The sequence below is a fragment of the Heloderma suspectum genome, chromosome 1 (assembly GCF_057233095.1).
Source record: "Heloderma suspectum isolate Gila_16-S chromosome 1, 16-S_ref, whole genome shotgun sequence".
Classification (NCBI taxonomy): domain Eukaryota; kingdom Metazoa; phylum Chordata; class Lepidosauria; order Squamata; family Helodermatidae; genus Heloderma; species Heloderma suspectum.
In genome coordinates, this window is record NC_139458.1 from 304758926 (window position 1) to 304831014 (window position 72089).

The following is a 72089-nucleotide window of genomic DNA, read 5'->3' on the forward strand; positions in this document are numbered from 1 at the left end:
AATAAATGTTTAATATAGTACATATAAATATGTAGTAAATATAGTAAGTTATGCAAGAGATCTGAATGGGGACCAATGCTATACTGCAAGGAGGTTGGTGCTACATAAGAGAGCTCATGTGATGAACGGCTGCTTTATAAAATGATTCTCTATTCATGTTGATCACACCGTAAAGATTTGAATGTGGCATGAGTGGTATATATTACTGGTCTGTGTACTCATGAATGAAAGTGCACAATAGGTAAACTGACAGCCCCTTGACTTTACAGGACAGTAGAGAAGTTGGGTCTCTCTCTGATGCATGCTTTAACAGATATTCCAAGGTGTCCAAAAATGTACAGTATATAGACGGCATCCATTCTGAGGCAGAGCATTTTCTGAATTAAAAAAAAGTACAATCCAACATATTGGATGTGGTTTAGGGTGCTAGCAAATTCAGTGTTAGGAATGATTAAAGAACAGAGCTGAAAATAAAACAGCAAACATCTTAATACTGTTATATAAATCTATAGCGCGCCCTTGTGTTATCTTCATAAAAAAGGTGGCCAGTTAGGGACACTTTACTGAACAATTGACTGTAAAAGGAGGAAAAAAAATAGCCTTGGATCTGGTCAGGCCATGTCTGCGATAGCTGTGCCATGTGTATTTATTTGGGGAGCTGCTATGTGTGGTTTGTCATTGTATGAGTGGTTGCTGTGTGTGTGTGTGTGTGTGTGTAGATACTGTGGATGGATGTGTCAGCAGATGCTGTATGTGGTTGTGCAACTGCTGGCAGCTTCTGTGTGCTCTTGTGCATTTGTGTGAACTGCTGCTGTGTGTGGTTGAATGGGCAATTGCTGTGCAGGGTTGTGCAGGCAGCACTTCTACATGCCTGTACAACCTGCTGCTGCATGTGTTTCTACATGCAGTTGTTGTATGCATTTCATACAATCATTAGAATAGTAGGGTTGGAAGGGGCCTATAAGTCCATTGAGGCCATCCCCTTACTCAATGCAGGAATCCAAGTCAGAGCATCCCTGACAGCAAACTGCTGCTGTGTTTGCAGAAGAAGCCATTGCGCTTTGTGAACAACTGCTACGTGTACCTGACTAACTGGCTAATGTTCACATTTGTACATTTCCGCAGGCCTCTGCTATGCAAGCAGCTGCAGTGCACAGTTGTGCAAGTCACTGCTGAAACTACATGAGCAGCGTTTCTGCATTTGTATGGGCAGCTACTTACACAATTGTGCTTTCTGTGGGCAGGTGGCACATGTGGAAGAAAAGCACATGGTTTATGGAGAAGTATGTACTAGGGCTGGATTCATTAAAGTAATTTTAGCTTGGATTAAAATGTTGGACCCCTGAACTGAAATTAGGCTGCCGTGTAAATCAACAAAGTACATTTCTAACCAACTCTGGCCTTGGGAAATTTTCCTTCATAGTGCTTTTGGTCGATATTATTGTTCTGAGTGACTTTATCTGCTATCTTGCTGAGAATGACGGTCCACTTTAATAAAGTGCCTAAAATATCGTAATAAACACAGAGCTTATATCAATAGCATCAGATTTCTCCATGCTGAATTGTGTGTGGTTTAATTAGATGGAAGGATCACAGGAGACATTTGTGTCATAATGGTTCTTTAAAGTGAAACCACAGATCAAAGTTCATAGCTGCCAAATATACAACATTCGAAACAGGCTCAAGTGCTGCTATTAATCACTGCTGCCGGAGGATTTGATGACAAAGATTAAACTGCTGTAAAGGATACTGCTGTGCATTGGATTCTTGCAACTGTCATCAGATACTCTGCCAACCATTAACAGGCTCATAGAATCATAGAATAGTAGGGTTGGAAGGGGCCTACAAGGCCATCGAGTCCAACCCCCGTTGAGAAAGTTGTCCAACATTCACTACTTGTGCCCTCCTGCTGCACTCACCTAAGTCTACGGTGTAATAGTCAACTGCGGAGGAAAAAATTCTGGAAATGTTCATAGATAAATCACCAGCAACCTGATTCGGCCCAATGGCTGACACTGTGTTCCCCACCAGCAGCTTTGCTCTCTCTGAACATGGGGTAACCAGCAAGGTGGATTCTATTGCCTCTAAGCTAGCTTGTGAGGAACACAGTCAGTTGGAGCACGGCTGTGAAACAGTTACATAGGAGAAAGGAAACTGCCTTATATTAGGTCAGACCATTGGTCCATCTAGCCCAGAACTGTCTACACTAAGTGGCAGCGGGTCCCTGGACTTTCATGCAGGATTCTTTCCTAGCCATACCTGGTGATGCCAGGAATTGAACCTGGAACCTCCCACAGGCAAAGCAGGTGCTCTACCATTGAGCTATGGCCTCTCCTCTGAATGTTCTCTATCAGCCCCCTGCCCAGTTCTGCCATCCTTGGATGACAAACACAGGAAACAGAATGAGAGGGATGAGCATGGAGGCATCACACAACCCCACACGGATCACTGTGTAATGCGAGTGAAAGACACCAGGGTTCTAGCTGCCACGCTATTGTCTTCTGGTATTGCCTGCAGGTCACCTTTCTGTGCTTCGCCACCTCTGCTGTGACTGAATAGACTCTCCGATTCATAATCGTGTAAATAATAATATGCTTGAATTGACCATTGCTCGCCAGTGGCATTGTGCCTATTTGCCTAAGTTATTTTCTTATTTAAACATTTAGACGCTGTTTTTTCAGAGAAGTGCAAAGCTGTTTACGGTCACAAACATATCATTTAAAATCCACAATCGAATAATAACTTAACTCAACAACATAGAAACAGTCATGGAAAAGAACACCGAAAGAAATATGGTCATCCAGCAGTCTGATAGGAGAGGTGTGGCTTATCAGAAAAGTCTGATAAAAGTGGTGTGCCTTGCAGCCCTTCTGAAGAACCATCCAAGGCCTGGATTTCTGGCTGTCTGAACGTGCTACAAACATGGCATGGATGACCAAACCTAAATTGAACTGGCAATTAGGTTCATATGGGGAGAGATGTCTTTAATGGCCATGCTGGCTGGGAATTATGGGAGCTTCACTCCAGCACATTTGGAGGGCTCCAGTTAGGGAAGGCTGCTGAACAGAATGGCCCTAGGCAGAGGGCAATGATTGCCATGTGAACCAGACATAGGAAACAATGCCAGGAATGACTGCAGACATTCAGTGCCATAATTTAGGCTTCTTAGTGCCATAAATTAGGCTTCTTAAAGGAAATAGCAGAGCAGACTTTTTTCTCCTTCCAGACTGAACATACATGTACATGAACCAGCTAACTTGACTGACTAACAGCAACACAAACAGCTAGCATGTACAGAATGAATTATGCAAGAGAAAAACACATGCAGCTAAGAAGTACAGATTGTCATTTGTGCTTGGGCTGGCTGCTTCACACAACCAGTTCACCCCCCACACACACATTTAAATCCAGGGCTATTAAAATAATGGGAGTTTCCCCCAACCAGAATATGGATGATAGCCTTATCAAATTTATTTATTTATTTATTTATTTATTTATTTAATTTCTATACCGCCCAATAGCCGAAGCTCTCAAATTTGATTAAGGGAAGTCAGGGGTGACCCTCCTGCAGGTTCCACCAGGTACCATGCCATTTTTAGACCCTCCTGCCCCTAAAATACCTTGGGGGGAGTAAAGGGGTGACAAAGATCATTATTAGGACAGCCAGGATTACATCCATGCTATATAAGACCTTAATATTTCATTTCATTTCTGTACCACCCAATAGCCAAAAGCTCCCTGGGTAGTTCACAGAAATTACAACCCCAAATTAGAACATAATAAAAGCATAACGTTAAATCTTTAACACAATTTTTTTTTAAAATTGAAACAGCGAAAATAACAGTTACAAGGTAACAGAACTGGATAAAACTGACATTATAAGCCCCATCGGATACCGTCAAATGTCTGGGAGTAAAGTCTTAACTTGGCGTTGAAAAGATGACAGTGTTGGCGCTGGGTGGACCTATACTGTGATTTTTGGGAAAGAAGCAGAAGGAGGAGGGGGCGTAGCTCAGTGAGAGAGCACAATGCTTTTCATGCAGAAGGAAGGTCCCAGGTTGAATCCATGGTATCTCCAGGTAGGACAGGAAAAACTACTGCCTGAAACCCTGGAGAGCTGCTGCCATTCAGTGCTGACGATACTGGCCTACATAGACCAAGGGTCTGACTAACTATAAGGCAGTTTCGTATATCCTGAAAATATTCGGGGGGGGGGATATGGGGGGCTGCTACCCCTTGCAACTCCTTACATTTATCCATAAAGTGAGGGCACTTAGGGCTTCAAGGTATAGCAACAATCTAAGAATGCTTTCAAGGTAAGGTCATGTAATGCTGGTGTCAGTAGTTGTAGTGATAATATTTATTAGTAAGGCTGTGCGCTGCTTGGCCTGAGGCCCAAACCCTGAGTTGAAGCAGGCTGCTTCAGGCCCCTTCTGAGGTGAAGCGGGGGGGGGGGGGTAGTGACCTCGGGTGGGTTGGGGGCTCTTTGAAGCACTCGGTGCACTTCAGAGCTTCAGCACCCCGGCCCAGCAGCGCCAGCGCCTCCAGCCCCTTACCTGAGGTGACTCACAGGAGTTGCCACTTCCATCGTCTCCGTCGCCACCCGCCACTGCCGCCTCCTCCACCGCTGCTGCCGCTGCCACCACCTCCACCACTGCCACTATCACTGATGCCATATTGCCGCTGCCCGCCGCTGCCAGCTCCTGAACCCGGGACAAGTGCTGGCTCTTTTTGGTGGGAGTTGCCATTTTTAAAATAGCGACTCCCTGCAACTAGAGCCAGTGCATGTCCAGGGCTCAGAAGCTGGCAGTGGCGGGCGGCGACAATGACGGCAGTGGCGGCATCGATAGTGACGGTGGTGGAGGTGGTGGCGGAGACAACAGTGGCAGAGGAAGTGGTGGCAGAGGCACCAGCCTAGGTAAGGAGCTGGGGGGTTGTGCGGGGGCATTGGGGGGGGCTGAAGCGGGATTAGGATGGCCAAATCCTGCTTCGGGCTCGGGTCTGATTCAGGTCAGGGGCCCCCTGAATCAGCCTGAGCTGAATCAGGCTGGCTTCCGAGTCAGATGGGGGGTCCCTGCACAGCCCTATTTATTAGGTACATAAACAACTAGATGACATACAATACTGAAGAATAAAGAAATGCTCCTCCCTGCAGATTCATAATTGAGTAACAGATAATATGAAGAATGTAGAAAAGACGAAAATAGTGGGGAAAAGATGATGGGAAGAAAATTGTGTTCAGAACATAAAAAGAGCCCTGCTGGATCAGATCAAAGGCCTTCCAAGTTCAGCATTCTGTTCTCACACAGGCCCACCAGATGCTTGTGGGAAACCCACTAGCATTAACACCCTCCTGCTCGTGTTCCCCTGCAGCTGGTATTCAGAGGTACAATGCCTCTAATTCTGGAGGCAATATACAGCCATCATGACTACTAGCTTTTGACAGACATATCTTTGATGAATTTGTCTCCCCGTTTGAGGGTGGGTTGTTGCTGTGGTTAACAAACCACCCACAATCCATGGGCTGCCAGCAACCCACCATTTCCGGGTTCGCATGACGCGACAAGCCATGGTGTGCCCTGCCACTGCTTGCATATGCAAAAGGGCGGCCAGCATGCATCACAGAACCCCGTGGGTGAATGAACCCACAGTGGCTTGTTGTGACATGCAAACAGGTCCGCTGAGTCAGACTGTCGGTCCATCTAGCTCAGTATTGTCTACACTGAATGTCAATGGCTCTTCAGGGTTTCAGGCAGAGGTCTTTCCTAGCCTTACATGGAGATGGCAGGAACTGAACCTGGGACCTTTTGCAAGCAAAACATGGTCTCTACCACAGAGCCCTTCCCCAAAGATAAATGAAAGAATTTGAATCTGGTGGCAAGAAAAAAAAAGGCCTCCCTCCATAATAGCCAGGAAGGTGAGGAGAATGTAAAAAAGGAGAACCATGGGAAAGAGCAGCAAGAATAAGTGATTCCATGAGTGAAAGCCAATTAATGCAAAATAAGAAAAATGGCTCAAGTTGTATCAGTAACTCAACCATATTTGACAGACAGGGAAATTTAAAAGAGCACAGGAAGAGAAAGAAGTGGTGCAAGAGGTTGTTATTAAATTTGAAGGAAGAGGAGTACAAACAGCACTGATTAGAAGCAACAGTGCCAGCTAATAAGAATAAAACCACAAATTAGGTACTAGGTGCTTCCAGATGGAAGGCTCCTAGCGCTACCACTAAAAGGGCACCATACAGCTATTCTTTCTTTTTTTAAAAAAAACACACATATTTTCTGTGGTAAGAAAAAAGACAGAAGTGGCTGGAAAACACGGTAGGAATAGGGATGTCAGAGAATTCCGCCACGGATCTCGGTGAGGCCGAATGCACTGGCATCCCGAAATCCATGGCGGAACGAAGCCCCCCGCCCCCCCACCCCACGAAAGGCGCACGAAACGGAGCACTTACCTGCTGCCATCCGCCCTGACTTGCGAATGGCGGCCGCATCTGCAGCCGCCATTCACTTCTTCATTATAGCCGTGATAGGCTACGTAAATACTTATGTAGCCTATCACGGCTTAACTAAGGGAACGCAAATGGCGGTGGCTATGGCGGCCACCATTTGCGTTTCCTTTTTTTTTGCTTGTTTTAGCCTACGTAAATATTTACGTAGGCTATTACGGCGGGGGGGAAAAGGAACACAAATGGCGGCCACTACGCCATTTGCGTTCCTTTTTCCCCGCCGTAATAGCTTACGTAAATATTTACGTAGGCTAAAATGGCAAAAAAGGGAACGCAAATGGCATCCACTACGCCATTTGCGTTCCCTTTTTTTCGCCGTAATAGGTGCTCCGTCCCTCCCCCCGAAATACTCTCCGGCCGGCTCCGCTCAGGTTCCCTTTTATTTTGCTCTTTTAGCCTACGTAACTATTTACGTAGGCTAAAACGGCAAAAAAAAGGGAACGCAAATGGCGGCCGCCGTAGCCACCGCCATTTGCGTCCGCTGTGTTGTGTTTTTTTTTTGCCGTGATAGGTTACGTAAATATTTACGTAGCCTATCACGGCAAAATACAGGGAAGCAAATGGCGGCGGCTACGGCAGCCACCATTTGTGTCCCTGCAGGCTGCCCAGTGGCCGGATGTCCGGCTGCGGGCGGCCCTGGCTGGCGGTTCTGTGGAATCTCTGCAGAGCGGAGCCGGCCAGAGAGAATTTCGGGGGGACGGACGGAGCGCCTCCCCCCCACCTCGAATGTCATCCTTCGAAAAGGTAAGTGACTTTCGTACATCCCTAGGCAGGAATACAAATCAGTGATGATGATGTTTGAACCCTTTGTAAAAACCTGTGAATGAGGCTGGGTGATGGCGCTATAAAAGCCTCATCTGGAAGCATACACTATAACCATGTGGCTAAGCTGTTTGAAGTCTTATGACAAAAATGGAGGAGGGTGGGAAGCACAATGGATGAAATCTGTGTGAACATGTAGTAGAGAATAAATGGAATTAAACGCAAAGGAAAAAGGAAAAGAGACACCATCCTATTGCTCAAATGAAATTAAGTGGAGAAAACAGAAAGCCCTGGCTCAACTGTTCTACTGAATGGAAATAGCCCAACAAAGTCATGGAACAGTCAGAGAACTCCACTGATCCCATGTCAAATCAAATCTGAGGGAAACGATTGGCCCAAAGTATAGAGGAGGCACAAAGTCAAGCACTTGGAGTATCTTCAGATAGGAAAATGGCACACAGGAACAGACACACAATTCCTGCCCCGCCAAGCCAGCGTTCCAGCATCACACTTATACTATACCTACACAGATACTATACCTACAATAGTTCTACACCTGCCGTTACCTCTGCATAACTGTGTGTGCAATATCTAAAATATTCAGAAGCCTGCATACCACTTAATGGTATTATTTACCTAGGATTACACTGATGAGTAAATAATAAATGCTTCTTTGAAGAGCAACTGCAAATAGGAGTTACCAAAAGCTTTCAAATTGTGCAGACCTGATCTCAAAGTGCACCAGAGAAAAATAAATGCACTTCTTTATTCTACTGTGGAAAATGGAGTATCTCCCTTAGGAAGAAAATTTAAGGGCATTGAGTGTACGGAAAATTGAGAGCAAGCAGGGAGGTGAACACATGTTCTGATCTCTGCTCACTAGAAGGGCTCATGGACTCAGTCTGGTTTTCCAAGCCTCTTCTGAAGACACTTACAGAAGCTCTATTGTACATCCATGAAAACTAGAAACACGGGCCAGTGGGGTTGTCAAGAACTCTCTGCAGCTTCCACCACCTACTATGCCATTTTTAGACACTCCCTTCCTTGAGTGTGGTATTTTTTTTAATGAATCAATATATACTGTAGCATTTAAGTTATTTGTGTGTGGGGGGGTTGGGGACTCACACACTTCGGGGGGAAATGAGGAAACGGTTCAAGGCCAAGGGAAATGTGCACACATAAGTGTTAATTTTCTAGATTTGGCTGATAAACAGCTCTCATCCCATCAACACATCTCTTGGAATGAGTTCAGACATGTGGCAAATAGCGGGGGTCTGTTAGGGTAGTTCAGCTCTGCAAGCCATTCATTCCTGTGTTCCAAAATAAAAACCTCGTTGGTTGGCTGTCAGTATTAGGCTCCTCATGTGCTCAACATTCATCATGACCTTCACCTTCAAATGACAGAAGGGACAGATAGCAACAGGTTTAAATTTAAACATGTAAATAAATCCACATATTTCTCATACACTTCTTACACTCTTCCAAGACCAGATACTATACCTACAAATGACATTCAAGCAGTACTTCATTATTTCCTCATCATTTACACTTGTGACAACAGGCATTTGAAAAAAGATGGACTAAGATTACAAAACTGTTAATTTAAAATCCTCACATCCACAGCAACCCCAGCCTGAAGGGGTTTTCCTTGGTTGTGCACCATCCTGCCCCCCCCCCCCCGTAACTTGCAGATGGTTGCATTTATACACTAATTTTAGTAGCATATTAAAACCAGATTAGCATTTCCATCCATGGTTTTGTTGGGGGTCTTCATGTATGTGTTTTCCACTGTTCATGCCTAGAAGGCTATAAAATCCATCCAGTTTCCTTGTGTGAGATTTTTGTTAAAAGCTGTGTCTGCCACATGCCAAGCCATGCTAAGTACTTTGGGGTTTCCTAGTTTCAAGCTAGGTAGAAAACGGGCAATTAAAGAATGCTAATTTGAAGAAATTCGGATTTTCTTGGGCAATACCTAACACGCAACTTCTGCCTTATTAAAATGTTAACACCACCAAGAACAAGAAAACCATAAGTAGAAGGACTATATAGTAGGAGTTTCCCAAGGAGAAATGGAACATGTAAATAAGATTTATGACACATTTCTGAAGATGGTGCTGCGGATTTAGGTTTTTTAAAAGTATTTTTATTTTCAAAATTTAATAGAACGTGTTTTTAGATACACATTTTAATATCATTTCTGTGGCTTTTAAACAACAAAATACAGCTATATATAATTATAGATATACTGCATATTTGGCATTCATTATATTCCATGAAAAGCTGGACTTCGTAATCGCACGCCATTTATTATGTACAACAGAAATGGCATGTTAAGAAAAAGCTGTTTCAATTACAATACTGTGGCTCTATAATATATGAAAAAATTATTGCAACAAGGCAGGATAATGGAAATCCAATAGAAGTTACAAGGCAGATACTGTTATAACGTGTGCATTCACACCCAGTGGGTTCTGTCATGCTGCATTTTGTGCTACAAGTCACTATGATACCTGCATGATCCACTTTGCCTAAATTATGGCTCTTTCCTTAAGAAGTGTTCCTTAAGACAAGATACCATTTAAAACTACCTTGCTTCTATATTTAGAATTAAACACTGCATTGTGTTAATTTCAAGTTCTACATAACCAATTCATTTTTTAAATTACAGCAGGATCCCTTGTACACATTAATCTTGTGCAGATTTTATCTAGTATCTTTTTGATAATCTGACGATCTGGCTACCTTTGTACAAGCACCTATGCAACAAATAAAACATTGCTCTGTCGGTATAGTTGTTGAAAATGCTTAGAAATGAATAAGATGATGAAATGAGACACCAAGAGGAGCCTCACCCAGAAGTCCCAAATCTGAATTTTGCATTTCTTAGAAGCCTTTAACCGAAGAAAAAAATGTATTTGGCAACATTTCAGTTGCCATATTTGCTTCTAATCATTGGCATAAGAATTTGTCATGCCAACATTTTAATGACTTCAATTCTGAATGTTCGGTGAAGTCCTACTGAAATTATAAGGGTTTGATGCTACAGTAAGAGGACTCAGAACTATAAACCAAATATTGTTTTATGACATTGTGCTAACACCATGTGCCCCATCCTTGATGCTTCAAGGCTTACAATCATGCAGTTAGCAGGACAGACTTCCAACACATGAAACAGTAAATAGCATGCAAATAGTATCTCAAGCAAATAGTATGTAATGTGCTTAATCCTATTGATTTAAATGGGTTTAAAAGAGCACCCAATAATGGCAAAGAAAAGATCCAATGGGCCACGTGTGAGCATTGCATACGTTCTCCCCAGCACCGCACACACTCTCCAGAGCAGTATTTGAAGTGGTATGAGGGAATGCTGCTGAAAAGGAAAATCGGTAACCCTATGCACATGTGGAGAGACACTGGCTGCTCATGTACAAGACTTTCTGGATTCCATCCCCTCTATGTTGGAATGTGACCAGGGAGTATAAACTTTGCACTTAAAATGCCTCAGAATCTCTCTGCAGCCTGTGAACCCAAATTCCAAAAACTAGGATAATGGATACAAGAAGTACTTGTCAGAACGTTTTAAATATCTGACAAAAACAGCCTTTACATAGGTTTGAACAAAAGCTACCTGCAGATTTGGAGGGCCCTTAGAAATTGATGGCCATTAGTGGGTCTGAATTGATAAAGGATACTTCTGATATCTTGTTTCACAGTTCCATCTTAAAAAAAAAAAAAAAGTCTTGTGGCACCTTAAGGTCTAAGCTTTTGTGGACATTGTCCATTTCATCAGATGCAGTGTCCATGAAAGCTTATGCAGGAATAAACTTGTTCGACTTTTAGATGCCACAGGAGTCTCTGTTCTTTTGCTGCAACAGACTAACAAGGCTAAACCTTTGGATGGTTCCATCTATGTAATAGATGGCTTAATGAATAACTTATGAACTTTTGTGTGCTCCCCCCTCCCCGATTCTTTAAATCAATACAAGGACTATTCTATGCACCACATCTGTATTTGTGCCTACCATGTTTTATTTCTTTTATGACCTATGGTCAAAACAAGTATTTCAAGGAAAGGTCAGGAAAAAAAATCGAGTGGATTTGCATAATGTAGCCTAGATTATTCCAATGAAGAGCATTGTCAAACTCCACGTCCCACAGGAATTGCATGTTGAAGGGCAATAGATGCATTTGAGAGGTGGAGAAGTGAGAAAATTGCTGGCCATGGGAATGGAACAGAAAATATGTACACTATAGATATCATGCCCCACAATTCTTTTAAACATTGTAGTTATAGGATTTCAGAGGTTGTAAGAAGCGTACGCTGCTGCTTTTGCACATTTACAGAGGTGTTCCCATTTTTTCATTCCGACTACAGCTTCTAGCATTATCCCAGATGCCAACGTTCCCCCACAAAATTTGAAGCAGCTTGTCCAGACAGTGCAGGACACTGCCTTTAGAAAGATGTTTCAAATGGTCCAAAATTACAAAGCTTCATCTTAAGCTCTTAGTAACATTCCAAAGCTGGCAATAAGGTCTAATTATCTAGACTAGGGTGAATGCATGTAAGCAAGTTCTTGTAGTGCTACAGAATGGAAGTAAATGATATTGCCACTACCTTATCTTCTAGAAAGATCATCCTAACATCATCCTTAAAAAGTAAGTTTATGGAAAGGTGTCAAAGTCCTGCCTTGTACTTCATTTTTGAAAACATGTATTTAATATTTAAAAATATAAATCTCTATAGAAATTTTTTACTCTTCACATGGAACAAGCGTCCTTTAAATTCATTCTGTACATTAAAGTTAGCCATGCTGCCCTTTCTGCTGCTTAATTTAGACTCTCACCACTCTGATGCAAGGCCAGTAGGTATTCCTATGCTAACAATGCATCCTAATAGCCAAAGCATAGCACTGAAAAGCCAGATCTGCCATAAAACTTGAGAAGGAAAAATTATCCTGTCCCTTTATTTTGAAAATATGTCATAGCTAGACATCTGGTCTATGCCTAGTGAAAGCTCACATCTATTATCTCTCTTACAACAGAGAAGTAATGCATGCATGTGGCATCAGCTCATTGTGGTAAGGACACTTTAAGGACAGCTGCTATAAAATGGTGTGTGTGTGCGCGCGCGCGCACGTGCATGTGTGTGACAGTGTTTTTTGTTTCATCAGACCGGAGTGTTGTTTTGTTCTTTAAAGACGAAAGATGTGGGGAATAAGAGTGCTGGAGGAAGTCTTGCTTAATTTGTTGCATATGGCCAAACGTGTTATAAAATGAAGTGTATGCTACCAGGAAACTAAATGGGCTGTTCTGCAAACAAACCCAGCTTAACTCAGAACACTAGAGCATATCCAAATATCTGCTCATAGGCAAATTGACAGTTTCAGTCAAACGTCCTCTGGTGATTTGATATTTTTAAAAACATAAACACCGTATAAGGTACATTAATCACCTTAACATAATCCCAAAAAGGAATACATTGTAGAAACCAATGCACTGTACTTTTGTTTTTAAAAGGCTTTATCAAACCATATGTGCAGATACTTGAGATGATGACAGCGTTAAGCTTCCTAGGGTCCTAGAGTCAAAGAAATTCTGCTGCCCCCCGCTGCTAAGTAAGTGCACGCCTTCTACAGGGGGCAACATCTGCCGATCAGTCATGGTTCCACTCGGCGACGACCCCAAAAAATTCCCCTGGGAAGAAACAATTTTCTCAGGACTGGCAGCCAGTTTGGGGGATGTGGAGAAGTTATATCCATAGAGAGCACAAGGGCTGTGCAGTCTGAAAGTGTTGTAGGAGCTCTGGTGGGTCTGATTTGTGGCAAAGGCATTGTTGGATGGGGAAGGCATTATATACTGGAGCTGTGGAGACATCCCTGAAATCTGCATTGATAAGCCTGCCTGGGGACAGCTGAATGCATCGCCGTCACTGCCGGTCACAGGCATGTTCACAGTTGAACCACTTGATACGCCAACGTAAGAGGGAGTCCTTGGGGTCGCAAAGGTCTCATTGGTTTGGTTTGTAAGCCTGTTGTATGTTTCGGCCAAGGAAGTGCTATATCTGTTAAGGGCTAGACCTGAGCGGGCACAAGCTGTGTAGTCAGCTGGAGTGAGGCTGCAGAGCTGACTAGTGTTGGGAGCAAGGTGAAAGGCAGGAGAAGAGCAAGGGGACCCAGGAAGGAGATGGGGATGAGTAGTTGGTACTCCACTGCCAGATCCCTGGAGCAAAGCGGAGGAGCCAGAGTTTCCTGGAAGAGAATATGAAAAAATAAAGTCCTAGGAAAAGTGATATATTTATTTATCTAATCACATTTAAAGTCTACCCTCAGGATGGCTGAAGTGAAGTTACTCCAGGGCAGGTCCAAGACATTTTGCTATCTGAGATGAAGGACAAGATGGTGCTCCCCCACACTTCCATATACAGAAGCCGACTGAATTTTAATTCAACTGTGGCAGTAGGACAGCATCTTTCACCACACCAAAGGGCAGTAGGATAGCTTAAAGGGCGCAGAGCAGCTCACAGAGAACACTGGGCTGTCCTACAACAGAGGGAACAGCCAAGGGGCTCAGAAGGAATGGCCAAGGGGGCCAGCACCGCTCCCCCATCCCCTGCCTGAGGTAACTGCCTCACATTGCCTTCACCCTTTTATCTTGATAATACTCCTGTGAGGTAGTTTAGATCTGATAAGACCTATCCATGGCACCTCAGTGAATCTTCCAGCTAAGGAAAGATCTGAACTCAGACCCCTCTTCCCCTTATTTGAAGTGTAACACTATCCACTACAGCCCAGAGGCTCTAGCTACACTTAACTATTACAGATACTTTTGTTGAAGGTTAACTCCTCTTTTACAGTTCTGCATATTGTTACCATATAACCCCGAAAGGGGAGTACTAGTGCAAGCTCCAGGTGATCTGGTTTATGCTCTGCTTATTACAGCATGCAAGTTAAAATAGCAACACAAGCATTTATGGAACCAGACAGTGAATACGATGCTGAGGTTGGACAATTTGCCTAGAAGGGACACCGAGTTATCCAACTTGTGCTAGATACAGGACGTTGCAGTGCTTGTGCTACTTGTGCAGTGCAGTGCTACACACCACTTTTTCACATTGCTGCAACTACAGTGCATAGGATCAGGTGCGTCTCACTGGTCCTTAGTAGTCAAGCTCATAGCTCCTTCCACTGAAGAGCAGCTTATAGCAGTCCAGTGGGCACATTTATGACTAGTTTTTAAGTCAGGGTAAGTATGCAAGTTGCTCGTAAGCTTTTGTAGTCCTCTCATTTTGAGTTAGTGACACTGTCTTATTCTAGCCCTTAGGTCAGAGGTAGGGAGAAGGTAGACTGAAATCTGCTGGTAGATCTCTGGGAGATTTACTTATTTATTTATTACATTTCTATACTGCCCAATAGCTGAAGCTCTCTTTGGGCACCCATAAGTGTTCTTGACTCCCAATAGTTTATATAACTACCCCATAACAGAAGTTGTCTGGGTGGGTCATCAACATAACCATAGCGAATGAAAGTGAAACTAAAAAAAAATTATCTGCCCATGATTCTGTCCTTATACTAAACGCCTGTCTCTCAGACTCCATGTTCCCCACCTGTAAAATATGAGTTTCTGCAGTACTGCCAGTCAGTTCTTGAGGTTTGTCTTAGAATCTCTGATCTGTAGTAACCCAGACATCTACAGCCAGGGCCAGAAATATTGGAACAAGGATAACAGTTTTGACAGTTGGCCTCTGTACACCACCACATTGAAGTTGAAAGGAAACACACCCAGATGGGAGCGAAGTCAGGACTTTCAGCTGTAATTCAAGGGGTGTGACAAAAGTGGGGCACTAACCATTCAGGAAGTACAGCCAGTGGCATACCCCCCCCCCCCATCGTTGGTGGCTCATAAGTAATGGAACAAACCAACATCATTTCAAACTTAAGGGTCGCCTTTAATACCTGGATGAAAATCCTTTGCAGTCAATGACTGCCTGAAGTCTGGAACCCATGGACATGACCAAATGCTGAGTTTCCTCCCTCGAGATGCTTTGCCAGGCCTTTACTGCAGCTGCCTTCAGCTGCTGCTTGTTTGTGGGTCTTTCTGCCTTCAGTCTTGTCTTCAGTAAGTGAAAAGCATACTCTATTGGGGTGAGATCAGGTGACTGACTTGGCCATTGAAGAACATCCCACTTCTTTGCCTGGAGAAACTCTTGGGTAGCTTTTGCTGTATGTTTTGGGTCATTATCCATCTGCAATATGAAGCGGCTATCAGTTTGGCAGCATTCCTATCAGTTTGGCAGCATACGGCTGAATCTGAGCAGAAAGTATAGCCCTATACGCTTCAGAATTCATCCTGCTGCTTTTATCAGCAGTCAGGTCATCAATAAACACCAGTGACCCGGTTCCATTGGCAGCCATACATGCCCATGCCATAACACTGCTTCCACCATGTTTGACAGATGATGTGGTATGCTTTGGATCATGAGCTGTTCCTTCCCTTCTCCATACTTTTATCTTCCCATCATTCTGGTACAAGTTAATCTTGTTTTCATCAGTACAAAGAATCTTATTCCAGAACTGGGCAGGCTTTTTTAGGTGTTTGCTGGCAAAGGCTAATCTGGCCTTTCGGTTCTTGAGCGTTACCAGTGGTTTGCACCTTGTTGTGAAGCCTCTGTATTTACATTCATAAAGCTGTCTCTTGACTGTAAATGTAGATAATGACATGCCTACCTCCACAAGAGCGTTCTTGACCTGGCTAGATGTTGTGAGAGGGTTCCTCTTCACCATGAGCGGAATTCTGCGGTCATCCACTTTAGTTGTCTTCTGTGGTCTTCCAGATCTTTTGCTGTTGCTGAGCTTGCCAGTTAATTCCTTCTTTTTCAGGATGTTCCAAACTGTTGTGTTGGCCACTCCCACTGTTTTTGCTATCTCTCTGATGGGTTTATTTTGTTTTCTCAGCCTAATGATGGCCTCCTTCACTCGCATGGACACCTCTTTGGACCTCATGTTGGGAGTTCCAGTGAACAGCTACCAAATGCAAATGTAACACTCAGAACCACCTCCAGGCCTTTTCTCTGCTTGATTGGTCATGGGGTACCCAGGAAACAGGCCACACCTGGCCATGCAGCTGCTTGTCAGCCATTCGTTCCATTACTTATGAGCCAGCAACATCCAGGTATTAAAGGCAATCCTTAAATTTGAAATGATGTTGGTTTGTTCCATTACTTATCAGCCACCAACGATGGGGGTGTGCGTATGCCACTGGCTGTACTTCCTGAATGGTTAGTGCCCCAGTTTTGTCAAACCCCTTGAATTACAGCTGAAAGTCCTGACTTCGCTCCCATCTGGGTGTGTTTCCTTTCAACTTCAATGTGGTGGTGTACAGAGGCCAACTGCCAGAACAGTTATCCTTGTTCCAATATTTCTGGCCCTGACTGTATTTATATTTATATATGCAGATAAGGCCAGTAGGTGAGGCCCACAGGGTGCAGTAGGTAACTGGCTTCATCCCTTGAGTCGTCTCATTCCACCCCAATCTACTATTTTGTGCCAGGCTTCAGTTGCTGAACCTCAACGTTCTATGAAGGAGCAGGCAGGAAATTTGGAGGGGAAGGGCGAATTTCAGTGATTGGGGTGGTGGGGGGTGGTGGCAGAAGTTATTCAAACATGTATTGGGGGGGCAGGTTGGGTTTACCATGGTGGTGGATGTGGCAGTCCTTTTTTGTTTTTATTTCCCCTCCAACTCCCCTCTTTGTTTTAGTTCCATTGAAGTCTGCCCACCTCTGCCTTAGGCTATTCTTTTTATCAGCTATGCAAAGTAACTGACATAAAGCATTTAAAATCAATTATGTGAACATGTTTTTCTCATTAATTTTGGAATCTGGATCAGTGCATCTCATAATAAGGAGTCAAAGGTCCTTCCCCAACTTCCAAATCCTTGGGCAATTGGAAGAATTTTAAAAGACCAAAGGACACCGGTACATTCTCGAAAGGGAATCTCAGGCCAAGGATATGGGGACTTGTATCATATGGAAGAGTTTGCTTGGGTTCTCTGTCTAATGCTAAACACCTGCCAGCACCAACAATAACTTCCACTGCTTGTGTGGCCCTATGCAGTTGGGGGGGGGGGGTTGATTGAGAGAGAGAGAGAGAGGGAGAGGACTCTTTTCAAGAAGTCATACATGGTTAGGATAAAACTAATAACGTGGTCTTTCTTATATAAACTAACTCTGCTCCTTTGGTGCATTTAGGAGGGGTATTTTACACCACCATAATCCCTAGCAATTAATATTGAATGAAAAACAGTAAGCACAGTCCTGGGGGAACTGTATACTCCTCAGCATTTCTGTGGACTTCAGATCCTATAATGTGGACTTCAGATCCAGAACTAGATTTCCATCAAAAGTATTTCTGACAGACTGAACCAACCAGGAGCATTGGCTGCCTGTACTCTTATTCCACTGCAAAAAAAAAAAAAATTCCTGTAAATTCTAAAGCAAACACAACTTGATGTTTGGAAGTTATGATTTTATATGAAGCTAATGTGATGATTTAACTTCTTCCTTAGTTTTATAAACTTTTTGTTTTAGGAGTAGTATGTAAGTTTGGAACAGCTTAACATGGAAAATAAAAATGACTGGATTTCTAGTCAAAAAGTAGAGTCTAAAATATTTTTTTTACAGGGGTAGAGAGAGCATTTTTTTAAATTCTCCACAAATTACTTAAACTTGGCATGATCTTAGAATGACAGCTACTGACAAAAATGCCTGCTGTGTGCAAGATCCAGCTGTAGTTAACCATTTTTAAGTCACATTAATTCTGATGAGAGAAATTTAAATGTGTGCTTAACATATCTATTGAAAACAAGGGGACTCAAAAGTGCTTAACTCTTGCTGTTTCATACAGGTGACGTGGTGATATGAGCACTGTTATTACATATAATGATAATTTTTGATCGTTCTATTTCAGCACTTGGTGAAATTGTCAAGTAGCATTTTTCCATTTTGTGATTAAAGGCGAAATTGGCAGTCGAATTCTACAAACAAATACAAGGTTCAATCCTCATCCATTTAAAACAATGGAGGTTTTGCCACTGGCCTACATGCATAGTGAATGATCTTGGGTGCCTTTCAAATCCCTAAATGAGACTGATACCTTGTTTGGCGATTCCAGGTATATCTTCAAATGTAAGTGTTCTCAGTGAAGGTCTCCAGAATGCGTAAGACTCTACTAAAGCTTCCAATCCCATCCTAGGCAACAGAACAAGAACATTTTGTGATGAGAATAATCTATCATTTGCTTATGTTTCGCAGTGCTTTATGATCTCTCTTTCTCTGTCTGGCCTGGTTCGCATGTAACACTAACTGCATGAGCTTCTGGAATCCCCAGCAAAACTGCAGGCTCAAGCACTTCTCACTTCCTTCCCCCCGTCCTGTGCAGTGGGGAGGAGGAATAAACCATGACTTAGATAAGCCATGATTCTGCGGGGCCTTTGGGGTCTTAGGGAAACTGATGGTAGCGAGCAAAGGGCTGGATGAGCCTGGTCATGTCTGATCTCAGAAGCTAAGCAGGGTCAGCCCTGGTTAGTGTTTGGATGGGAGACCTCCTGAAATCAGGCTTCCTGCACTGAGCAGGGGTTGGACTCGATGGTCTTGTAGGCCCCTTCCAACCCTATGATTCTATTCTATGACTTCTAGCTTTCCCCAATTCCTGGCTTGTCATTATGTATGAACCAGGAATCGTGGTTTAAAATAAATTCTAGTCACTTTCTAAACAAGCCAGCTTCATGGATTATGAATCTAGCTTGTTTAACAAACTAGAGTTATTTTAAACCATGATTCCTGGTTCATACATGACGACAAGCCAGGAATCTGGGAAAACAAAACTGAATAATAGTTTATACCTCCTTCCTACTGCACAGGAGAGTGTTCAACCGTGAAACTTTGCTTGGGGTTGTAGAGGGTCATTCACATAAGACTATGCCTTGGTTTAGCATTACGTATAGACAGGCCACACATACACACACACTGTAACACTTACATTATAACAATCACGTTCCAATACAATATTTTAAACAAAACAGCACCCAAGCTTTGGTTGTATGGACCTTATAGTCATTTGCAATGAACTTGCTTATGACCCACACAAATATGCCACAGACACAGGGTGTTGGCTTTCTTCCTTATTGCTGCTGCTAAATCAAGTATGTTAAAGGCTAAAAATACATGAAATGCGTCCCTAATATCGCTTTTCCATGAGAGCCCTTGTTGAAATTGCCAGAATGTCAAACTGCCATCTTTTGCTTAACAGTAGGCTGACACGGTCATAGGAATGACTGGAACATGGATATTTGAGATTGATGGGCATGGTGAGAATTTTCAGACACATTCTTGAGAAATTAGATACAAATAGGTTCCCTTGGACTACATATTCCTCCCAAAGAAAGAGCACTTAAGCCCACATGCAATTACAAGTCTGCTACTATATTTATATCTAGAGATGGAAAAGGTATTAAAAAATGGAGACCCAAATTATCACGTGGCCGTTGTTAGTTTAGAAAAAGGTGGAGGGGGTATGATAGAGGTTTATAAACTATGAGTGAACTGCAGAGAGAGACTTTTTTTCAGTTCCCACTGGAACTTGGGGTCATCCAATTAAACCGATTGGCAGTAAATGTAGGACAGACAAGACAAATTACGTTTTCATACAATGCACAATTAACTTATGGAATTTGCTTTCTTTGAGACACAATCAAACTAGAACTGCATTTTACCATAGCAATTTGAAGCACCAATATTTTCCCATGATACTGCTTCTCTAAGATAGTGGTGCCAGAAAGATCCCAGAAATGTTGCAGGAATGAGTTATAAAGTATTAGCTAAATGTGGATTTTAAAAATAGCCTGCATTTTTCTTTCCCTGTGGTAATGGAGACTTTTCATTTCTAGTTAAAGCAGAGATAAAAGCCCACCTCCTGGAGGAGTGTAGCCAAGGTGATAATGTATACAAGATGCTTTCGAACAATTTCCATTTTATCACCATCCTAATTTATATTTCCAAATGGCCAGTTTTATTTAACTAAGCTATCATGTTTTTTTTCCTGAAGTACTTAAGAAAAGTAAGTAAAGAAATTTTCATACCTTCTTGAGTAAAGATTTTATAGGATCGTTTTCGAAGACCTGCATGACGAACCTTAACTATTCTCAGTATATAAATTCTATTTTACTTTGCAAATGTCCGGCCAGAAAAGCATGCTTTTAATTCACAAAGCCACTAGCTTCTACAAAACTATGTGTGAGACTGTAAAATAATGTGAGGGGGGAGGGGGAAGGAAAAGAAAGGCAAAAATTTGTTTCATTACACTTATTTGCCTATAGGATCCTAAAAAAGAATTACAGAGCCAGAGCCAACAGTGGACAGGACACCCCTTTTCTCTCTTTCTCTTTCTGCCATCCCCTTTTCTCTCTCTCTTCCTTCACATCCAATGGGCTGCCAGGTGAAGAACAGACACTCTTGCTATAAGTCTGAACCGATCACATGACGAGTGCTTTTGAAATTAGGCTGAAGGCCACAGGTTATCCACCTCTGCTTTACATAGAAAGCAAAGTATAAACTTTACTTGTAGCGCTGATATTCATTTCTAATAGGAAAAAATAGGATCCATATTAATAAATCTGTAGTGCAATCCTATCAGTTTATGGAAATAAGACCTACTTCAGTGATGCTTACTCCCAGGAAGGTGTGCAGAGAACTGAGGTTTTAGGATTTCAATCCTATATCCACTTACCCAGGAATACCCCCACTGAACTAAGCGAGACTTACTTCTAGACATGTTAGGAAAGGCAAAGGAAACCTTTGGGAAACACACTGCTTCAGGGTGCACCATGTGCTTGAGGTAGGGGATCCTGATGGAGCAGACTTCCCTTTCCCAAGGGGCAGGGCTTCAAGGAGGGAGAGGGGCATTGGCCAAGCCTCTGAGAGCCTTAGTGGGCCGCTTCCAAACCGTGGGTTGGAGGTTCTCTATTGCTGTATAAGCTTTCAGTTATGCTCAGATATAAAGATCCTTGTGCATGCATCAAAAGCATTTCCACACATGCATTGATTTGGTCCACATTTTAACTAGGAATGTATGAGAATTTCATTTTTGCTCACAAAACATGTAAGCATGCCCTGCTCGATGCTCTGAACAGGAGTGTGAGCATGTGTCCAATGAAAATATTAACAAATTGTTGAACACGAGCTTGCTTTAGTCTCATTCCTGATTCCCAATTCGAGTTATGCAAATATCCTCTGTAGACTGAATTAGCCCCACTTTGGTCTAGGGAGGAACATGATGTAAATTAGGACATTTGCACAAATTTGGGGAAAATTGCACAAATCTCCCATTCGATCGCTGCTTGATTTGCACAGGTTTGTCATTTGCGCAGAGCGAGCAGCGAAATGGGAATCGGGCATGACATGGGTGGCAAGACAATGTTTAGAGAATCCTGGTCATCTTGAACAACACTCGTTTGCCCATCCCTAATTTTAACTCACTGCAGCCTTCCTACTGAATTTTAAATTCTGAATTTTAACTCTCAACTGAGCTGCCCTGGATTGTGCTCCAAATGGTTGCAAAGGGATGTGGCCATCTGGTAAAAAGGGGTGGGGCCATTGGGGAAGGGGGCGTGGCCATCTGGGGAATTCCAGGGGACCGGATTAGGATTCCAGGAGGGCTGGATCTGGCCTCCAGGCCTGAGGTTGCCCATCCTGAGCTAATTTCTGAATAACTTTGTTTAGGATTGCAGCTGCCTAGGGCTGGATGCTTGGCTGAAGTAAATTAGTATCATTTGCTGCTTGTATTGAAGCCTGACTAATTACTTTGAATCCTGCACCATAATGTTGAACAGATTTAGTGTAATAGATAGCTGAACATGTAAGGCCAGCTACAGGACAGGTTCTTCACTCATTTCGAGCCTGGTCGGTCCTGTGGCTCCGGAACCACTGGAGCATTCTAAGGCCTCCTGTGAGGCCTTGGCAAGGCACTTTGCAGATAAAATTGATCAGATTAGGTGTGTTACTCTGCACGCTGTGGGTACAGTTAGTGAGCAAGAGGCGGCCTGTGGCAAACTGGTTTTGTGGGATCGGTTCCAGCTTCTTCCTCCTGATGAAGTGGACAAGGTGCTTTCATCGGTATGGCTGACCACCTGCTTACTTGATCCTTGCCCATCTTGGCTCATTATGAGCTGCAGAGAGAGACTGGGTGAGGGGATCAAGGCGGTGGTGAACACCTCCCTTGAGGAGGGAGTGATGTCATCAGCCCTCAAGGAGACAGTGATAAGACCGCTCTTGAAGAAGCCCTCCTTGGATCCTCAAGTTTTGAACAACTTTCGCCCAGTCTCAAATCTGCCATTTTTGGGCAAGGTGATGGAGCGGGTGGTGGCGGTGCAGTTGAAGGCACACTTGGAAGAAACTGATTATCTAGACCCATTTCAGTCAGGCTTCAGGCCTGGGCATGGGACAGAAACGGCCTTGGTTGCCTTGGTGGATGATATGAGGAGGGCTCTGGATAGGGGTGAATGCTCCTTCCTTGTTCTCCTCGACCTCTCAGCGGCTTTCGATACCGTTGACCACGGTATCCTCCTGGACCGCCTGGAGGGGTTGGGCATTGGGCACACCGTATTGCGATGGTTCCGGTCCTTCCTCTCCAGCAGATACCAGAGGGTAGCACTGGGAGAGGAGGTTTCGGACCCGTGGCCACTTACTTGTGGGGTGCCACAGGGTTCCATCCTCTCCCCGATGATATTTAACATCTATGTGAAGCCGCTGGGGGCTATCATCAGGAGGTTTGGGGTGCAGTGTCATCAATATGTGGATGACACGCAGCTCTACCTCTCGTTCAAATCTTCACCAAGGTTGGCCGTAGAATCCCTGTCCAAATGTCTGGAGACGGTGAGTGGCTGGATGGGGAGGAATAAGCTGAAGCTGAACCCTGACAAGACTGAGGTACTTTTGGTGGGAGACAATAGGAGGTTGGGGGATGTTAACCTGGTGTTGAATGGGGTATGGCTACCCTTGAAAGACCAGGTCCGCAGCCTGGGGGTCATTTTGGACTCCCAGCTGTCCATGGAGGCTCAGGTATCAGCTGTGAGCTGGACAGCGCTGTATCAACTCCATCTGATACGGCGGCTGCGCCCCTTCCTTCCCGACCATCTGCTCCCATAGGTAGTACATGCCCTGGTCTCCTCTCGTTTAGACTACTGTAATGCGCTCTACGTGGGGTTACCCTTGAAGATGGTTCGGAAACTGCAGCTGGTACAGAACGCGGCGGCTCGCCTGATTAAAGGCAGCCGCCGGCGAGATCACATCACTCCAGTGCTGAAGTTTTCCAGGCCAAATTCAAGGTGTTGGTTTTGACCTTTAAAACCCTATATGGTTCCGGCCCAGCCTATCTTAAGGAGCGCCTCCAGCAGCACCAGACAGGCCGCTTAACAAGATCGGCCTCGGATGGCCTTCTCTCTGTCCCATCAGCCAGGACAGCTAGACTGGTGGGGACGAGGGAGAGGGCCTTTTCTGTGGTGGCCCCCACTCTGTGGAACTCCCTCCCTAGGGAACTCCGTCATGCCCCCTCTTTAATGAGCTTCCGTCGTGCATTAAAAACGTTGTTGTTCAGGCAGGCATTTGGGGTGGGTTAGGGTATTTTAGAAAATGTTTTTATTGTAGAATTTTATTGTTTTAAACTGTTTTTATTGTATGTTGTACATCGCCCAGAGTGGCTGGGTGACCAGCCAGATGGGCGATTAATAAATTTAATAATAAATAATAATAAATAAAATGTCTCATCTCTAGATTTCAAAATATAGGATTAGAAGTGAAACTTGGACTAAGGATATGCTATATAGGAGTCATTTTTCCTGAATGGTTATAATGCCTCCTCTTAGAGCACTCCAAGGAAAATAACTCTACAATTAGGGTGGAGGAGAAATTTATTTGGTCTGGATTTTATACAAAACTTTTCCAATTTGTATTTCCTGAACCTATATATGAAGTGGAATGCACTTGTGTGCCAAAATCCACATTTTTCAGAAGTTTGTGATGCAGTTTGCAGCTCCAAAAATGTGCACAAAAACACATTATATTAAAGGGAAATTGCTTGCAGAGAGCATGCACACTAGGAAAAATGCATACAAAAATGTGTGTATTTGGAAAAATATGCACGAAAATGCGTATGAACTTTCGTGTGGCCATTTTCTGCTGAATTTGCCAACTGATATGAAAGCAGGGTAAAAAGACATCACAGTTGGGAAAATGAGACACTGAGCAAAACCAAAACTTACAAATTCACCGACCCCTATCTACAACTTCCTTAAGCAATTTGTTCCATGGGCCAAATAGTCTAATGATAATGAAGCTACTGGAATATCGAGTATGACTTATTTACTGCTCTGCAGCAATGGTGCATACACCAGATTTGTGAAATCCACTTTTTTTTTTAAGGCAAGTTCCTAGTCCTCATGGCTTCCAAGATTTGCTTAAAGTGGGGAAAGTTGGGTCTCTTAGGGTGCAATCCTATGCACGTTTTAGAAAGAAAAAAGCCCTACAAGTCCCAGCATTCCCCAGACAGCTGGCTGCGGAATGCTGGGACTTGTAGGACTTTTTTCTATCCAAACACTCACAGGATTGTGCCCTTAATTAGAGATCTCACTAGTGGTTCTAGATGCACTTCTTCATTCACCGTAGTTTCCTGGCCCTCCCATATACTTATGTCCACGCATGACAATATCCTGTTCTATTCTTCTTTCCCCATGATTACTGAACTACTAAACAATCCATAAAAACAGTGTCTAATCTAGAATACATGGCAGTTTCTTGAGGAAGAAGCTACCACATCTGTTGACACAGACAGCATGTACCAAACTGGACTGATATATTAGAGCAATAATCAAATAATATTTGCAATATTTATTTCAATTGCTCATGACTTGATTTTCCAGCTTATATTGAATTTTGGCTTTGTTTTACTCTTGGAAATATCTAATCTAAACATAGCTTCCTGAAATTTGAACCCATTACATCTTGCCCTATTGTCTTTGGCAATAGAGAACAAGTGCTCCCTACATCCTTTGGCATCCTTTTAAAGATCCACAGATTGCTATTATTGCCCTGTCTTAAAGTCTTTTTTTCATGTTGTCTAATCTTTTGCTGTTACATGCTAGAACTATTTAGTTTATTTGTTTAATGCCTATTTATTTTTCTGCCTATTTTCTGAATATTTTAGAGTACAGAGAATCTAAAGCCAATGCCTAAATTTCATTCACAACTAGATCAGAAACATATATTTAGTGTTATGAAGAAACCACCCCCCAGACTTTTACTACTTCCTGTTTCTTACATAAAACAAATTTTGAAGTTGGTTATGAAATCAATAATGCATAGCCAAAGAGAAGTTTGATTTGGGTTTGCCAACCCATTTTCATGTACAATTAATTGATTCTTGTCCAAGAAACATACCAATGTAATATTCCTGTTAGTGGTATACTTACAGTCCCTTCATGTTATACATTTGAAGAATGTGTGCATGGGGGATGGGGGTGGGAGTGGATAGCAGAATATGATTTGTAACTGGTTCAGGAAAAAAGTAATCTAAATGCCCCCCTTCATTTTATTTTCACAACAACCCTGTGAGGTAGGTTAGTGATTATCCCAAGGTCACTCAGAGGGCTTCATGGCTGAGTGGGGATTCGAATCTTGGTCTACACAGCCCTAGTATAACACTCTATCTATTACATCACACCATCTCTTTCCTGGGCATTTTCTTAGAAGTCCCATTGTGTTCAATGCGGCTTACCAGATATGTGTGCATAGGATTTCAGTTTAAAGCTGGTTTAACAGTTATTCCTTTTCCCTAGGAAATTGCAGTTCTTTGTGGACAAGGATCTCTAGCAGAGAAGTCTCAAAACCTCAACTACAAGGCCCAGGACAGTTAAAACGAAATAAAACTGATGGAAATCTTACAATGTAGATGCAATGTTGTGCAAACATAAACATCTAATTAAAGCATACAACAAAAGCACATGCCAAGTGCATCTACGAGCTCACAGAGCATTCTCTCCAGGCATAAAACAACAGACTATGCAAAAGAGAAGGCAAAGTATTTTGTGAAGCTTCTCTAACATCTGCAAAACAGCCTAACTCCCTAATTAGTGGCAAAAGTTCTGTAAGTGCCAAATGTTCAAAAGCTCACCTGTTACGTCCAGAATCTCTAAATCCTTTGGCAAATGGATTCCTATCAATCTTGAGTCGAGTGATCTGTAAAGGTGACAGAGCATGTTCAGGCAAAAAGTGCAGACCTATCAACACATATGACTAAAAACCGCTCACAGCTACACTGGTCATCCACATCCATCCAGTGTAGGGATATGATATGACACTGGGTAGTTAAGAAACACATATCCTAAGTCCCACTGGAAGCATGGATGTAGCTGTGTTGTTCGCTGGACTATGGCTAAAAATATTAAAGTCAGCAACTGAAAATGTAAGAGTTATAAAAATTAAAGTAGTTTTTTTTAAATGCAGCCCCCACCCCTTCTTCCCAAGAAAAGATCTATTAAGGCACAATGTATTTATTTTAACCCACTTCACTCCCTTAAGGCTAAGACACATAATGTCAAACTTCCTAACAACTTTTAAAAACATGCATAACGTTCAAGTTATGCCATCATTATATAATTACTCAGTTGTCTTCTGCAAAGACATGCCAAAAAAGCCCTGCATATTAAAGAAGCCAATTTGGATTAATCATTTAAATAAATTGGGTGTTCTAATTTCACTGTACTTTAGGGTGTTTGATTTTTAACAGGATTTAATTCTCCAGTGGATTGCACCCAGAGTACATCCCAATTATTTCAACTGAAAAATTTTGCCAGTAATTTTTGCAGGATTGTGCTCAATATCTACTCTTTATCCTCAGGCTTCATGGCCTACCTGTCTGTGACAGAAATGGCCTCAAACTTTGGATGAAGGCACCGGTAATGTAAGAATGCTCCCAGCTTCAAAACTGAACTGTCAGATGTGCATACCAGTAAATCAAATGTTGCTTGTCCACCCATGCTTTAGGCAGGCACTGTCTCCTACTACTGCCTCCTCCAAGTAGGAAGACAGAACTCAGCACTTACACCACCACCAGCAGACTGGAAGGGAAGGTGTGGTACACCTAATCTTCTCACTTTGCACAGGGCTGCCAAGGGAGGGGTACACTATCCTCCCATCTCAGGCACCCAAACAAAATAGGAGTCCTGTTTCTGTGGCTGACATTTTGTTAGCTAGCGAATGAGCAGGCACACCCTAGGCTGCTGGAAGCATGGGAAGGAGTGACAAGACTGATGGTTCAGCAGGCATTTGATTTTGCTGATATGCAAATAGGTCAGTAAAACTGCAAAGCTAAACTCACTAAAGAGCTGGGGAATCCACTGTGAGTACCATTTTTATGTTAATTCTGTCTTCCCTTTTACTTAGGCAGAGAAGCTCACGATGAAAAGGTTTATTTTGGGGCACCATGTTTGCATGTTGTGAAGAAATGCCATATATATAACTGTTCTGTAAATACTCTGTGTGGCCTCTGAGAGTATTCTAGCTAGGTGAAAAAGAGTAGCTGGGAAATGACAGTTGACCATTAAGGAGTGGGCAGTTAAGGATTCAGGGAGTCTGTCTGTTGAGAGTCAGGAAGAAGGTCTGCTGGTTGGTGGGTGATGTTATACAGCGACTAGGAGAAAGCTGAGAAGAAAGTGAATAGCTAAGGCCTGAACACTAAGCGATTCCTTCTCTGTGGGATATCCGTACGTAGCTGGTGAAGATCAGGAGTGGGGAGCAGGTGGTGTCTGCCCTCAGATCTTGCCAGAAGAAGGTTATACAAGCAGGCATTAAAAACAAGATAAACTGTCCAGGCAGCCAGAAATACTACATGGGGCACTTTGGGAGTCAGAGGAAGACTGTACTCAAGAACTGGACCTGGTTGGGAGTGTATTTGGCTGGGATGGAGGTTTAAGGAATTTGGCCTGAGGTAAAAGAAGTCATTAAGAGGCTTGTATTAGCAAAACTGTCTCTTGAGTCCTTAGAAGTGTCAGCCAGCATTCTTTTGAAAAGCTTGAAGTAAATATTAGAATTCCCTTATGTACAAAATAATAAATTAACCTGTTCAATAGTTTGTCTTTAGTGTTGGTGCCCTTCTCACACCTAAGCCTCTTATATCAACCTATTAGGAGGTTTTAAAATATTCTGAAAGCAACAGAAAAGGGTCAGCTTGTGGAACTCTGAGTTATTGTGGCAGGTAGTTCCTTAGGCCCTGAAATATAAGCATTTCCTATAAATAAGAAAACCCATAGGTGGGACTGCCCAGTGAAGGAGCAGTTTCCCCATAGGTGGTGACAGTGCTGGAGAGAAAATCCCCTATACATGTAGATATCACTGCAACAGTATTGCACAAGAATACAGGAAAGCAGCTTGCAACCATGATTTTATAGAGGTGGGGGAACAAGACTCTTTGTTACGGAGAAAAGTGTCATGTATAACTGCAATGTATGCTGAAAGGTTCAACACACATAAACTGAATAAATAATAATACTATTAACTCTCATAATTGTTAAGCAATTCTCAGTTTCACTACCTGCTTTTTTCACTGTTTGAGATTATGCATGCCACAACTCTCACCTATCACAACTGGTCAATATAGGCCAGGATGCAAACAGTTACTTTAGGTACACCCAAGATTAGGGATGGGTGAGGAATGCACCTTGTCAGGTTTTTCTGATGTAATTCCCCAATCTGTACCACCCAGAAACAGACCTGGACCCAGATGCAATTTGCATTTGGAAATGTGTACATTTCCGGACTTGCAACTCATTCCATGAAACAGGAAAAATCATCCAATAAAATGTGCCTATTTGAAAAGCGTGCAGAGAGAAACGTGTACATTTAGTGTCCCAACACACTGTAGTTAATGAGTGGGTACATAAAAAATGTGTACAATTTCAAAATTGAGCACAAAAGTGAGCACATGCTTTAAAATATGTGAAAAAGCCCATATGGGTTTTCCCCACAAAAACACACACATCTGCACAAAATGGACTGGAGGTGGGGAACTCCACGACATTAGACATGACAGAGCTGCCCATCCCTACCCAAGACTTTGGATATGCCCAGTAAAAACCTTTGATTTTTCCCCCTTCAGGCAGCTATCCAGGCCTATAGCTGAGGGTGAGCTGCAGGGCCTGTCCTCCCTAAAAGATTTTTACAAACAAATGATTAAAAATCAGTTTACAATTTTGTCTTTAAAAAGCTTGCAATGAACTGCCCCGGCCCTTTTGGGCAGCTCCCTCAGAACCTTTAGACTGGCTACAGTCCTGCAGCTATTACGAACTCCTTCTGAAAGTCCCTTCTATTTCAAAAATACGTTGCCATGTAGGGCTCCTGTTTAAGATATACAATACCACAGTCCCTTTGGCATGCAGAATTAATCAAGTTATTCTTTGGATCCTGGCCATGATGTGATAGTTTTGATACAAATTTTTCCATGGCCATTTAGGTTGCAATCCTATGCACACTTACCTGGGAGTAATCCCATTTAACTCAATGGGGCTTACTTCTGAGATGACATATATAGGATTGAACAGCACATTGTTTTCATTTCTGAAGCATTTAAGTAACAAGACACAAACATGCATGTAAATTTCACACCACCCCAAAATAGAACTAAATAATGTTTAATATATCAAATAAAATTGCAATGTTGAGAGACTTTGAAAGAGTGTCAACTTATTTTTTTGGTTTGAAATTGGCTATATGAAGATGGACAAGCTACTTAAGCTTTATATTATAGGTGGTTGTAACAAACGTAGCAGGGAAATTCTCAATTAACTGTTAATTTCCATTTCTCCATTGATAAAAGATAGATAATATCACTTAACAGATAGAGCTGTTAAAGCATTCTGATCTCCTGAGACAAGAAGCATTGTAACTACCTGAATATCAAAAGGCTTAAAAGGAGAGAGAAATTAAACTTCCAATTAAGGTGTGGAATTTGGGTGTTGTATATAAGACAGAGGAAGAAAATGAGATCAGGGGACAAGGTGATACAAGATGTGTATCAACATCTGCCTTGTGAACCTTATCCAGGCCCCACTGAACCAGCTGAATATAACTATTCAATGTGGATGCTCATTTTGGAGCCAATGGTTGATATGAGTAGGGATGTACAGATTTTGTAAAATCCATTCCATCTGCATTTTGCAGACCGTTAGGTGCCTTTCGTTCTGTTGTCCATTCACTGGCGGAAACAGATTTTTTTCCAATTTCCTGAATTTGTGCAAATCCCCACCCCACATTATGAAAATCCCCTCCCAAATGCACATTATCATGCTTTAGCCTATGGGAGAAATGCACATTTTTGTGTCTTTTTATTTTACGTATTTTTCTATGACTAAATATGTGTAAAATTCTGGAAAGAAAAAAAACCAGTCCGCAAGTCCACACAATCCATGCGACTCTGAAAAAGCTGGTCCACTGCCGAATCCCAACTCATTTGATTCTACTGCAGATTTCTTTGACATCCCTAGCTGTGAGCAAGTAGTTGTGAACAACTCAAGCTGAACTTCTGCTCTGTTAATAGCATACCAATGGGTCTATGAAAAGTGTGGGACCTCCCTCCAATTAATGCATCCATGACGAAAAGAAGTAGTTACACCAGTCTTTTCTCACTGAAGTTACCGCCGTTAGCAGAAACTATTGCCAGTGACTTTATACAACAACGACCGAACTGATGGTGTTAAAATACACACATTATCTGGGTGTGTACATGGAACCTGGACATTTATGAATAATAATGTAATGGCCCAGACCATGGGATGTTCAGACAATTGTCCACAACTTCTTAGAATATGGTTAAGAAGCCTCCCACACTCCTCTTCCTGTTGCACACCAACTTTGGCATGGAGCTCCTGGCTTACATTAAGTCAGAGTTGAGCCAGTTTGGACAAAACAGGGAGCTCTAACTTAATAAGTCAGGATTCTTGTGCTGAAGCTGGCATGCAATGGGAGGAGGGGAGGGGCAAGGGACAAGTGCACGGCCATGGTGCTTGTCCATGGATTCATAAACCATGGTTTATATCTGCAGATGATGATCTAACTGCAGCCTACATAAACCAGAATAGCTTATTATGGCTGCAATCCTTCATGAACTCTGCTGAAGTGAAAGAAAATTGTGGAGAAAAAACCTGCAGAGGATGAATTATGATGGACAATGCCCTCCATTTTTCTTCCCCAAGAATAATAAAGATGTCCTGTCTCCTTCATATTGACAATTTAGGCCTCTGAGGAGCAGTAATCAGCCTATATTATCTGCTGTGCTCCCCTATCTCAACTAAATTTCTAAACTCTACAACTATTTTAATATTTTATTAAATAACTATGTGAAGAACTACCTTCCTCCCAGCCCCCATAAATAACTCCATGAGATGACTTTCATTTTACCTGGTATAATGACAGAAGTTGTGCTTTTTCTTTCCCATTTGCTTGGAAGTCAACGAAAATCAAATAAGTCATGAGCATTAAAACAAAAATAAAGAAAAGTTTACCTGTTGGTTCTGGTATGCCGTCACAGTTGTGAAAACAGTTTCAGGAAAGGAGAATGCTTTCACTCCTTCTCCCGAAGGAATGGGTTTGACTGGTGAGAGATCATCCCCACAGTCTTTCCGAATGACATGGACACGTGGCTGGTATTTGTGCATAGAATGGAGGATAATCTACATAAAAGACAGAGGGGGATTGAGAGGAAGAAAAAGAGAACTGAAATTTTCTCCTCATTTCTTCTACATCAGTATTTTAAATACATTAAAATCTATTGCCTGTCTTGCTTTATTTTATTTTTGAGCAAGCCAAGTGTACTGTGATGCATCTCAAAATTGGTCTGCCTGGCTTCAGTTCAGTTCAAATGCCCCTTAGGGATGGTTTTCTAACCTTGTGAAGGCAGTTAGCATGGACTAAAGGGCAACTTGGTAGCTGAATTGCAGATTTCTCCAGATCTGTCTGAAGATTTCAGAAGTATTTTGGAATTTTCCAGTTGCTGAATCATGAAGAAATATAAAAAGTCATCCCCTGGATATGCTCAGCATATAAAAAGATATGAGGGATATTCATTACATTTCATTTTTCATTTGTTGTCTAAATATTCATGATTTTTAAAAAAAATCCTTAGTCTTGCTATCCTAAGGGTATGTAGCCTGCCTGGTGCTAAAACTGCTTGCATGAGGACAGCATAACATTGACTACAGGCAGAGGAATCCTGTATTTCAACCGAGTCGGGGTGGAGATATACCGCTGCTACACTGGCAGAACAAATGCCATACCCCAGCCTTCCCCAACCTGGAGCCCTCCAGATGTGTGGGACTGCATCTCCCATAATTCCCAAACAGCAAGGTCAAGTCCCGGTAGGCAGCATTCCAGCAGGCCTTTTTTCTTTCCTCATCTCCTTGTTCATTCCACCCCCTCGTTCATCCCACTCCAGCTGGGAGTTCCGTGGGCATATCTGTTTGGCGGAGGCTTTCCACCAGTGTACTAGGGCTTCTGCCAAATCCTAAAGTCCTCCAGCTTTTGTAACTCTAGTATATGATTACACCCTATGCTTACTTGTTGTAGAGAATTAAGAATGTGGATTTGTCTACATGTACAAGCAATGGTGATGAAAACTGAGGCAGAACAGAACAAAAGCCAGCGAAATGACCAAAAAAACTTGATGAGCCAACTCAAAATTTAAAGCACAAAGAAAGAGGATGAGGGAACTAGAAATGTTTACACTGAGACAGTACAGAAGACTATTCTGGGTGAACCAGTGGCCCTAAAGAAGAATCCTAAGACCCGAAACACATTGGGACTACATAAAACGTTCCCAATGGATCTCAGAGGTCTCCTCTCTCTTTGTTCCTGAATTGGTGCCTTCCCTTTCCTTCCCCGGTTCAAAACTGGTCACGTGAAAACCTATGGAGCAAATGTATAAATATGTTTATAATACTGCATGAATCAAGCATATTTTGTAAAAAAAAAAAAAATCACATTCATTTTATATTGCTTATGAATTTGCTTTTAATAGTTCAAAACCAAAAACGAAACTATTACTTTTGGAAGACTACAAAAATATAAAAAGAAAGGTTTCATGACCACTAACCGATAGAAAATCTAATTAAAAGGAGGACATTTTTTAATTTCCTGTTTCATTATTGGCCACAGAATATTAAATTCAGGATTGTATGTCATCCTTCTCTATGCCCTCCCCTTCTTGGCATCATACTGAATGCCAAATACCATGAAATCGAATCGTCCAAATAAAAGGAAGGGCTTTGCATTGGGGGGTGGGGGGAGGTCTTGGCTAGCTGGGATGCTTTTATAAGAATTCATTCCGCACTAGGGGAAGTGGCACTGTTTTGGATAAGCAACTTTCCGGATGCTTAAACTTTCACTAGACTGAAGTCAGACTTTTGACAGTTACCTCAGAAGCACACCAAAAAAACATGCTTAGATAAGTTTCCCCCACTAGAATGTAGCTTTCTCAGCTTCTGGACCCCAATACAGAGCAAGATGCCAGAAAATGTTCTGCTGAACTGAACATTTAAACAGCATTTCCAGCAATGTTTTGATATTTTTGTTTTGCTTTGTTAAAAAGATACTGAAAAGAGTTATGCCACAATCTTGAGCGCCCTGGCCTCATTCTAGCATGCCTGTGTTTTGTATGTGTTTGGAACTATGAATACAAAAATGTTCCTTTTTATTTTTTCTAACCAGAGGATCATTCGCACCATGTTACAAAATGCTTTTAACAATTGGGAATTACTGTTATTGTGGGCTTACTATCAGATTTCTGAGAATGACTATCACTGTGGGTTACCTAAGGCAATACATGGTCAGAGACTTGGATGGGACAAAGGAGTGTTAATAGCCCAGGATATTCAGGTATGGTGTTTCCACGGGAGCTACTGTTAGACAATAGGCCAGTTTGCATGTCACGTTAAGCTATGTTGGGTTAATTAACTCCAGGGCTTAGTGGGGCATGCGGGTGGCCATTTTGCATATTCAAGCTGCGACTATGGCTTGTCACATCGTGAGAACCCAGAGAAGGTGGATTGTTGGCATGGTTAAGAGGCCATCCACAACCCATGGGCTGTTTTAGGGCATGTGCTAAAGCCACGGTGGGCTGTGGTAATCATACAAACTGGGTCAATTTTTTCTTGGCATAGGAGCACTCTAGGATGTTTTGAATAGGAAAAAACATCAGAAAAATGGGTAGGGGGCATACCTTCCCTTAACTAAGGATCATGTAATCTAGATCTGTGTGTGTGATAGGGAAAAGAGGGGATACACTGACGTTTTTGAGTGAGACAATGACCTACTTTGCACAATCATTCTGAATCACTGTGGCTTGTGGCAAGTGCTGAACGCCTGTTCTGTAGTCGAATGCCTTCTTGTAGGTTGTCATGTCATCTGACTCTGGCGAGAGTGGGCTATTCACATGGTTAACAAACCACCCACAAACCTAGAACAGCCCATGGGTTCTGGGTGGCTCGTTAACCATGACAACATCCCATCCATTCCAGGTTCAGCTGACACGATAACCTAGGAGCAGGGGCTGGGTTATGGAATGGGCACCTGGCCTATGTGGAAAGTACAGTGATGTATTTAAACCACTGTGGCTCAAAAAGGTCATGTGAACCCAGCCACAGAGTAAGAACCTTCTTGGGAACTGTCTCGCTCTGGAGATCTGATGTGGGGCAATGGATCTGGCTGTTTGTTGGAGTGTTAAGCTGTGCTCTAACATATGTTCAAACGCATATTTTTAAATATACTCAAATATTACAAAATGTTGTGCGCCTGCAGTGAATTCCTTCCAAAGGAAACCAAACCTAGTTAAATGCTGCACCCCCTGGAACGTCTCACTACTCAGAGAAGTGGGGAAAGTGTAACATTATATTACTTTATATCCAGCTTTTCTTCCATGGTGGAATCCAAGGCAGCATACACGTGTTTCCTAGACAGTCTCACCCCTACTTAGCTTTAGCAAGGTTGCTGCATCATGTACCTTGCTGACTCAACCTTAGGAGGAGGGACCAATGCAGTGTGGATTGTTGCTTTTCAAGAAAAGCATGACTGTATATGTGGATCTCCCCCTTGTGCATTGAGAATAAGTTCCAAAGAAATCAATTGGAGTTAGGGCTTTTCTAAATGATGCTGTTAATCAGCTGCTGATCCGCTGTATCTACTTTTGATTTCATCACAGAATTAAGATCGAAGCACTACACAAGGAGTGTTTCCATTCCTGCTTTTCCACTACATAACCTCTAAATGGCATTGTGGAATAGCAGAATAGCGCAAATACATAGCACAAGAGGAAAGCGTGCTTCCTTTTGCTTTGACAATGGAGGGAGCAATCCTATGGCTGCTAGACAGCAGCTAGATGGCCATAGGATATCTTGTTTTCTGGGAACCGACCTCGGAGCCCGCGCGCTGAGGTTGATTCCCGGAGAACCGACCTCCCCGCATTTCTGCGCTGCCTCAGAAGCAGCACGGAACAGCCCCATGCTTGCAAGAGGAGCGCAGAGTAGCCAAAAAGGGGCGTGTCTGGGGGGTGTTCCGGGGAGGGCGGAAATGCCTGTACGACACATCCAATGTGTTGTACAGCAGCCTCCTTCCCCACTGGACCCAGCTGTCTAGCCGAAAATTCAGAGCAGGAGAAGCGCAGAAGGAACGATCCCCTCCATGTTGCTCCTGCCCTGCATTGGATAGGCAGTTGCCTCTGAGTTCGGAGGCAGCCACCTATCTGGATAGGATTGTACCCTAAATGATGCATTTTCCTTGCTCTAAAAAAACTCACCAGAAGTGCGGGCCAGACACAGAAGTGAAACTGGAGGGTCATGACATTGCCTGAGGAACCCACAAAAAACCGTGAGTAGGGAATGACAAGTGCACAAGAAATGCCTGAGATAGAAAAACTGTTCCTACTATGTAAAAGTGGATTAAGTATCAGACTGATGGGGAAATTCATACACCCACTTCTCTCCCCCGCACCGCCAGCTGCCTGTGTGGATGTCCCACAATCTGCAGCAGGGGGTGGGGGAATGGTCTAATACAATTGTGTTATTAGAATTAGAAGTATCCAGTATTAGAAAGAAGTAACTTTCATTTCAATAGGATATGTATTCTTACTTAGGGCAGGGTTGAAAGAACTAAGCAACCAGTGAGCATAAGCAGCACCTAAATTGCCATGTTTTTTAAAAAGTTCACCATGAAAAGCACAGGAATATTCCTCAATGTGTAGTGTAATGCCTTGGATCCTAACTCTCATTCTATGAACAGAATTAACATCGGCAGAATGGGGCTTTCCCCACTCCCTCTCCCTCTGCAATTCTGCTCCTGAGGCTTGAGGAACCCTTGGGAATAGTGTGTGATATGGTGCTGGGGGTGGGACTGTAGTTGGAGGGAGGACATGGTGGAAATGCTCCCTCACTTATGCTAATAGAGGAGTAATTTAGGATCCGAGCCAATATATTTCATCTCCACAGTGCAAGCATGAATGGGAGATAAAATCTCCCAACCACAATGCACTGAATATGTTACTTTTTTCTTCTAATAATACATGCTACAAATGATATAAAACAAGAATATCAACTGCAGAAAAATTACAAATACAATGTTGATGGATCCCACATCCAAATTTGCAGAGCTTCCTTTAAAACAAGCAAAATTTCATAAATGTTTGTAAAACATCCAGTATAACAGTGCATTTGCAGAGGGAGAGGGAGTGGTTGAAAGGTTGTCACAGAGAAGAAGGCCAGGATCTCTTCTCGATCATCCCAGAGTGCAGGACATGGAATACTGGGCTCAAGTTACAGGAAGCCAGATTCCGGCTGAACATCAGGAAAAACTTCCTGAGTGTCAGAGCAATACGGCAATGGAACCAATTACCTGGGGAGGTGGTGGGCTCTCCCACACTGGAGGCCTTTAAGACGAGGCTGGACAGCCATTTGTCAGGGATGCTCTGACTTGGATTCCTGCATTGAGCAGGGGGTTGGACTCGATGGCCTTGTAGGCCCCTTCCAACCCTACTATTCTATGATTCTATGATTCTATGATTAACAGGAAACCTGATTTCATCAGCACTTTCATGACATTAAGAAGCAGTATCGCCATATTATATCTCTCCTGTCCTACACCCCTACAATTTAGGGATGCTATGTCTACACAGGTAACCTTTAACAAATCACTGGACTTTCTATCCTTTCTAGAAAATTATATATCAATGCACTGATAATTTTGGATTAGAAACAGAAAGACACTTGTGAAAACTATATGGCGAACCTTTACTTGTGTTCCCTCTACTAATTTCATTCCAATGTTCTTGTCTTGTAAGCCTGAGATTCACCTTCCTTTACTATAAAGAAAACCTTGAAATCAGTGAGACTAACACTGCAATCTTATGCATGCCTACTCAAAAATAAGTCCCACTGAGTTCAGTGTGAATTACCCCCAGGTAAGGCAGGATAGAACTACAGCCTAAGGCTTCAGTCCTATACACTTACCTGAGAATAAGCACCACTGAAGAGAATGAAACTTACTTCTGAGTAGACATGTATAGGAGTACACTGTAAATCAGATAAAATCTAGCTAATCCAGTAACAGAGTTATACAGATTACTATAGATACTTGGCAAAATATAAATAGTCTACAAACATTTAAATATACAACACTAAAAAGTCAAAATTGTACTTTACAGTTCTACAACTTTTAGTCAGGATCCAGAGGACTACACTCAGAAGAACAAATACTGCCCAAAGTGGATCCACTTTAACTAAGTTGTGCATATATCTTGTGCAAGCCTTTATAAAAAGGTAAAAAGGTAAAGGTGTCCCCAACCAGTCATGTCCGACTCTAGGGTGTGGTGCTCATCTCCATTTCTAAGCCGAAGAGCCAGCGCTGTCCGAAGACGCTTCTGTGGTCATGTGGCCGGCGTGACTGAACACCGAGGTGCAAGGAACGCTGTTACCTTTCCCACTGAAGCGGTACCTATTTATCTACTTGCAATTTCTTGCTTTTGAAATGCTAGGTTGGCAGAAGCTGGGACTGAAGACGGGAGCTCACTCCGTCACGCAGCACTCGGATCTCGAACTGCTGTCCTGCCAACCTTCCGGTCTGCAGTTCAGCGTCTTAACCACTAAGCCACCGCGGCCCCATCAAGCCTTTATACACCTCCATGAAAAACAGGATCCCTGGATGTGGTTTGACATTCTCTGTGCTTGCTGCTTATATAATCAGTTTACACAAGAAAATATCAGCTTCACATGCAGTCCGCCTGTTTTCCAATGTGGAAGCTAATTTATGGAGGTCAAGGCTTCTAAGCATGATGGCACTATATTAGATCCAGGATCGAAGGCAGGGTTCATCTGAAACCAGTTGTTGAGGGACAACAGTGGGAGAAACGAGAAAGTCTATTGCTCTCATGTCCTGCTTTTAGGCTTCCCTTAGGCCTCTGATTAGCTACTGTGGGAAACAGGATGCTGGAGTAGATAGGCCTTTGGTCTCGATCCAGAAGGGCTCTTCTTATGTTCTTAATCTTTTGATCCTGGCCACAGTTTCACCCCCACAGCGTAGCTTCTAAATATGCAAAATCTGCAGAATCATTAGTGGTTATTTCACATTTAGAACCACAGCAGCATGTATAGAACATACACCTATATTTCCAGCCAGCTGGAGTCAGTGATGACTAACAGGTGTTGTCCTCAAATGTTGTCAGAGGTTTTCAGCCACTTAAAGCTGAAGCCCCAGATCAGTGGGTTTAGCCTGCTTAGATTTATGTTGGATTGTAGCCTTAGATATTGCACAATTTAAAGATCACTAATATGTTGGCCTTGTTATTTGCCTTCTAATTAATGACCCTTTCAAGCTTTCAATTCTGTCTTCATAATGACTACAGAAATCACCTTACTTTCTTCTAAGACATTCTTAGAACTTTTACATGAGCAGAGAAAATATACAAAAACGTTTCAAGGACTACATACAATCTTTTTGGTAGTAAACATGATTCTGTTGTTATAATCCAGTGTTCATATAAACACATAGCTTTTGACCTAACCTTTATTTAATATCATGAAAACCAACTGTTTTAAACTGGTACAAGAATATACACAGTCCTAAGGCTTCTGACAAGGAAGCTTACATAAAGGCTGACAAAGTTTAAACATGAGTGTTCAGGGGGGAAAAGGTAAGAGCAACAAGAACATAAACAAAAATACGAAAGCAAAAATGAGAAAATATGCTTCTGTATCAAAAAGTCTAAACGCAGATGTCTGTTTCTCCCATCCTGTACAAAGCTTGGGAGAAGAACAACAGTGGCCAGGTATGGGTGGATGAAACAGGATATGGTGGTATCCTTTGCCTCAGCAAATGAGAACAAGCATCCCTTGTTGTCACTTGCACACCCTTAACACCCATTGGCTCAACTCAGAATATGCAGTGTGCTAAGAATGATTATGAACTTAGATATAATAAAATTAATGTTCTACACTGCAAGAGTACAACAGTTCAGAATACTAACTTATATAATGCTACCTTCAAACGTCATCTTTCCATTTATTAAGAAACATTTGCTCCTTTAGTCTACATGTACAATAATTCAGCCATCTCAAAACAAGTTTTTATTCTGTCATAATGGCCAAAGAATTAAAGTATATACTTTGGAACAGGCATTTCTCTGGTTCATATTTTCTTCATTTTCTGGTAACAATAAATGACATACTTTGCAATCTATCCAGTTTTAGAAAGATGAATTTCTTATACAATCTTTTGTCTCCAAAACCTATATTCTAATTTTCAAGGCACGTTTTAGGTCTGAATCAGTGTATTTTTGAATTGTTCTAGGAGAAAGCTACTTGACTCTCCTCCAAACGAAGTACTCATTAAAGTGGAGTGCTCAAGTAATTCCAAAGCATTCCACACAATGAATAATAGCTTTACGGCAAGAGTTATGCAGTTTTCAATTCAGAGGGGAAATAAGTTAAACCTTATGATTACACAAATGTGGAAACTTGCTCTCTACCCATCCTGAGAATTTCTTTGTAGACTGCCATTATCTAACACACAGGGGTTTGATTACCTGCTGTGCCCAATTAAAATAATGTTTATGAGCAATCAATTCAAGCATGGTCAATTGCAGACTCAAGTACCTTTGCTGAATAAAGCTTAATTTCAGCACAGTCTCCCAATCATTGCTCCTAGACAAGTTCATTTGAAAGGACTGCAATAGAGCAGAGCTTGATAAAACTAGGAATGGACAAGAACTGTGTTTGGTTCCATTTTTTAATTAAGAACTTACAAAAATCCATATTTTTTTTCATGAAGAGGATGGAAGGGAATTGAGATTAGAGGATTAAGATGTGGGAGAAAGGGAAACAGACATATTCGTCTATCCAGGCAGAAGGCGTTGAGTGCTTAGCTCTTAAAAGTTTGGGTTCCAACCCCTGTGTATTCAACCATGTTTGAGATGCTGAATTAAGGTCTCCAACTCTTTTTTTCTGGCAGGCCTCTCCATCTGAACAGCTACATGGCAGGGAGGCAAAACATGGTTCTCTCCATGCTAGGAATAGCTGTATCTATTGGATTCTGCCAATGCAGATGGATGAGGTCATTTTGCTTCATTTCTTATTGTAAAAATTCCAGAACCTGCACATTTCTTCATATATGGGATGGAAAGAACTTGAGATTTAAAAAATTTGAATGCAGGAGAAAGCAAAATTAACACATTTGTCCATCCCTAGGTAAGGCTGTACTCTTCTTTTTTGTTAACAATGTTATCAATATTTGAAGCTCAGCGTTACCACTCCTATTCATATTGGCTGCAGGACAGGTATGCAACAATCCCACTGAAATTAAATTAATTTCTATTTATTTCCCTTTACTCCTCCTTTATTTAGGCTGTAATCCTATACCTATTTAACTGGGAGTAAGCTCCACTGAATTCAGTGGGGCTTACAGGAAGGCCTGGCGTGCTATGGTCCATGGGGTCATGAAGAGTCGGACACGACTGAACGACTGAACAACAACTTCTAAAATGATATGCACAGAATTGCAGTCTTAATCCCCTTGATTCACCTCAGTGTTATGGAATCACGCCCCATCACTCTAAAGACAAACTGTGTAACAAATTAGTTAGGTTTTATCCATTTTATAGAGATGTACCTTTAAATCTAAAATCTCACATTTACATTTAAAAAAAGCAAATCAGCTAGCTGTACAATTTCCAGCTACTATTAATCTTACCTAAAACTGGGCAGAGGATAAATTCCATATCAACTTTACTGAACTGACGTTAGCCCTGTTGTATTCCTAATTATTCTAAAGCACTTGATGATGTTCCTTGTAGTGTCTGTCAACCCTCCTTAGAACCCAGGAGAACTTGGGGCCAAACGACACGTTCTTCAAACCACGCACAGCAGGAGTTATGTGTGACTGGCTTATTTACCTCAGTGTAAGCACATGCAGCCCCAAGTCAGATCAGGACTGTATTTAAGCTTTCCCCCCTCATGTTTACTTCCCAAAATTCCACCCACCGAATGCTAATAGAGATGGATTTCTTTTGTTTTAACTCCCACCCCTCTTGCAGGGGGTGGAATTTCAGGACAAAAATGGGAGGGAAGAAGCTTATATCCCCCCTCCTGGCAAGCCATGATCCCAATCCTAATCTGGGCTGCAAGTGCTTACACTGATGTACATAGACCAATCATGCATAACTCTCTGCTATGCGTGATTTGAAGAACATGTAGTTGGCCCTTGATTCCACTTACACAAGTAATTCTGACCTAATTAACATCCTTATTCTAAGGATAAACAGTAGTAACTGTCCATGCACCCAGATTAGACTCATTAAACAAAATTTTAAAAACTAGTATGCCCCAGTGGCAAAAGTATTCAATGTGGACCAAGTCTAATAACAGCCACAAGTGGTCTTGGAATAATCATAGCACAACATACAAAACTCTGCAGCTCGAGCCTAAAAACAAAGACAGCACCTATTAAGATGGTCCTAACATGCCTCAGAAATCCAGTGCTATATTTTGAAAACATTAGTGTGTCCATTTAATACCAAACATTCCAAATGTACAATGAAAGTGCCCAGTCTCAAGACCATTTTTACATAATTATATACCAAGACAGAAAATGTGAATATTTTAAGAATTAATTCAAAAACATTGGTTTGTGAGTCTTTTTCCCCTCTCAAATGTTTTGAAGAGAACAGGAAATATTACTATAGCATATTTTGTCACGTGAGGTGGTGTCATGACTAAACAATTTGGAGCTTGCAAACAGAACATTCAAACTGCACAATTTCCAGCCAGTTTTGCAGAAGTAATGAGCTTCAGCTGTGAAAAGGTCTTGCTCCATAAGGTAGGTAATAAATCATTATCAGTTGTTCCTTTTGAGTACTGTTATTAACACCTCGTGGGGTTTTTGCACAAATTATTTTATAAAACCATTAGTTTTATAGTAACATTTTCTTTTACTCAAGTAATGTTACATATAGTAACATTAGTAACATTTTCTTTTACTCAAGTAAAGTTCGTCTATGCAGAAGATGTTTGTTTTAAGGCTAGGCACGGTGTTTCACCATACTTTTGGAAAAGTACGGACAGCTACACACACACACAATGGCAAAATGTACCAGCAGCTGTGCACTTTCAGTTTAGTCAATTTTTGCATCCTCCATTCTTCTTCTCTCCAAGAGCCCAAATTAGTCATGTGAAGTAAAATGGCATCATATTACTAATTAATTGCTCTGGCAAAATATCAAAGCATGCATACATCTAACTTGGCATAAGCTTTGAAATATTAGTTTTTTGTTAACATGAGTTCGCATGTCAAAAGGCCTGTTTTTTTAATGAGTACTTTATGCTAACATTGTAGAAAACAAGATACTCACGTGGCCCTGGTCATCCAGTTCATTGTTTGTAAGTTTCAGTTTGTCAAAGCTAATCACTTGCCTCATCCAAGTCTCTCCTGAGGCGGGAGAATCTGGGTGAATATACACACGAGGAGGCACGGGTGAGTCAGCATTACCAGCGACCATCCATTTGGAGCTGTGATAAACATATCTATGGGAAGAAACCCAAGGTGTATGAGATTCACAATAGTTTCTTGGCATTGTTTAGTCACTGTGGAAAAACAGAGGTGTACAGCATGTATTTATTTATTTATTTATTTATTTATTTAATTTATTAATCGCCCATCTGGCCGGTCACCCAGCCACTCTGGGCGATGTACAACAATAAAAACAATTCATATGTTTTCATACGAAGACACACATTTAACAAAGAAAGAAAAAGAGCGAGTCACATCGAGACAGTAGCATTTATTTGTTATAGAGAAAAACACAGCCCAAACGAACAGCTTTGCATAGACTATTTTTGTTTCATTTAACCCACAGTTTTCTCAGACTGAACCATATATTGAAAAATATGAAAATGGGGCTGTAAAAATAAATAAATAAATAAATAAATAAATGTTATAAGAGATTCAGGGAATATTATAATGTAATATTTAACACTACAAAAGGATTATTTCAACAGAAAGCCAAATTCTATGAAGATCTCTTTAAAAGGCCACAAATTAAAATTCTAGTTCTGAGATTTATCCTATAATCAGGAAAACATTTTGACTATAAATACCTTATAAGTCAATCCAACTTTCTCCTGAAAACTGAGCCAATGAATATATTTATGAAGTATATTCATCCATCATAAAAAACTACATAATCCTTGTTTTAAAACACACACACCCTACAACAGCCTTCGCCTACAGTGTTTGTTTTTTTAAAAAATAAAAAATTAGATAGCTTAGCGCTATAAGGGACTGAAATGTCATCAGTGGTATAAGCATTTGCACTGAAAAGAACATTGTTTCATTGAAATATGGCACATGATCAACACAAAGATGTTCTGTCTTATAGAAGTATATAGCTCAAACCAGAGCCCCATATGTGCACCACTGCAAACATGGAGCTCCTGCAAAGGGATGTATGGTAGAACTGCCTGCTCTGCTGCAGTGAATACATGGAAAGGTCTATGGTCTAAATCAACACCTTTGGTTTGGTTTGGTTACCCTTGAAGGCAGAGAATCTCCATGTGCGCATCACAGTGACTGGAGTAGGGAGATCTACTGCACTGATACCATTAGAATATAATCTGTTTTAAAATGGAATAAGTTGCCATTTTTCTATTTGCAAATTGCATTTCATTATTGTGCTATAGTATAAATATTTGTTTCAAATCCCAGTAATATTAAACTCCAATTTTATGATTTAACTCAGTAAAATCTTGCTTTGCTATCAACCAAAGCAGAATTGGGATCATTGGTTTCAATCCTAGAACTGTAATCCTACTCATGTTTACTCAGGAGTAAGTTCTATTTAGTTTGGTGGAACTTGCTCTCAGGTAAGCATCCCCAGGATTTCAGTCAAAGGGGTCCTTTCACAAACTGAATGACTCCTTCCATTCATGGAAGGGCTTTTGATCCAGCGAAGTCTTCTACTGGCGAAAGCAGGAGGAGATGGCATTCTTGCCGATTCTACCCTCTCTGCAGACCACACAACAGTTCTGGAGGGTCCCCTAACCCTCAGAGCAGATTTTCAGGGAATACAAGGAGCTGTAGGGGGGAAGAGAATGGAATTTCACTAACGGGAAACTTACGATCCAAGCCAATAAATGCAATATGCAAAGCGGTCCCATGCAAGTCATTCATTTTAAAGTTACTTCAAGGATTGTACCCTGTACTTGAAAAGTTTTGTGCCACAGCTCAAGAAGATTACTCAGCACAAGGAAATGAATAAGCTATCTGACATGCTTACACACATAAAGACTGAGATGTACAAGAAAAGTCATCTGCATTAATCATAAAGTGCATTTTCTAAAAAATCAGTGGGAAAAATCTTAAATCATTTGAGAATCATGCCTAATTTCAGTATAGAAGTAGATCCTTGCTACGTTTAGAAATATGGTATTTAGTACAAAATGTGCAAAGTGTATGTCTGTTCAAGACAGCCAGAGCAATCCTAAACATGTTTACTCAAAGTAAGAGCTATCGAGTTCAATGGGATTTACTCCCTACTATAAGTATTTAGGATAGCATCCTTAGACTAACTCACAAAAAATGTTATCCAGCTCCAATTTAGACTCAGTATTTTTAATTGATCTGCCTTTTATTGTGTCAAAGGAAAAATGAAGAACTACAGTCATCTTAACTACAGTTAAGCTTCAGGGCATATGGAATGCAGGATTTGAGCCTCTTTATGGAACAAGAAAACAGCACTGGAGATAGGAGAAGTAAGTTATCTTCCTTATATTCACTAACTTCAGTTTCTTAATGAAAGAATTATAAAATTGTTCTAACAATGTTTTTTTTAACGAAACTGCTAATATTTAAGAACACAGGCCTTTATCCACACAACCATTTGGGCAAGAAATCTTTAATACCACACCAACTATACTCTCTACCTAGATTTATAGTCTCTTAGATGCTGAAAGAGCCACTGTGTTCCGGTTCCTACAAATTCATGCCAGGAATTCTAGTGGGAATTCTTGCTTAGATGCGTATTGCCCTGGTCAAAGCCTATATGATCAAGACCTTATGTTAAAATAACTGTTTAAGGAGCACTTACAGATAGCTACTAGCCAATTATTGCAAATAATTGCATAGACAGAAATGCTATTAAATAGCTAAGCAAAGCCACCATAAGAATTATTCTGTAAATTACACTTGATTGTAGGTGTGTATTTCTTTATTTTACATTTACACTCTGCCTTTCTAAAAATATGCCTGAGGCAGCTAACAATAAAATCCACAACTAAAAAAAAAACATATTATGAAACCATCTAAAAACATATTAAGAGCTCTCATGCAAAAACAGCCAGTTAAAACATCAGTGAATTAAAATAAAGGTTAAAACACAGAGCAGAAGAGAAGATGTAATGGTTGAAGGCTATCAGTAAGGGTGCAAGAAGAGCATCCTTCAGTACAGGATTCCCAAGTCTGGACGCAGCCACTGAGAAAGCCCTTTCTCTAGGGATGTATCAAAGTTCCGCCACGGATCTCGGGGAGGCTGAATGCCAGCACATTCGGCCCCCAAAATCGGTGGCGGAATGGCCCCCCGCCCCCCCCGGGACAGAATTACCTTAGGCGGATATTCCTGGCGGTGGTGGCGGCCGGTCTTCCGACCGGCTGCCGCCACCGCCATTTCCAGGTAAACAAAAACAAAATAACGTGATAGGCTACGTAAAGATTTACGTAGCCTATCATGGCTAGATTTTTAAAAAACACCGTGATAGGCTATGTAAATGTTTATATAGCCTATCACGGCTGATTAAAAAAACAAAAACAAAAAAACACGCGTACGCAAATGGCGGCGCCCATGGGCGCCGCCATTTGCGTTCCTTATTTTGGCACGTCTTAGTCTACGTAAACATTTACATAGACTAAGACGGCGAAGATAAGGGGAACGCAAATAGCATAGACGCTACGCTATTTGCGTTCCCCTTATTTTCGCCGTCTTAGTCTACGTAAATGTTTACGTAGACTAAGACGTGCCAAAATAAGGAACGCAAATGGCGGCGCCCATGGGCGCCGCCATTTGCGTACGCACATTTTTTTGTTTTTTGTTTTTATCAGCTGTGATAGGCTACGTAAACATTTACGTAGCCTATTACGGCTGACTGCAGGGACGCAAATGGCGGCGGGTACGGCCGCTGCCATTTGCGTCCCTGCTAGCCAGCGGCCGGATGTCCGGCTGCTGGCGGAGCCGGCCGGTGGCTCCGAAGAATCCCTGTGGAGCGGAGCCGGCCGGCCATGATTCCGGGGGGGAGGAGGAACGGAGCGCCTCCCCCCCCGGCCAGGATTCCGGGGGGAGGGACGGAACGCCTCCCCCCCAGCATCAAGCATAATCCTTTCGTACATCCCTACCTTTCTCAAGCTTCCGCCAAACACACATCAGATGCTGGCGGGACAGAGAGAAAGGCCTCTCTGAAGGATCTCAACACCAGGACAGGTCTGTACAGGAGAAGGTAGTACTTCTGGTTACTTGGTCTTAAGCTGTTTGGGGCTTTATAAGACATAACCTGCCCTTTGTGTTGTGCTTGGAAACAGACATGCTCCCTATGACAGTCCCCAGGCAACAGTCTGTTTGCAGCATTCTGAATCAGCTGAAGTTTATGAACAGTCTTCCAAGTAAGCCCCACACAGTCACCACGGCCAAATCAGTCAACCCCAAGGAAGGGGTGCCGAACAAAAAACACTCCTGGCCACTGCTGAAATCTGGGCATCCATGTCTAGGTGCAAGTGAGGTCCAGAAGAATAGGGATGCACTCTCCCTGTCCAGTTCCCAGCAAAGATAATCCATCAAGGTAATCAGAGCAGTTTCCATTCCATAACCAGGCCTGAAACTGGATTGAAAGAGATCGTCGGTATCATCCAAGAAAACCCGGAGTCAAGGTAACACCACATGCTTGAGCACCTTGCTTAAGAATGGAATATTGGAGTCTGGCCAGAAATTATCCAGTCTAATGAGATTTAAGGAGAGCTTTTTTTAAACAAAAACCACCACCTCTTCTAGGCCTCAGGCATTACTGACTCCCCTTACCCACTCAAACAGTCCCACTCTGGTAGCTTTTATAATCCAGGAAGGACACAGGCTCTACAGTTTGAAAAGTATCAATCACAACTGGACAAGCAGGTACTGAAGCAATAAAAACTGGAACTTCACTAACTATGGCATCCAAGTCAGAATATATATAACTGATTTTATCTCTAAACTCACTTGCAAATTGGTCACAGCAGGCTATTGAGTAGTCCTCATTACCAACTTGAGACCAGATATAATAGGCCACTGAAAAAGTTGTCAGTCAATTTTGTGCAGATGCAGTAGTGAAGAAAAAATTATTTGCTGCCATCCTACGTTCCCCAGAAAGCTAAGGAGCTAAGGAGCTTCTTTGGCTCTACGAAGTGAAAGAGGGTGCTCAGGAGTGATTGTGTCAACTGACAATTTGTCCATTTCAGAGACAGACCTGGGCTTCGACAGAATCACCTGTTGAGATTACAGGAAACCTCCACAACTTTTTTGGACCCATGGACACATTTGGGAATTTGAGAAACTGCTGTGGACACCACCTCAAAATGGCTCCCACAGAGGATATGGCTAGTCACATAATGGCTGCCATGGCTAGTCAAAAGTGAACTACGGAGGTGATGCTGAGGGAGAAATGGTGACACTAGAGGCTGGGAGGAAGGAGGAAATAGCAAGGCAAAGGGGTAGAGGAAGAGCAAGGCTAGAGGGTGGGATGGGGAGAAACAGCAAGTAAATTGGTGGAAAGAGAAATAGCAAAGCTGGAGGTTGGGAGGCAGGGGGAAACAGAAAGGCAATGGGGTAGAGGAAGAGCAAGGCTAGAGGCTAAGAGGGAAAGAAACACTGAGTTAAAGAGGTGGGGGGATAGAAAGACCGAGGCTGGAAAGGGAAAGAAAGAAGACTGTCCTAACATTTTTCCAAGGTTTTTATTTAAAAAATTTTTTTGAAGGGGGCAGGGAATGCAGAGCTTCATGGATGCCCTTGTAGGTGCCATCGCACCTGTGGGCACCATGTTGGGGACCACCACCATTAGACATCAGAAAGCCACTCAGATCCATCTGTCTGCTGGAGGACCATCCTAATGAGTCTTCCACCCTGGCAGAGGCTCAGCAGTACAGCAAAACTAAACGCTACCAAGTAGTGATCTGTACATAACAGAACTATCACCATCATTCTACCCAGCGCGCACGTGCATGCACACACACACAGAAATCAAGAGTGCATCCCACGAAATGAGCTGGGCCGGAACCCATGGTTGCCATAAAATTTTGAACTGCTCCCAACAAGGTGGTCTCAGTGTGAATGTTAAAGTCTCCCAATACGACAAGCCTGGAAGACTCCAACATCACAGCCAAGACCACCCCAACCAGCTCAGAAAGGGAGACCATTGGACAGTGGATGGATAGTACACCAAAAGAATCCTTATTCTGTCTCAGGCACCCACTTTCAAGAACACACATTCAAAACTGGACAACTGCAGGATGAGGCACTTCGGTCAGAGAGGAACAGGATCATGACAGGCTAACACAACTCCATCTAGCTACTCCCAGGTCTTTCCTGGTGCTGCACAGAGAATTCAGAAGGACAAAACTGAAAGAGAATTTTGAAACTCCCCCAGTTTCATCCAACAAAGTCTCTGTAATACAAGCCAGGTCAACCTTCTCATCCAGGATCAAGTCCCAGATGGCTGCCGTTTTTCCGTTTACTGACCCGGCATTCAACAACAGCACCTTCAGCACAAGGAAACTGACTGCCACCAATGCAACTGAGATCCAGCTGGTTGAGACACAACCAAAACCCAGCAGGAATCCCTTCCCCTGTAACAGACTGGCCACCTCCCACTGCCATATCTCCTTCTGCTCTCAACCTGTAAAATGTCAGTGCTTCTACTACCGTGTCTCTCCCATCTTTCTGAAAATACATCCCTCTCATAGCAAAACCTACACCCACCTTGAAATCATTCAAGACAGTTCAAGGGAGTTACAATTTTAGTACAGAAATTGTATTTTTGCATTTACTTATTAATATATAATAACCTTACTGAAAGACCTAATGGAAACGTACGTATTGACTAAGCACAATATTCCCTCACAGTGCTGTTCTTTAACTAGGAAGGTAGAAAGCTGCCTTATGCTCAGACCATCGGTCCATCTAGTCCAGAGTTCCAGGCAGGATTCTTTTCTAGTCCTTACTTGGAGATGCCGGGGATCGAACCTAGGACTTTCTGCATGCAAAGCAGGTGCTCTGCTACTGAGCTAACTGGGATAGAAAAAAGTGGTTTGTAGGGGCTATAGACAGTCCACCCCAATCCTACTAGCTTCAATGAGTCAATTCCCAAGTAAGGTGCTGAAGGATTTCTGCTTACGTGACAAGAAAAACAACCAATAATCTGAATAATGTAGAGTGTGTTCAATATATGAGCCAAACGCACAAAGCAGAAAAAACCCCAACCACCCTTGATTGTTCTCACGTGCTTGGCACAAAGCACTTATTTTTCATGCAGTGAGATGAAGATAGGAATTTGGAAGGAAGTTAAGCACAACCTTCTGCTAATTTCCAGACTAGTATTTTTCTCCAGCATTCCAAGTTTTATATATTTCATACTATACCTGTATCTTTTGTTATCCACAGGGACAATGTCCATAGCAATATAGTATTGTTGATGGGGGTCTAGGCCTGAAATTTTCACTCTCATTGCTGGAAACATCCGTCTGAACACAAAAAAGAAGAGCATTTAATAAAAAACAGACTTGGAATACAGAAGCAGGAACGTCTTTGAGGAATCATCCCCCAACCCTTTTTCATTTAAAATGATCTGCAGGAAGTCTTTAAAAAAAAAAATTATAGACAGCTCATTCACAAAATAGTCTTATTACGCAAGTCCTGACAGGTTTTACATACTTTTTTTTTTTTGCTGAACCATGTTTTGTGTATTTTCTGAAACTCCTTCAAAGTACACACTCTTCCACATAATTCAAGTGCACTTGTTGATCAGCAAGCCATTTTTGTTTTGAGTTTTTGTTTTAGCTGTTTTAAACACATTGGGTTGCACTCAGGGTTGTCCTTCCACCAATAGAACAGACACCACTGGGAGATTAACATTACCCTCCCCTAAGAGCCCCCCAAATCTGAAGCAGATATGGGGGAACGTGTGGAAATATATGGGGGGGGGGCAGAGAGAGAGGAAGGGAAAGGAAACAGAAATCTGCTCACATAATGTTGGATTTAGCCCACTGGTAATTCTTAGAAATCATATGCTCAAGTATTATTCACTAAGAAACAGAGGTCAGCCTTTTGATCCCAAGTCTGTTTATTCAAAAGAAAGTCCCACCAAAGTCAATGGAACTTACTTCCAAGTCACAAGCCCTGATCAAGAGATTCTTGCATCTGGCTTTGTATGCATACTTGAATACATGAGGATCTTCCCTATGAAAGAGATGATCAACACTATCAGTGCTATCATAGGGAGGGGAGAGATGGGGTGCCTAGAATAAGCTGCCGCCCAATTGTTGATTGGCACGGTGAATGTTGACAGCATCCACCACCACTTCAGCTGTGTACAGACATTATTGAAACAGTGAACATCACCCCACAGGTGATGACTGTTGTCAATTCTACACTTTTATATATATTCACGCAACCTTTATAAGCAATACAAATCTATGCTGGGAAAAGCAACAAAGATGGCAATCCTAAGCATGTGTATTTAGAAGCAAGTGCCATTAAAACAAATGGGATTTACTTCTGCATAAACAAAATTAGGATTGGGCTGCAAATAAAAGTCTAAGGCAATAAAAGGTGCATTCCTTATAAGATGCAATCTTATAAATGATTAGTTACTTACAGTGCAATTCTATAAATGAAGGGTGTCCCACTGACTTCAGTGGGACTTGCTCTGAGGTAACAGTGTACATAATTACAGCCATAATTAGTTAACTGTATCAAACAACTTGTAATTCTATCATAAACAACAATATGCCATGTTCAGGATAAACAAAATGTAGTTAACGAGCACAGTTCCCATTCATTTCAGTTGGGCTCGTACAGAGGGATTGCAAGGGGTTGGCCCAAAGTGTTGTTGTATACTCAAAAGATACATAAAAGAAATACCTTAATAGATGTTATAAATTTTATCACTGTATTATGGGCAAAGGGAAAAGGTCAAAGCTCATTACTACAACAGTGCACGTAGAAATTGTCACTAGGGTCTAACTGAAGTAGTTACAGGTTGGGAAGTTTTAAGATGTAATTATTCTTCAACTGAACATATGCCTGACACCCGTCTCTATGAATTTGTTTTCAAGGAATTTTATAACAAAGGCATGCTATCTTTTTCCTTTAATGTAAGTGAACATTGCAATTTTGTTTTCTTAAATTTTTGATGTTGTTCTGAATGCATGAACTCAAAGTTTGATTTTGGAAAGAACAGGCGTCATTGACATAATGGTTAACCAAACAAGAGGGCAATGCAGCTAACTAGTTCTTGCTGTTATTTCACTGCACCTGTAAGATAAAAAAAGAAAATCTTTGACAGGACAACTTTTAAGACAAATGCTGCCTTGTGCTGTTTAAGACTGCACTTCAATCATTAATAAAGTCCCTCTGAAATGTAGAAGGTAGCATATGGATTCAATAAAATATGTTTCTGTAATTTCTAATAAGTTCAGATACTTTTATACTGTACAGGTTTTTACCATGTGTATCCTTTGGAAGAGAAGAAAGGGTGTGTGTGTGTTTTTTAAAGAAGAATGTAGCATTCATACCCTTTAACATAATGAACAGGAAACCTAAAATCCCACATATTTCTATATCATCTAAAATTACTGTGACCTCTCCAGCTTTATAAATCCATTTGCTTAATTCATTTTGACATACTTGTGGATTTCGGATTGTATCCATCAAATTAGAGATAATTTAAACATCTAGCTTCAGCAGTGTAAGAGTTCGTAATTAAAATGGTGAAGAAAGCCATATCATGAAATAATGTGATGCAACATTCAAATCGAAAGCCATCGAAAGCACAAAACCTAGAAAGGTGAATGGGTTCTCCTTAATATTTTGTATTTGACTTGATTTTTTGCAATAATACTCTCAGAAAACATCTAGAAGAAGTCTATCAAGTGTAAAAATGCCAGAAACGGTAGATTAAAATGTATGTGTGCAAGTACGCACACACAGAGTAACTGTTTTGCCATACAAAATAGATACTACGGAGTTTAAACCCAACTACAGTTACTGTGGACTTCACCATAAACCCCATTACTTAGAAACAATTCAATATTAAATCAGTGGAATTTCCTTCTAAATTCACTGATGTGAAATAAATGATTAGGTTGAAAAAGAGAAATGCACTTTCTTTGAAGTATGACTAAAATCAAGTGAATAATCACATCTCAAAACAAATTACACAAAACTCCATTTATATGAATAGATTTGGTTGCAGTTAATTTGGATTTCTGTAGTGCAGTTTCGAAAGGAGTTTCTAGGTGAGCGTTACTTTTAAGCCATGTTTAAAACAGGAAAGGGGGAGAGATTGGGGATGTCAATAAGATGAACGGAAGAGTATCCCGCGATGAAGAGTACTGTTTTGGAGCCATCCCCTCCAAAACATGGATGACCGGGTAGGATCGCGCTCCGTCTTTCACCGAAGTCAGGGGCGCAAAATGTGCGCACGAGATTCTCAAAAGGGAACGCCGCACGCACCACCTCTTTTGCACAGGCCGAGGCGCCCCGCAAAAGCCCTCGGCGCAACTCACACACGGCGCCACGTCTCGAAACTGCGCAGCACGTCAAAGGGCGCTCCGGGCCTGCGGTTTCCCCGGAAGTGCTTCGGCCTGACGCGCCCGTGCCTAGCTTGCTTCTTTTGCTTGCGTGGTGATGGTGATTTAGGGCGCAATCCTATGCGTGTTTAGGCAGAAGAAGAAGTCCCACGACTCCCAGAATTGGGGGAATGCTGGGACCTGTAGAACTTTTCCCTGTCTGAAGAGGCATAGGACTGCATCCTTGTTTCTTTACCTGCCCGCCTTCGTGATGATCATCTCGGTGCCGATCTCGTGGAAGCGCTTCCATAGCTCTGCGCCCTGCAGGTCCACCCGAGGCACTTGAGAGGCGAGCAGCGGAGACCCGGGCCTACTAGAGCCCCCCGCCTTGGCAGGACCTCCGGGGGACAGCGGAGGCGACGTAGCAGCACTTAGGAAACTCTCTTCGCAGCTACCTGAAGGAAAAATGGAGGGGGGGGGGGAGAGGAAAGCAAAAGACAGCGCGCGTTAGGCACGTCAACAGCCTCAGAGGCTTCAGGCGGCGCTGCTGGTGCTGCCGCCGCCTCCGCGTCTTTGGCTTTTTAAGACGGAGGGCAGAAAGTCGATAGCGCCGCGCGTAGGGCGGTCAAAAGGTTTCTCTGCCAAGCGAGGCAAGCGCGCCCGAGGCGCAGGCTGCTGCCCCCTTTCTTCCCCTTCGCGCTCACGTGCGGCCTTCGGAAAGGGGCACGTGCGTTTTGCGCCTTCCCCTGCTGGTTTTGGCGCGGCCGCGGCAGCGCCTGGCGTCCGTTTCTTTTCCGGGCCTAAACGGCACGAGAGAAAAGACGAGGCGGCTGTTGTCCGGCCGCACGCAGCAATTTGGGGTGTGGGAAACGAGGTGAAACGGAATGGCTTGGAGAAAGGCCGTTTGGTCGACCAAAGGCGGGAAGGAAGGACACCCTCCCTCCCCTCAAGCGGGAGAAGGGCGCCAGGACCAGACGCCGGCGGGTGTGTTTAAAGAGCCAAGCGCGCTCTTGCGAAAGGCCTCGCTGTTCCCTGGAGCAGAAGTCACCAGAGGCAAGGAAGGCCGGTGAGGGCGGCGGCTTGAAGAAAGCCGGCGACCTCGAGTGAGTCGGCTTGGAAATAAGGTGCCCTCGCTTCAAGGTAGTCCTGTTAGCGTCAATGGAAGTCATGTCCCACTCCCTGGTTAACAGAGGCCACTAAGGGCAGCGCGGGGGATGCGACTCAGGAGCGTGCTGCCGGCCTCCCAGTTTGAGAGCCATTTTAAACATCTCAGCTTTACTCCCCGCATTTTCCAAACACCCCAAGTCTGCGGAATAGGGACGAATGCAGCAATCCCATCCATACTTACCTGTCAGTAAGTCCCACTGACGTCATGCAGCTGATAGACACGGATAGGATTGAACTGTGAAGGCCCCTGTTTTTCAGGTTTGGCTTTTAAACAAATGGACTTGCAGGTTTTGTACGTTATATGCTTTGCATATATTTTAGCGGGACTTCTTTTGTGCTGGTTTTGCAGCGGCTCTTGGAGACTATGAGGTGCACAGGCCCAAGTTCTATTAAAACCGACGTGACTGAAACTCTAAAGCGTGCATTTAAACTACATTCGTTTATGGAATGCAGCCGTTCTTAATCCCTGGGTAAATTGCACCTAATGAGTGTTATGAAATAAGTTAGAGAGTCAGGCGCTCAAATTGAAAACACATTTGAAAACAAATCCCGAGGAGTTAAATTGGATTAAATATCCAATGCGCTGAAGAAAATGAGCGTCCATCTATCTATTTCTCTCTAAAGAAATCCCTAAAATATTATCACAGTGGATTTTGTTTTTTGTTGGGAGAGCACAGAAATAAGGCCAGGAATTAATTTAAACAAGCAGTATACAATATATTATTTCATAGTCTATATTCATTTGTATATATTGATTAAATATTTAATAAAATGCACTGGACTCCTTAAGTGTCTCTTGATGCAGTTAAAACTTGTGCTTGTTTCATTAGGTAATTCAAAAATATTTAAAATAAATATTATGAAGGAAAGACCAAAAATTGCCAACTTAAATTCCTTATTATTGTTAAGCTTGCAGTCCAATTCGGGCAGTTAAAAGAGAAGTGGCTGCACTTGAGAGTTCATATTATTAATAATAAATACTTCCCCACTATCACAAAGTGTCTCCCTTATTATTAAAAGAACAGTTGATAATAATAACAAAATTGGCAGGGAATTATTTAGTATTAGCTGAATTATGAATGGATAATAATTATACAGCTCTTGAATAAAGAAGGGTTTAAAGAAATAATATATGTGAGGCCAAATAAGCGTTTCAGAACACCATGTGCACTTAATCACAGCAAGAACGTCTAAGTATACCATTACAATCAATGATGACATATATTGTATATTTAAGTTCATTTCATTCTAGTAGAATTCATGCATGGCTTACTTCCTTTGAATTGTGCCCACTATCTAAAACCAAGTAACACTGTACAGACTACAATCCTACACACTTACCTGGGGGTAAGTCTCATTGAACTCAATTGGGCTTACTTCTAAGTAACTGTTAGCGAAGCATCACCACTAGGACGTCGTGGGGCTGCAACTCTATCGGCACTTACTTGGGAGTAAGCATTATTGAACTCGGGGGAGATTTACTTCTGGGTAAACATCCACAGGATTAGGCCACATGTCCCAGAATTGAAAAGCAGTGGTCTTACACAGGTTACGTGAGAGTAATCTCAGGGAAACCAATTGCTTTCAGGAAAACGAAACTGGGACAGGACTGCAAACTCAACATGCATAATGTATTAAATCATGAAACAGATCACTGGGGAAAGACTGGCCCATTCCATCCAAAGCCTTTAAAGGGGGATGAATTTATTTTCCATTCTTCCCCCACCGCCACAAGACCTGGGAGGTGTTTCTTAAGAGCTGGGGTACGGCAGAGGAAGCTCGCCTGCCCGGGTTAAGCAGGGCACTTAGGAGGAGAAAGTACAAAGCGCTTGCGGGCTGGCTCTGGACACTGACAGCTGCCCCGAAGAGGCAAATTCGGGCCGGGGTATGTGAATGCGGAGATGGCCTTCAGAAGGAGAGCGAGAGACCTCGCCTTCGGGACTGCGGCGATCAGAGGCGCATGCCCTTGGGCAAAATGCAGCTCTTCCGCCCTGATTAAGGGCTGATCGGGCGAGGAGGGGCGGCGGGGACGAGCCTTTTCCCACCGGGCGGGCTGAGGCAGCGAGGGGACTCGATCACTCACCGGCAGGCAGGGTCCGGGCCGCGCAGTTCCTCACGGCGTCGGCGGCCGCCCCGGTCTCGGCGCTGGGCGGCAAAGCGCCGCCGCTCTCTGCGCCTTCGCTGGAGCCCTGGTCGCAGCTGCTGCCCGCTTCCGCCGGCGCCTCTTCTCCGGCCGCTCCGGCCAGCTTTCGTCGCTTCTGCGGCTGCTGCTGCTGCTGCTGCTGCTTCTCGGCTCCGATCAGAGCCTCCACCGAGAAAGCGTGAGCCTTGAGGCTCAGCATGGTGCAAGGCGAGGCTCTCTTTTTCTCTGCCATGCCCAGGCCGGCGGGCTCAGGGCCCTCCTCTCCCTCCCTCCCCCTGCCTGCTTTCCTTCCTCCAGGCCGCACCACTCGCCTCCTCTTCGCCTTTTCTTTTACATCCAACTTCTAGCAACCCGAAGTGGTCTGGGGTGTTGCTGCTGCTGCTGCTGCTGTGCCGCCGCCGCCCCCCCCCTCCCCAAACTATTCCGTCTTCCAAAAGCGGCGCTTCTCTTCTTCCCCTCCTCCTTCTCCTCCGGCAAGCTCTGCCGCGTCTGAGGGGCCAAACAACTCTGACATGGGTAACAAACGCTCTGCGGACACAAATTAGGGCTTGTAATTGAAATTTGTTGCCTTGATCTGTCAGCACTTCCAGGCAGGAGACCGGTGGGAAGAACTTGCTCATTAGTGTCAATAAAGTGACTGGGACGGGGCGGAGCCCATGGAGAGAGGGAGAACGGGTGTCAATCAAGAGGTGCCCTCGGCCAATCAGAAATTACGGATCCCCCCTCCAAAGCGGGTGCTTCTTCCTTAGAAGGGTATAAAAGTGAATGGGATGGGGAGGGGGGGGGGAGTCTAAGGACTGTGTGTCGCCCTCGCTTCCTTTACTAGTACCCTAAAACAACCCCATCTGTTTCAGGCTGTTAAAACCCTCCACTTTTCTCCAGACGAAGGTACTAGATTGATATACCTTTTAATCGAGAGATTGAAATCTACTGGATAAAGAGGCGGGGGGGGGGGACTGGGTTCAAGTCCCACCTCTTTCAATGGACTCCCTGTGTGGCTTTGAGCGTCATTATCTTTCAGGCTCAGTTTGCCATCTGTAAAATGGGAATAGTGGTCATCATCCACAGGAGTCCTGTGAACTCAAACAGAATAAAGGGCTGTTGTTTTTTAATCACTAAGTGTTCTATAAAAGACAAATAGCTGCGGCTGGTTGAGCTGGCTGACTGCAATAGTTTGGTTGTTCTCTCCTCCCCAGAAATAAAGGTAAAATAAAGATCAATGTTAATTATGGTGGTTTCCTTTATAGGTAGGACAAGGAATTAAATATGTTCTTATTGAAATATCTACTAAGGGAAATTATTTCACTCCTTTCAAAAATAAACTTTTAGTTTGTATAATGGGTTTTTTAAAAGTCCATATGTATAATAAAAGATACACACTAAATATGCAAGAGGGGAGGGATTCTATGTTTAAAAGTTGCGCCTGGTTACTAAAGATGCAAGGCACAATCTACTGGGATATTCTCCTGCGCAGTCACTGGGCGCTGAGCAAGAACATTGACACTTACACTTTCGGCGAAAGTAGGTTCTTATTATTCCCATAGATGTTATTTCCGGGTGCCTGTGTTTAGGATCGGGATGCCAAAAAAACAATTTGGGTACACTACCTCCCACTGCCTCTCTTTCCCTACCCAGGAACTCCTCTTGAGAGCCTACCTAATGACCTAAGGGCTAAGACTGAAAGCTTTAATCGAATAATAGATACCATTTATCGGCTTTGTGTTTAAAATATGGGTTTCAATCGCAGCAGCTCCAGTTGACTCTCTTTCTGATGGTGTGTGGTAAATATTAATCCATACAAAGTATTCAGTGATAATTTCCCAAACGATTACCATGCAAGCCAAGGTGGATGGATCAAGTGGATAGATACTGTAAAACACTTTGTCTAAATTGAATTGTGAACCCGACTATCCTTGTTCAAAATTATGTTCGTTACAAATATTCTTCATGGTAAAGATAAATATCTTTATCGAGATGTTGTCAGGCTTATTTCAATTGTTTAATTGATTAATCCTTTGAAAGAAAGTCAGACAGACAGATTCATTTTCCATTGGTGGACACCCCTGTAATGATGTATATAAGATGTGTGTGCGCGCGCATGTTTCCTTTGCTCAGGAAAGGATGTGTTCTTGAAAAGAAATATTTTCAATTGATTCATTAAAATAAATCGTCCGAGTTTCATCCTGATATTTGGAATTGGCTTTAAAATTCTCTCTCCCCCCGCCTCTCTGGAAACTGGTACCTCTAAACCTTTATAAGGTTAGCAGGAAGTAAATCCGACTGATTTCACTTGAACTTTTGTCCAGATAGAATCGCATAATGTCATTAGGAGGGAGAGTGAGCGAGGAGAATTACCATCCGCTACCTGATTTAAGGCTGCAATTCTATGTGGGAGTAAGGTCCACTGACTCCAATAGGATGTACTTCTGAGTGAATTCTGAGGATTACTCTGTTATTTTTATCAATAATCCTATTCAGAGGAAAACTGTATTGTGTGTGTGTGTGGGTTGCTTTCCCCAGAGTTTGATATTATATTGCAAATCTGGGGGCAAATATCACCACTCCTGTTTACAATCCTAAGGCTACCCTTGGATAAGAATTTCAGAGGGCATTGTGTTCTAAACTACATCCAGGGCTAATTACGTGGAACTAAAGTTACTCAAAACAGGGTGACTTGTAATTCATCTATCATTCTGAAAGTGTCCCATTGAAGTGAGGGGGGGGGGAGTAACTAGCCTGTAGTCGCGGATACTAAGCACGCTTAAAAGAAAATACTGAATTCAGTGGGACTTCGGATCCACTCCATAGTTCGGATACTGTAATTGTGGAAACAATCGTGGCAGTTTTAAAAAATAGATGGAGTTTATTCTATATAATGAATTATAGACGGCATACTTTAATATAAGAGGGATTTCTGTTTCAGTTTGACCTCACTCTTAGGCAATAGCGGAGGTACCGTTTTTCTTCTACTCTGTATTGATTTATTGATTTTTTATTCTTTTTTTATTTTTACTCTCTTCGGGTGAGTAATCCTTTCCCGGAGCAATGTTTTGAACCAGTGGGTAGGAAAGGGACCCCCTTTAGTTTTGCTTTTGGATTCTGGAAAAAATGATGCCTCCCTGAGCGCAGGCAACTTAATGATTAGGAACTTTCGGAGGGGTGGAATTTAACATGTCACCAAAATGTAAATCCCTCTGTAGCTTCAGTGGCGGCTGAGGCGAGTAAGAGAGGCCAGAATTTACGAGAGAAAGAGAATCTGGGAGATCAAAAACTTCGGAGGTAGATTGCTTTTTTAATTTCTTTTTCAACCAGCGTTTTTCATTAAATGACGACGACGAAGATGAAGAAAGAAGGAAATCAACCCCACATTCCTAAACACACTTAATTGGAAGTCAGCGCCATTGATTTTTAACACAGTTTATTCCAAATAACCTTACGTATTCAGAATCGGGCCGTCGGGAACGATTTATAAAGCCCCTGACAGCCCGCTTACCTAACCTGTTAGTCCTGGCTCAGTCCATAAACCCCATAGATTTAAACCCGTTTGGCGCTGCAGACCCATCTGAGGAGTGTTAAGTTTAAAAGCGCCGTCAAGAACCTAGTAGAGCGGAGAGAGAGATTGCTGAAGGCGACACCGTGGGGCAGCTTTCTTGGGGTGTGTGTGGGGGGGAATGTCACTGACAATTACACGAACAGTTACAGGAGTTTCTGCCCTTTCTCAGAGCACTTAACCAGGGGGTGTTTCGCCAGAAATCTGTCCCCCACTTGCCGTCTTGTTCCTCGGTATTTATGGCTGATCGTCCACTGGGCCCGGTGAGACGACGAGGATGTTCAAGGAGGGTTCCTCTTGAATCGCTGTAACGTGTTCAGACTTGGGGGAAATCTGCCCCGAAGGGGATGTTGCAGAATAAAGGGCCGTTTTCTTTTCTGCCTCTGGGCAGAATAAGCAACAGATCACACCAGAGTTTAATGTAATTCGTCAGTGACTCTCTTCCCATCATGCAGGAGATCAATCGACGATATAGGTGGACAGACAGACTACCGATTACATTTTGTTAGCCTTCCTTCCCCCTTTCCTTCATTTCTTCTTCGCTTCCTATTTCAACCCTAAGCGTATCTGTCCTGTTGGTGTTAACATGGGCCTTGCGGTAACGATGCGTTCTATCCAATGTTAGTTCTACTTAGAGTAGTCCTATTGAAATGAATGGAATTTGAGTTAGGCTAACATTGGATGCCATGTTGATCTATCCATCAATCGATCGTCCCAAATGGTAGCAACCAATTTTTTTTCCTGCAGAAAGGAACGCCAACAAACAGCGACTTTTAAAAATAAAAGAAAATGGTAGAATTAATTACTAGACCGTAAATAGTTCACAATTTTATGACAAACCACAGACTGAAAGGAAAAGTGCGGGTGGGGAGAACTTTCAAGCAAATACTACAATATTTTTGATTATTATGAGTCCAACGTCTTTGATAGTCCGATACTACTTTGATATCACGACTTAACTGGGTAGTTAATCAAGTTGCCTTGCAGGGCTAAAGGGACGAATTCATAAAGAGGGAGTTGATAAGGACTTCAGGGTGTCTCTTTTTCCCATGGAGACCGTAGTCATGCTCGTTTACCAATGAATATAATGCGAGGCTCTTTATACACAGGCAGGTAGCCCGGTGTGTTTCAGAGAAAAATACTCAGAGGAGACGCAGTTGGGGGAAGAAAAATGTTTGAGGTCATCACATCCAGCCACCGGGTGGTACTGGAGAAAAAGCGTGACTGGGGCTGCAATGCACTTGTTTGGGAGTGAGCTTCATTGATCGCCATGGGATTCACTTCCGAATCAAGATGCGTGGGGTCGAGCTGCCCTGTGATACAAAGGCATCCTGCTTCTCCTCTCACGCCACTCAGGAGGTTCCGTTTTGCCATCAATGCTCAGCACCGTTCGGATCCAAGCCCGATCTCTCCCGCGGCTCTGATTTTTTTCATCCGATGTTTTGCATCAACATTTCAGTTATCCTGGGCTTTGACTTTCTCTGGTAATTGCGCGCCGGGGTGGGGGCGTGATTCATATGGCTTTCTACAAGTGTAATGGAAAGTGATTTCTGAGCCCTCCCCCCTCCGTTTTGGGAAAAGTTAGGGAGTACGTAGGAACGAAACAGGAATTTTGATTTGATAGGAATTTGGAAAGTATCAGGAAGGTTGTCACTCCCTATTCCGTTCCTGACCAATGCATGTAGAGTTTCATTTGTAATGTAATTAACTGTGTGTGTGTGTTTAAAATGGCATTAGAAGAGTTTTCCATAGGCAGACAGAAACAAAACCAAGGTATATTTTAAGGATCTACTCTGTCATTGGCAGCCTTTGTGTTGCCAGTGCAGGTCAATCCTATTAATCCGGTAGAGATGTAAAGTCGTTTTAAATGCGAATATACCATAATGTGGTTTGGCAAATGCCGCTAAAATTTTCATAATCCCTAACAATCGGGTCTGCAGCTCTCGGAAGCCAAAACTGTAGGTGCGGGGGAGGGGGAAATCAGGGGCTTAGATTTAAATGACTTTAGATCAGGACGGGCTGCGCTATTGGGATGGTGGCCAAATGAGACCCCAGTCTTTACAGTGGGTTAGATTCAGACTTCGTCATCCTTACAGTAGACCCATTAAAGTCAATGAGACTTAATTTAGTCATGACTAACTTAAGTCCCATTTATTTCAACGGTTCTGCTTTAAGCATTTTAAAGTCTGGATCCAACCCATCCTAACCAAGCTCACTATAATTGGAAATCAACTGAAAGAAGTGAGAGTGCTTTCTTAGGGTTGGGATGCGAAACAAGTCATGCAGCCCCAACCCTATACGGATTTACTCAGCAATAAGTCCCACTTCGTTCAGTTCCTCTGACGTCCAAGTAACTATGTGTAGGATTGTAGCCGAAATCTACGTGTCTGTAAAGTGAGAATTAAAAAAACAACAACAGCACACACGCCCTTCACACCTTTCAAATGAACGTGTGTTGTCTGTGATCCTAAACCTACTACCTCGGAAGTAAATTCTGATGGCTTACTTCCAACCAATGGGTTTGTGTATACATCTTATGCACGTATAGAATTTTTTTTTCCCCCAAACTACCCTTCACAAATAAAGAAGAAGAAAAAAACGGGGGAGACAACTGAGTTCAAAAGGCAAATCCCCTGTCTGATTGATGCAGGTCACAGGTAAACATCTGCTAAATATCGCAAATGAATCAAAACGTTTTGGGGCTTATGAAAAAGTTGTTCTACACGTTAGCATAATATATTTTGTGTTTAGCCAAAAGAAAAAAGAGGAGGCCGAGCCAAAATGATTTTTCTATGGATTGCTCTCGAGTTCCTCAGGTAGTACAGTTATCATCCGAAAATAAATCTCGGGCGCGAACGGCTGCAGTCTTGCACACATTTGCCAGGGAATAACTACAACCGGACTCAGTGGGGCTTCCTGGTCAGAGCAGACGCACTCTGCAAAATCCAGGGCAAAAAAAGATAGATACGTGTGTCTTGTCCTGAAAGCAGCCACGACGGTTTCTCTTTTTCTCCTTTCCCGGCTAAACCACTATCAATCTATCTAGTTTCCTGCGCTGAAAGAAGACCGAGTCCGAAGTCTTTTCGGGCTTTCTTTCTTTCTTTCTTTCTTTCCGCCCATCTCCTACCTCCGCTCCCCCCCCCCCCGTTATTCACTATCAGCGAACAAAGCCGTCGTAACTAAGTCTACAGTTTAAAAGGTACTTCAAAGGTCGTGACGCTGAAGGAAAACTATGGAAAATCAAAATTAAAAAGGGGAGGGGACGGGGGTCAAAAGCGAAGTCGTTTAACGAGGCGGACTGTTCTCTCTCTCTCTTCAGGATCACCGCCTAGGGGAAATATAACAAGCGTCTGAGCGCATTTCACTCCCGGTGTGCGACTGCAGCGTATATGCAATATGTTAACCCAGGATTAACTATCGGGTTAGCTGCACGAAGCTCACGCCAGGGTACTCTTTGAACTTTCCTTTGGAGTTAGGCCTCCATCCTCCAATCCATCGCTTACAACCAGAAAACAGCCCTGTTGAGTTCAATGACACCCGATCGGCGAGTGCATTTTAAATACCCGTGAACTTCAATGGAACTGAATCAAGCAAATTAAATTGAAGTAAAGAAATATAATTTACTTCAGAGCAAATGCGTTTAAGATTTTTGCGAGGGGTGGGGAAGGGAGGGCGTTTAGGGTGGACTCTCTTTTCTCCCTCAAACCTCTTTTTTGAACTTTTAACATGGATGCACTTGAACTGTGTCATCATAAACACCTTACTGCAGAATGAATCATACAAGCAGAGTATACTTGGGTTGAATCGGAAGTAAAGGGCAACGCGTTGCGGCTCATACTAGGCAGCCGAAAGAGGATTTAAATACATATCTGAGCAGTCCTTCTGACTGATGTTAGGGGAGAAAAAGGTTCCCGGACCAATTTCTACTCTGCCAGTGTAAACCGAATCCCATCCCCACCGATTTGGCCCACGTCCTTCGTTAAAATGTGCACGGGGTGTGTGTGTGGAAGAATCTCTTCTGTAAGATGTGTTCAGGATTCTTCCTCATCTCTTTTAATATCTGTAATAGATTTAGGCTGCAATCCTGTATACATTTACCTGGGAGTAAACCCCATTGAACTGAATGGGACTTACTTCTGAGTAGACCTGTTAGGTTGCAGTCCTATACATATCTGCCCGGGAGTAAATCCTATTGAAGGGAATGGACCTTACTTCTGAGTAGACATGTATAGCCGTGCATTGTTAGTTGGAAGTAAGTTCCATCATAATCTATGGGACCAAAATATGGTTAGTTTCATAGGTGTTCGTCTGAGTAGTCCTTCGGAACTGTAGGTGTTATATGTCTGAATTTTTACGTTTTCTGAATGGTTACATAGATGTCATAGGCGATCATAATCACAATCATTTATGTCTTATTTCACTTCTATCACTGCACCATGTAGAAGGCTCCAGACAAAAATGAGAAGGCATAGTACACAATCTAGCAGTTGGATCAATCGTAAAAATCATTTTGTTGGTTTGTTTATACATAAATGTGTCAATGTGTAATAGGATTGCGTCCCTAATGAAGGTAATTAGAAGAAAAACGCAACTGCCCTGCAATGTGATGCAATCCTTGGCATACTTACTGGAGAGTAGGTCCCATTGAATCCAGTGACTTCCAAATAAACATACATACAGGAGGGCTGCACACAATGCACACAATCCACAATCCAGGGGGAAATGCTCAGGAAGGGAACCCAGTTGAGGGTAAGCATCCCTTCATCTCTGCCCTGCAGCCTGTCCCAGATTTCCGTCCCCACCCTAAAGTCACTGGACGTAACCCAGAACACATTTGAAATGCAATCCTATGGATGTTTAGACAGAAAAAAGGCCTCCAACTCCCAGTATACCCCAGCCAGCATGCCCCAGGGTTAGCTGGGGCATACTGGGAGTTGTGCCTTTTTTCCGTCATGCGTAGGATCGAGCCTTTAGTCATGCCCGGCCCAGGAGCCTCGTTGAGTAAGATTGAACTCTTGTGGAGGTGAGTCCCAGTGCCTTCCATAGGGCAGGGGTGGGCAGCTAGCGACCCTCCTGATATTTTGGCCTACAAGTCCCATCAGCCCTATCCAGCATAGCCAATGGTGAGGGATCATTGGAATTGTAGGCTGAAAACTCTGGAGGGCCACAAGTTGCCCAACCCTGACTTCCAATCCCTCCAAGTCATTGAGGGCCTGCTGCCCCCCCCCCCCCCCCGCGCTGTTAGTGAGTAATTCCTGGGAGAAGCCACTGTTGTGCCTTGACAGGTCTTCTGGCTTGGGCCATTCTCGCCCGGGTGGGCCAGTGACACACTCGGCTACCCTTCGCCCGCCCCTGTCTGCAAAAGCGTGGAAATATTGATTTCGAGGCGATCCGAGCCAAGGCACCCCCATTCGAGCCAACCAATGGATGCTTTTATGTATGAGCATACCAGCGCTTCCACTTTTCAGACGTATGGATTCATTCACATTTCTATCCCGCCTGTCCTCCGCGGAGCTCAAGGAGAAGTACACGGTTCTTTTTCTCATTTTATATTCACAACAACCCCGAGACGCAGGCTAGGCTGAGAGAAAGCGACCGACCCGAGGTCACCCCGTGAACTTCATGGCTGAGTGGGGATTCGAACCGGACCTCTCCCAGCCTCAGTCCAGCCTTGTAAGCAAGCGTCCGACCCTTTAACGGCTCCAAGTCCCGATCTGACGGAAACCGAGCTTTCTCAAGGGGTCCAGTTGAAACCGGCTAGGTCCAGTTGAAATTAAGGACACGAGGCACTATCTAAGCGATGATACTGAAATGTAACGGACCGACGCACCTCTCACTCCTGGGCTGCCCCCCCCCCCCTTTTAAGTATTATATACCTGTGTCGCCTGGAGATCTGTGGAAGCTCAATTAGTTTTAAGATCCGGTCCCTACCTAATGAATTAATGCTGTGCAGCCTGGAAGGGCATCGCGCTCTTCTCAAATCCAAGTCCGTCGGATTCGTTTCCCCATTGAAGTCATTGAACAGCAGCAGGAATTGGGTGAAAGGCTTTTAGGGCGCAACCCTATGCATGCTTAGACAGAAAAAAAAGTCCTACAGCTCCCAGCATCCCTCAGCCAGCAGGGCTAACTGAAGCATGCTGGCCGTCGTTGGCTCTTTCTTTCTTTCTTTCTTTCTTTCTTTCAACATGCATAGGATTGCGCCCTTACAGTGCAATTCTATCCGTGTCTACTCAGACGGAAGCCCCGCTCAGTTCAATGGGGTCTACTCCCAGCTAAGTGAGAATCGGACTGCAGCTTCTGGACCTGGAACTGCCTGGGACAGACTTGGGGTGGATCTGCCTGTGGTGTTTTGCTTTCAAAACAGATCCTCCGGCCGGCTCAAGTTCTTTGTGGATAGAGCAGTCAAGGTCACGCGGCAGCCGTGGGAAAAGGAAGAAGGCAGCGAAGAGAGAAGCTCGACCCAACAAACGTGGGTCTGTCTGCGGCCCGGGTCAAAGATGCTGGAGGGCTGGCCGTTGTAGCGGAGCCAAAGATGGGGCCACTAAACGGATGCTCTGGGAAACACATCTCAAATGTACCGCGCACAATCCGGCCAAAGGGAAGCACGTTGGAATCTCACTGATTTCAGTGGGAGAGATAGGATGGAATCCTATACATACTTACCTGGAAGTAAGTTTCATTGAACTCAGTGGGGCTCACTTCTGAGTAGACATGCATCGGGTTGCACTGTCTAGGCACTCATTCCACGATTCCCGTTGAAATGAATAGGGCCCAAGGGCGCAATCCTGCATGGGCATTTGAGGCAGAAAGAAAGTCCCACGACTTCCAGCATCACCCCAGTCCAAACATGCGTAGGATTGCCCTGTGTTTAACTGTGGGCGGATCTTGCCGGTTATCTACAGTGATCAGTGAAAGAAAGAAAGAAAGAAAGAAGAAAGAGAGGAGGGCTGTGTCCCAAAACTGACCATCAAGCCTGAATTCCAGATGCAGGGGAGTTCGTCAGACCGTTTATTGGGTGTCTGTTGAGACAAATGGATTTCGTACATGCCCAGAGACTCTTTATGGTTCTTCCTGGTGTTCAAACCAACAAAGGGTAAGTGTAGTGAATGCAGGAAAAAAAACAAGGGAGAAATAATTCAAGTCCTTGCGGCTCCAATTCTCCACATACTTACATTGGAGTAAGTCCTATTGAACTCAGTGGCGCTTACGTCCAAGTAGACATGCATAGGATCGCGCTGTCAGTGCTTTATCCACGCGGAACCCAACGCCTTTCGGAATAAAATTCCTTCTCCAGGGACATTTACTTTTCTTACCAACAACAAGCTCTTTTGACTTTCTCCTCTGCTAAATAAACCACCTTGGCATTTGGAGAATTGGTTCTCTCTTAAATAAATAATCTTAAATAATAAACATAGAGCAGAAAACTGCTCCCTCCCTCCCTCCCTCCCTTCTTTCTTTCTTTCTTTCTTGCCTGTACTTCACTTTGTGCGCTCGCACACTGACACGGTTAGATAAAGTCCGATTGGATGTGTCGAACATAATTCTGGATCAACAAACCAAAATAGGTGGACTGGAGGAACCATCATGACTGGTCGGCGTGTGTGTGTGTGTGCGTGTGTGTGTGTGTGTGTTTTAAATGCAGCGAAAAGGCAGAAGGACAGCCCACACATGAACATGATGATAATGAAATATACCTCCAAACAAAATAAAAGAAAATTTCCTGGGGTTTCCTTCTATTTATTCGGCAACCACCACTGCCCCGGGAAGATTTTGCATATTTGCCCGATGCATGTTGGACGAAGCCCACCCGAAGTAAAATTCGTAGCACTGGCATCATAGTCCGGAACCTGTTTACTTATCCCAGTAACTGCACCGGAGGTGGTTTCTAACCAAGCAGTGCTGAAGCTGTAAGAGGAATCAGAGCGTTCACCTGTTCTGAATCGCTGGACTCAACGCTGGAACATTGGGGGGGGGGGGACAAAGAATGTCTCTGTGCATGTGCAAAATACATTTCTCTCAACAGACACACAATACACGGTCTGAGCCCCACCAACTCCCTTGCATCTGAAAGCAGGGCTTCTAGCATCCCTCCTCTCCTTCCCTGGCTGGCTACCCCGCCCACCATAAAGGAATTGAATTGAGACTTTTTTTTTCTTTAAGTGGTGGAAACCTCGCCCTCACACCCAGTAGAAAGTCACCTTGCCAGTGCTAGCACGACAGACAATATCCTATTCTAACAGCTTTGATGGCTGACGTTCATTTGCAATGATGGACCCGCTTGAGGAGAAAAAGGTGCTCTTCTCTACTTGGGGATCTGTGTGACTCTAAAGGGGCGGGGGGACAAAAACAATGGAGAAACAGTTCTCAAAGTCCCGAGGAGGTTTATTTCTCAGAGGAGAAAGCCAAAAGAACTGGTAGTTCTACGTTGTTGGTAAGAAAAGTTAATGCCCCATAAGAAGGAATTTTATTCAGAAAGGCGTTGGGTGCTTTGAGAATTGTTTCTCTTGGTGTTTTCTCCTGCATTCTGTACCTCTCCCCTTCGTTGATTTCTTGGCTCAAGACTACACATTTACAGCACAACAGTATTCAGATCTGCTCAGAAGTTATTCTCATTGAGTCCAACAGAGATTACTTCCAGCCTGGTAAAGGATTGCAATCCTGGTAAAGGGTTGCAGGATCCATCCGGTTTCAAACTCCTAATGATTAGGGCCGAGAAGAGACCCCTGTTAAGAGAAATGTAAGCTTGCGAAGGTGAGGTCGCTGTTAGATTGTGCCCGAGATTAGAGTCTTAGGATCTCGAGCAGGGAATTCCTAGCAGGAACCTCACGAGTCTACCATTTCAGGGTTCCCTGGCGAGAGAAGCCCATACCCTTTATATCTGCCTTAAACCGATTCCTCCTTATGTAAATGTTCCCTGCCTTTCCGTGTTGATTTGAGGAGCTGTTCATTTCGTCATCACTCCTGACCCTGACCTGACTACATGTCCTTAAACTAAGGCTCGGCTGATCCCCAGTCGAGCTGGCTGCAGATTCGCCTGTGAGCCCTGAATATTTCTGGAACTTAATGCCAAGTAATCACGGTTCGGGTGCTGAGTCACATAGGCTGAGTTATACGTGTTGGAGACTCTTACTAGAACAGGGATGAGGCCCTCAAGATGTCGTTGGACTCCACCTCCCATCAGCACGGCCAGTGGGCAGGGATGATGAGTGTCGCAGTCCAACAACATCTGGAAGGCCCTCAGGTTCCCCCACTCCTGTACTAGAAAGCAAGCCGAATTGCTGGTGTCTTCCAGTGGCTAAGGCTGCAATGCGAAACACATTCACTTCTAGAGAGTGCTCCATTGGACACAGCGGGGCTTACTTCCGAGGAAGTGCGCAGGATTCTTTTGCATCAGGAACATCTGTGAGGCAGAAAGTTGCTGGTTCAAACCTGGAGGATTGTATCCAATGGTAGTCTAACTTAAGTCCCGTTCATTTCAATGGGTCTACTGTAAGTAGGGGTAACATTGGGCACAACAACACAAACTCGGGCACAAACTCACTAGGTAACGTTAGGGAAGCAGTGCTTCTCTCATCTCCCACTACTGCATGGAGATAATCCCGTCATTCTACCCCAACACCCATGAGATAATAGCAATTTATAGATGTGATCTATCTTTTTCTTCTTCCGCCTTCTCTTCCCTCTCCACACTCTCACGTAAGATCGGGGCATTTCTTAGTAATAGGTTTTTCTGAATGAAATGAATTCCGCCAGTGTTAAGGATCCGGATGCCCAGATCGCTTTCCCTCGTACTTGAGAGAGAGAGAGAGAGAGAGAGAGAGAGAGAAGTAGCCCCATCAACGTGACCCTAAAGTTGTAGAAAAGTCTTCGTCGTTGGTTTATTTATAGGTGGACTGCAAATGTAACACAGCGGACCACTCTGTCTTTAAAATGAAAATAAATAGAAACCTGGACAGCATTAAAACAAGCACGATCTTAAAATCGCCCTCGTTTAGTAGAAAAGCGCTAAGTGGCAACGCTTCCATTTGGATTCTGGTTTTGGTTACCCCCCCCCCCCCCCCCAAGACGGACTGCCACCGCTTCAATCGACCTACAAGCGGCTCCGCAAAAGCAGTAAATGGGGCGTTTGGAATCCAGGGGAGAAGTCGCGTTGTTTTCGAGTTGTGTGTGTGTGCGTGCGCGCATTTAATGGAAACCTCACTTTTCAGGCAAGGCTGTTCTCATATTACATGAAATATACTTTCAGAAGTACTACCTGCTCCAGCTGTCCAGGAAAAAAAAAAAGCAAAGAAAAAAGAAAAGAAGAAAGAAGAACTGAATTATGGAACTAGGAAACATATGGAGGTTGGATATTGCACCAGAAAGGTCCATATGAAAGTTATATATTTCTTTTTTAAAGTAACCATTGTAAACGCGTTTTTATAAGCTTCGCAGTGTGTAGGACATCTGTAATGTTAATATTTGCAATATACCTTCCTGAAAAGATACCTGTGTTTGTTGGGACCTGGTGGGGACGGGGCGGGGGTGGAGCAGGCAGACGCAGCAGTGGGGGGGAATTCGAGACTGGAAAGGCTGAGAAGTTAGGGACACACGCACCGGCACACGCACGCACACGAGGTGTTTTTTATTTTTTTTAAAGGATGATGGGGGAACGTGGGAGAGCACTTTTTAATCCTGGTTTTTGCCAGCCGGATACGGTCCCTGTGTGCCATCTATTGGCTAAGAAGGCGTTTGCAGACCCAGGGAAGAGGTAGAATCTTAGCTTCCTTTCTTCGGAATGCGAATTGAAAATGGGAAAATCCTGGGCCACGATCCAGGCAAACCAAAGTACTTCTACAGTGCAATCCTATACACGTCTACTCGGAAGGAAGGAAATCCCATTGGGTTCAGGTAAGTGGGTATAGGATTGCAGCCTTAGGCTACAAGCCTACCCCACGCTTACTCGAGCGTAACTCTCATTGAATTCTACGTGAGTTACTTCCGAATAAACGTACATAGGATCTCGGTGGAAAGGGTTGATTTGTTTCAATGGGAGAGGCGGAGCAATAGGAGAGGCGGAGCAATCTTGTACATTTTGACTAGGAAATATAAGTCCCACAGAGTTCATTGAGACTGATTCCCAAGTCAACGTGCCCAGGACTGCAGCCTCAAGCACCTGCCTTGTTTTTCCGTTTAAATAAATCGCTTTTTTAAAAAAGTGGCTAACTTTTCCGTACTCCCTTCTTTGAATGTCACAAACAATTTTCAAACAGTCCGAAGCGCGACAGTAAGAAACTTGCTCTGAAACCTTCTTTTGGATTCACCACATCAGTTTCGCCAAGCTATTCCTAAGTTCTTGAGGTCGGCTTAAGTCAGAGTATCCGGTTGAAGGAGCTGGTGGGGAAATCTTTCCATATAAATATGAAACTGGTTATATTAGGCCAGCGTCAGTTCGGTGTCCCCCCCTCCCCCAATTTAGGCGGAGTATTTGAATTATGCCAATTTCTAATTTACAGAACCCCACCAGACTTGAACGGGTACACCAGTTGCTGGGGAA

The 72089-nt window shown here is 43.1% G+C and overlaps 1 protein-coding gene across 1 annotated transcript; it reads right to left on the reverse strand.

The window, feature by feature from the left end:
- Positions 1-9399: 9399 nt before the first annotated feature.
- On the reverse strand, positions 9400-57252 carry TBX18 (T-box transcription factor 18). Its single transcript, XM_084831154.1, has 8 exons — positions 56944-57252; positions 53950-54148; positions 50544-50645; positions 43246-43417; positions 31868-32035; positions 26485-26549; positions 18418-18512; positions 9400-13518 (listed from the first exon to the last, which is right to left on the reverse strand). Exons 1-8 carry the CDS (start codon positions 57233-57235, stop codon positions 12794-12796), a joined length of 1818 nt encoding a protein of 605 aa, XP_084687280.1. The 5' UTR covers positions 57236-57252; the 3' UTR covers positions 9400-12793.
- Between the last annotated feature and the right edge of the window lie 14837 nt (positions 57253-72089).

Coding starts and splice junctions, on each gene's coding strand:
- TBX18 (XM_084831154.1), bottom strand. CDS start 57,235: ATGGCAGAGAAAAAGAGAGCCTCGCCTTGCACCATGCTGAGCCTCAAG. Junction 43,418..50,543: donor GTGGATAACAAAAGATACAG/GTATAGTATGAA, acceptor TTCTTCCCATAG/ATATGTTTATCACAGCTCCA. Junction 32,036..43,245: donor AACTGGATGACCAGGGCCAC/GTGAGTATCTTG, acceptor TCTTTTATGTAG/ATTATCCTCCATTCTATGCA.